Raw genomic sequence first — 52443 nt, 5'->3', positions numbered from 1 at the left:
GAGGCATTCTGCTGACAAGAAGAGTCACCCCCATCCAAGAGTTACACACCTTCCACTGGTAAGGATGTCAACACATTCAAAGTGTCGTTCTGTGAAGGTCTGTAACGACGCACATCGGTCCTGCACGTGAGACGGACATACTTCAGGAGAGCAGTGTGCACCTCCACGTGCTTCTCCAATATTCACACAACACAGAGAATATAGGATAAAACGTGTATGAGATAAATATACACCTAGGAATACATGTAATATTGATGCAACATTCCACCACCAGCTAAGACCTGCATCAAAAATAATGTGGAAAAAAATATACCATGTCTCATTATGACACAGTTTATAAATCTTTTTTGGCATAATCTCAGCAGCTCTCAAAAAAAAAAAAAAAAAAAAAAAAAAAAAAAAAAAAAAAAACCTCAGCTGTATCTGTGTGTCAGTAAGTATTTTAAATATTAGTATTTTCCCCATTTTTGTGGCTCCGGTATAAGTGTTGCAAAGTCCAACCCAGACTCATCAATAAGGAAAACACATGTATACTGTAAATATGGGCAGTGTCTGAGGCTTCAAAAAAAAGCAAGAGATCTTCCAGCGTTAAAACTCCCAATGAAGAGTGGTTGAGGATGACCGCGGCATAGTCACCTGAATATAAGGCCATAAAAGTTTAAATTCCATGAGGTATGCACTCCCCTAGGCTTCCTTCTGATTTAATGAGCAGTTGTGGGGAAACAATCAAGTGAAAGTCAACCACACGTTTACACTAGTGCTCATCTGGATGCAAATAATTAGACACGCAGTCCGAGCACCACCTTTTCCTGCCGCTTAAGTATATAACGTTAAACTGACTTTGCCTTCAAACTAAACACTTAGCGGCAAGCACTCTTGGCGACGATGATGGCAGCGAGCTGCTGCGGATCAGTCAGGTGGGGGTTCTTCTCCATGACTGAGCGCACAATGTAGGAGGGGAAGATGTTGCAGAGGTTGCGGTAGGTCTGGTACTGGTGCTCTGGGACACCCTGGCGGTCATGAAACTCGGTGGGCAGACCCTCCCAAGGAGAGCGCCAGATCTGCTCCATCCTTTCGGGCATGCTGCGCACCATCACTCGCTCGCAGCATGGCTGCATCAGGCTGTTGCTCAGCGGGTACGAGTGGTATCCATAGGATTCAGTTGCGAAGGGAAGAGGATCCCAGCTGGCGTGCTGCTCCCTGCACAGTGGGGGCCGCCTCTGCCTCGTGGGGTTGCTCTCGTACAGGCGCGAGTCCGAGATACTGTCCATGCGGGTCATGCCCAGGGAGCGGCTCGGCTGCGAGGCGGACGAGGGGTGTGCCGTCTGAGGTATGGGGTAGTCGCCGGGGCAACTGGACCGGGCTCCCACTGCCGGGTGCTGGAGGTGCGGGGCCAGGTGGGACACGGGCTGCTTTCGCAACACCTGCTTGGGCTCCTCGGGGCCATAGCTTTGCACCCGCGTCAGAGCTTCGCGGTGGAAAGCGTGAGCAAAAGCCGGCAGGCGGCCCTGCGAAGATGGCTGGTGGACCTTCGCGTTCTCCTCCAGACTGCCGTCCACCGAGCTTGGATACAGGTCCCCGTAGGAGGAGAAGGAGTCACTGCTGGAGTGGCTGAGGCACGGCTCCGGGCAGGGGCTCGGGTTCCGCTGGTACATCGGGTGCTCGTGCTCCATGCTATAGAAGGCGTCTGTGTTGTGCATGCTGCCCAGGCTTACACTGGAGAAGTCGCTCAGCATGGAGCAGTAGCCATGGTCGCCAACCGAGTCATACTTGGCGAAGGGCTCGCTGTAGCTGACCGAGGCGCCGTGGCTGTTCGTGACCAGGATGGGTGGGTACTGCATGCTGGACATGTGATCCAGGGAGCTGCGCGTGAATTGGGAGGAGCCGGGCACGGGGCTGCTTGCCGACCGCGTGTTCAGGGCACCGGCCGCGTGGCTCTTTATGGGCTGCATGGTCGGCACGCTGAGGGCCGTCACGAGTGAGGGTACGGAGCTCGTGTCTGGCTTTCGAGCAACTAGCAGCCGCTCCTCGGGCTCACGAGCCACCGAGCGGATACTGGGGTCCGACTGACGCTTGGGAGCCACACGTTTTGCCTCCGAACCACTCTCACCCTTCGCACCTGCAGGCCCCGTGCCGCATTTGGCCAAGGCTCCTTCGCTCATTGTCTTCACGGCGGACAGCTTGGCGAATGCCCGTAGCTCGTCGGCCACTGACCTCTGAGGCTGGTTTGCACGCTCAGGATGGTAGTATTTGCACTTATGTCCATAAGTGCATTTCTTTCCTGTTGAAACAAGGAGTTTACAAACGACTGACAATTACTTCACAAGGACAGTTTTAAGAGACTGACCTTTCTCAAAATGCACTAACCATATGGACATGGCTGTTTTTTGTGCTCTGGGACGACTGGACGCTTTCTGAGGAAATTTTCCAGGCTCGGACCATGTCTACCCAACGGGTCATCTGGCGGCATGAACCTGAAGCAAAACAATTTCATATTGTGAGAACTTGCACCGTTTTACTGTCATTTCCATGAAATGTTCTCCCATGGTCTTAAGACATGTTTCAGTTGAGTCTGAACTGCCCATAGTCCTTTGTGGGGGAGAGAGCATGTGCATGTAAAATTGTCCTACTGTCCCATCCAGGGTGTACCCTGCCTCACACCCTGTGCTTCCCAGATGGACTGTGGACTTTGCACTACACAAGCAGTTATTGGTAACATAGGGATGTTCTTGTGGTTCGTTTATAGGTACTCTACAGCACAACTAAATATGGCTCATATTTACGTACATTTCTGAATTAATAAATTCTCAATAACATTAAACAGTTATTTTGGCACGCATTAAAAAAGGCAGCAATCGCATGTAAACGATGTAACAAACATAAAATGCAAATGCAAAAGTTTAAAATGCAGCATGTTTACATTTACACAAGTTATTCGCACAAAATCCCAAACCTGTAAATGTGACCCTGCCACCCTTGTAACTGTGGTGACACCTGTAACAATTACAAGGGAAGCCACAATCTCACTTCTCTTTAAAATCATGCAAAGTTGACTTCTTGTTGCAAAACTCCCCCCACCCTGTCCCCCCCGTCAATGATTGTGACTAAGTAAACTTTCCTGGAACATAATGTCTTGGTAGCCAGTCGTGTTGCTCTTCTGTCAAAATACCACAAGATGAAGATTCTCAATCAAGGAAAATGGATTTTTACCACATACATAGAATCGTTCCTTACTTGTCGTTCACAAAGGAGTACATCAGGAGACGCTCCTCTATGAACTTTTTCCATTCAGGCTTCTCGTTCTGCAGGTCCCTGTAGTTGTCATTGGACACAATGATGCCGTCAGAGTCGCAGGCCAGCTTGACTATGAAGCGGTCATCGTAACACACCACTCTTCTTCCCTGGACCCTCCGGGAAGGAGTAAACACCAAGATCTTTTCTTTCTCCAGCTTCCTCAAGATCTCCTGATCTGGGAATCAAACAATATATGGGTGAAAAGCAGGCGCTGGAGGCCATGTACATGGGGTCAAATTCATCACCATTTCGTACTGAAGCATAAATGATTCTCTAATCTCTGCTTTATAAACTGATGAAACAAACCATTTAGTCATTCAGCTGCTTGCTTAAAGTGACTTACAATGTTAAGCTACCAACCATGATTTACCCACTTATACAGCTGGGTAATTTTTACTGGACCAATTCAGACTAAGTACCTTGCTCAAGGGTACTAGAGCAGGAGGTGAGATTTGAACCCAGATCTTTCAATGGGAAAACGATGGCTCTAACTACTACACCACTCTACCCTTTACAGCCACATAGGAAGATTGATTTCAACTTATTCCATGTCCACTTTCAGACAAATTGAGTGCTAGCTCTTCAGTATAGAGAGCTTAGGTTCCAAACGATGCACAATTTCTCACTGAACAAAACCCCACCAAAAACTGTCAGTAATTTTATAATAAAAACAAAAAGCACTGGATTTACCAAAGGATTTCTTTTTTTTTTTTTTTGCTGGTATAGGGAATATCCATTACCATATTCATAACCTGTGAAGAATGTACAGAATGTATTCATTGCATCACTGCCACCAGTGAACATGAGGCTTGGTGGTGATTAAGCGCAGCCCTAATGTGCCAATGATTCAGTCCACGGATACCTGTAATAGGGGCGTCGGGCCTGGACTGCTCTTTTCTCCAAGCTGGAACAAACACCGTGATATCTTTGTGTCCTTTCTCCAGAAACCAATCCACCGCCAACTGGATGCCACGGCAAGAAAATACCTCTTTGTTTCCATGGCTACAAGACATAAAGCGACAAAATGACTAGCAACCACCTCTTCTGACTGATTTATCTTCATAAAGATCGTTAGGACGGCAAAGGTCTCGGTTCACGTTGGTCAGAATGCTGCTGGATGAACGACAACACGTAACTGACGACCTTCCATCCAAGGCTTACCTCATTGCCACATTTGAGCCATCGATGACTATAGGCCTCAAGTTATCAAAAGTGTCATCCGCTTCATCCTCGAGTGAGGTCTCTGGACTGGCAATTTCCTTGGCGCACGGGCCCCGAGTCACCACGGTGCCCGTGCTGACGCAACCACTCACTTGGGCCTCTACCTCGCCCTTGTTGCCCAGTCTGACCAGCTCAGCGAGGAAGTCATTGATCAGGGCGTTGGCTCCCAGCTTGTTCAGCACCATTTCGATCTGTTCCCCCGAGTAACCCAACTTCAGCGCGAAATCCATCTTCGTCTGGTACTCCTTCTCCGTGCCAGGTGTGCAGCTGCCGGGCCGGCCCTCCTCGGCACGAAGCTCGTGTAGTGTGCTGCTCTGGGAGAAGCTGGGCCTGTCCAGGCAGGGGGAGCGGCAGAGCTGCCGGTGCGGTTTGGCGGAGACGAGCGGCTCCCTCCTGCGGGTCCCCATTGGCTCTGCCTCACTCTCTGAGCTGCTGCCCTCCTCCGACTCCCCGCTGGCATCTGGGGCATTCCTCAGCGAGGTGCTCGTGTCTTCCCTCTGGGAGCGTTTCTCCATTTTCAGCTCCTCCACCATGGACCACACCGTCATTACGTTGTGCTCAGTGCCCAAGATCTCCGCCTCGTGCTCCTTCACCTTGACCACAGCCCGCAACTCATACTCGACAGCTGACTTTAGAGCTAGAAGCTGCTTGTCCGGGGCCAACGTTACGCGCGCCCTCCTTCTGTGCGTCGGCAAAATAAGAGATGGTCTCCGCCCCTGGAAGGAAGAAAACACAAACAACAATTCTTGAGCGATTTGCACACGTAACAACCACACACACACACACACACACACAACATTTTCATCACATTTTGACATAATTTTTGACTTATCCCTAACATAATAAAGTGCATGCTGGTGTAAATCACGTAATTTACATTTAATACCCTTTTAGAAAACAGACAATAACAGTGGAAGATTGTCAAATCAGGACACTGAGCTCCCAAATCCAAAACAGGAAGTCGCAATTCTGTCTTTTTACCTTCAATCCAACTTCCTGTCTCTACAGAACAGCTGGACCTCAGACATAACAGTTTCCTCAGATACAGTACCGTACCTACAACTTCTGACTCCATCATACATTTATTGTTCCTTTATTAAAAATAAATAAACCAAACCAAAACACTCGCCACAACTAAGCTGAAAAAAAAGAATACTATCGCTTACACCGCCGGAGCCTCCAAGTTGAAGTTCCAGTCACGTCCATCCATTAGCATTGATTGCTCAGCAAACTACGGACTCACACAAATTCACAATTATTAATAAAGAACGCGAATTTCCGTGCGTTCGCATTAACAGTCTCAGAACAGCGGAAAAAAAAGTTGCGATGTAGAGAACACGCTGGCAACGCTCGTGTTTGTCAGTCCCCGTAAAGGACAGAAACGTGTCGGAGAGAAGGTACACCGACGGACACACTCATTTAACACGCGTTAAATCATTCAACGCGCGAGACAAACGCGGGCGAATCGCGGGCTGCCTCCCATCCGTCTTCTTCGGCGTGTCTGTAAGACAGAGAGAGAGAGCGCGCGCGCGCACGCGTGCGCACCCGAGTCACGCGCGGTTCGACTCGTAACGAAGCAGCACGACCGATGAAACATCGTAACGGGGTCTGATCAACAGAGGCCCAGCGGAGCTTATTTTCTCTTTTTCTCCCTTGCTGTTCAACTACGTGAGATTACAGTGACGAAATAACAACAAGCGCAGTGTTTACCTCTCGGACGAATAGCGCGCGCGCGTGCACACACACATACTGTATATATACATGCATGCATACATACAATACATACATACATACATACATACAATCACCGGGCGCGCGCCGCAAAGCCGTGCGTGCGTGCGCGGTCCGTCCTGCCACGGCTGCGCGAGCCGAGCTAAGGCGAGGCGAGGCGCTTTTCTGCTCGCGCTGCCCCTCTCCTCCCCCCTTCCCCCTCCCCCTCCGCCCCGGGGTGTTAATGTGACGTTTGCCGGGACTACAGGGACACACCGGGCCTCCCGACACAGGAATAAAATAAAACAAAATAACATGTAATAAATTATGAAAAAGGCCACGAGAGTCACCGAGAGAGATCGGGTGGCGCTGCTGTTCAAACGAAAACGTGAACTCCGTCAGTCACAATAATCACTTCAGCCTTCACATTCAAATGCTGACCTAGACTACGTATCACTATTATTATTATTATTATTATTTTAAATTTATTTTGCTGACGCCTTTTTCAAAGACTGCTTACACAGATAAGCGGCTTTACAGTGAATTACTAATTCACACAGTCGGGTGTTCTTACTGTATAAATTGAGTGACGTGAAAAGGTAGGACACCCTCGTTCAGTTCTGAGGTTTTACACATTAGGCTAGGGCATAATGAACCCTTACTTACCTCATCACATGTACCACAACTTTGTCATTATTCATTCAACCAAAAAAAGGCCTTAACATAGAGAAGCTATGTATGAAAACATAAGCACAGCCTATGATTCAGTAATGTACACAATCAATGCCCTACAGGAATATTTTGCAGTCGTCATTTTCTCCATGAGTTTATTGGTGTCTTACACCCATGGCAGAAATTCTGGCTGAAACCTCCTTACAGAACTGTTTCAGCATATTGGTGTTGATTGAGGGCATTTCTTTATGACAAACTCTCTTAAGTCCCTGGCACAACATCTCATTGGGGTTGAGGTCCACACTTTGACTGGGCCATTCAAAATTCTGATTCTTTTCCATCTCTCAGTGATAGATTTACTGGTGTGCACATGTTCATCATCCTTCTCTATCCACTTTGAATCACATTTTGCTCTAGAATACACTGGTAAAGAGGAATTCATTGAGGACCCAATGATAGTAAGGTGTCCAGTGACTCCAAAACAGTCTCAAAATCATCAGCTCGCCACCATCATACCTAATGCTTTGTATGAGGTTCATATGGTGATGTGAGGTGTTTGGTTTTCCCTAAACTTGATTTTGTCTTTTTTTGTACATTATGGCCATAGAGCTTGACTTTGGTCTCCTGCAAGCCAAAGTCATGCTGCAATGTCCTTTTTGGAAAGCATAGGTTTTCTCTGGCTAACCTTTTATGAAAACCATTCTTGGTCACTTTTTTCCTAATGGTGGAGTCATGACCTGTGACATTTACTGTGCTGACAATGACCTGTAGGTCTCTTGATATTTAATCATTTGCTGTTTTGATAAGCATTGAATGGTCTGACCTTGGGGTGAACTTGCTAGGACACCCACTCCTGGGTAGACTGACACTTGAACTCTATTTGTAGATTAGCTTTCTGACAGGGAAATAATGCACTCCTTATTGTTTATAAATGACTTCATTGCCCTTCACAAACTAAAGAGTAGGAAATAATTGCTTCTCAGAGATCATCACAGGATACTATTTCTTCACGGCTGACTGTTTTAACATAAACTAGGAGGCTTCCGACCAAATTGTCAAAGTTATATACAGGTGGTTGCATTTCCCGATCAACCCATTGGGTTTGCTTGACTTGCAGAACTTGGTTCTGATTACCTTCTGAACTGGTATGGATGCAGAAAGGGTGCACATTCTTTTTCCATACGTAGCTTCTTATGCATTTTTACTTAAAGAAATTACAAAAAATTAATGAGATTTTGTCCATAATATATTATTGGTTATATTTTCTATGTCACATGTGGTTGGTTTTATCTGCTGTTCGATCTCAGTCAAGACTAGGTCATGGTTAGTTATGTAATGGCATTTAAAACCACAAATCTGAAAAAGAGCGTACTTTATTCAAACACTTGACTGTTAAAATCTAGTGTACTACTAGGAGTGGGGTTCAAATTGGCAACCTTCAAATTACAAGACAACAGCCCTAACCGGGATCGTACCTGCTGCCTCTAAGTAACTTACTGATTTTTAATAGATGCAGTTAAGTATATAGAGTAGCATTTAATAGCCACTATTTATTTTATTATTATTGCGACTGCTGCACTAAAAAAAAATCATCTGCAGCAAAACAAACAATCTCGGCACAGTCCTCTTCCCGTAAGTAAACAACCCTAGGGGTTATGCAAACAGTTTTTGTTCTTCATTTACTTACTACTGGTAAGTTATAAATGTGTTCACAGATTCCAACAGTTCCAAGAATGTATACATGAACAGAAATTTTCTAAAACAATTCGTAATAACATAACTACCGTTTTTGATTTTGTTCGAGATGTTTGGCCCTTGGAAAATGTTCCTGTTTCGTGAATAACACCAACTGGAGCGTCAGAGCTGCACTCATCTCTGTACTGGCAGCTATTTGTTTCACCATCATGCATATTTGCACACTGGATTTTGTTATATTGTACAAGTTAAAAATTGAATTGTGGAGAAAAAGACTGCTCTTTATGTGTGGGAATCACTGTGTAGTCGCTTTTTCTTTTTAAAAAGTTTCCCTTACCCAAAAGCAAGAATGATTTTTAACATGTTAACCTGTGTGATACTGAGCAAATACTGGACTTCGCCAGCTTTCGGGGGGGGGGGGAGACACAATATCAGTCCAAGATAGGAGATGTAAATGTATTACATTCAAAACAGCTAATCAGTGAACAACCTTTTTCTTGACAACTAAAGGCCCCACCTCCACCCTCCATGTAAACAAGCAGTGTATCATTTGAAATAGTTTGCTCTCGCTTCCCGCTGCAGAGACTGGTAACAGGAAATGACACATACAGCACATGCTTATCTTAACTCTGATGGAATTTGTGATGTATCCCCTTTACAAAAACTTGCTTGAGTTTCAAGTTTCACTCTGACACTAATCAGTATTTTCTGAAGTGAGGATTGTTAAATTTGGTGCTCAACATGTAGAAAAAAGAAAAAAGAAAAAAAAAAAAAACAATAATCTGATTTTGATCATTAGCCTGAGTTTGTGTCCAAAGGTATTTTTAACCCAACTCAACATGACTAAACTGCAGCATACGCTCTTGTAGATAAACAAGGTTTTACAACACTCATAGTATACATTTCTATACTGATCTGGTGCAACACCTGATCTTATCAAAGGACCAAGCTCATATTCACCACTGGATAATTGTGTCAGACATAGGAAGAAAACAAAAAACATAAAATAATGCCCCGCACACCCTAGAAAGGAGTCTCCAAATGAGAGAGCACTGAAGTAAACCGATGGAATCCATTTTAGGGTTATGGTCTGGTCATGATTATTCTCTGAGTGAACCCTTAAAGAAATAAACTGCTTCATTTTGAAATCACATCATGTGATTGTAAGTACACAGTATCGGTTCCTTTAGAAGCAAAGGCACAAACAATCATAGGAACAGCATCAGTGGATTATTATGTCAAAACCATGTAAATTCCACATTGCCTCAGTGTCTAAACAGAACTTATTAAACAGAAATATCAAAAGGTTAACTGCAAAACAGTTGTGACCACCCACAGTTTGCACACACACAGAATTTCAGAACAGTCAATATGAAATATATGTGATAAGGAAACTCAAGCAACTATTATAACACTGCTGCCATTGGGTTGCGAAAATTTATTAAAAAAAAAAACCCAACATGTGACTTAAGTCAACATGACCACAAAATGCATTTTTACATGCAGCCATTTAGGCTATATTAAATATCAATTTAACATGATTTAGACCATACAATTTGAAATAAGAAAGTATAAACCAAAAATATTCCCACAAAATATTTTGAAAAATAGCACAAAACAACATGCGCATAATGAAGATAAAGAATGATTTAGAAGGCAGTAAATCCAGGGTCACTTAAGTACTTAAATCCAGTACTTAAGTGCTAAGAGCAGTTTAATATATAGATTTTAAAAATGATTTCTATGTGGATTTGAATGTAAAATATACTATAGATGCTTGCAAAACCATTGCCTCCCTGAGTCTTGCAGTGAGAAAGATATCACCACGTAGCTTCAAGAGGCTCAGCCCATGACATGCGTCGCCTAGCAACCAAGCCCTGTCATCAGCAAACTGATTTTTAGCAGTCACGACTAACAGGCAAAACACATCTTTCTCTGGGCAGCGCTGATAAACACCATCAACACAGGGGGCTGTATAAATCGGCAGTTTCGAAACACTCTGTACAACAAATTCAGCGTCAGATTGGAAAGCGTACCGTTCGGCCTTCCGTCTGCAGCACGAATCTAATGTTTAGCAGCTGACCAATGGTCTGCCACCAGTCTGGGGGGAAATTATTACAAATTACTTGCTATGATTGCTAGCTTGTGACATGCTTTTTAAACGCAACAATGAGACCTTTTTTAATGTCCTTCTCCTCAACCTTTTCCAGTGCAGTCAAGCAGCGTGGTATCAGTCGACAAAGGCATCCCACCACTGCAGCACCGCACCTGGTTTTTACCGTTCATAAAAGTCTACAAATCCTTTTGAGCATACTTATAATATGATACCTTACTGATATAAATCGGGGACCCCCTCACATTTCTCCAGAAGAGCATTATTGCTAAATGCTGCACTATGGTACACGGTGTCTAAAGAACACCCATTTACTGATTTTAAAGTGTTATTTGCTAAAAAGACAACAACTTACAACTGCCTTTTCTCTGCAGAAGTGTACTGACATTTTTACCTGCAATAAAATACCGTCAAATGCATTTTTGGAAGATTTCATCCATTGCGGTGCCCAAATGAGAGGTGAAAATAATGCATCGGATGCAGTTTGCAACGGCCTTTAATAGCACCCCTGAGAAATGTAACCGTTGCTAGGTTACGCCTCCTATTGACATGTAGGCAAGAAGAATGTAAGCACAGGGAGTTGTCTATTGGGGGAAAAAATTAAAAGCGCAAAAACAGATTAGTAAACATGTAAAACCCTCAGTTTATGAAATGATCTCTCTTGCCTGGACACGTATTTTAAATCAGATGTGATATAGATGTATTATAGCACATCTGCCTTGGGGACGGTTCTGGTAATGTCTGAGATCACTAATATACACCTTTTGGCCATATTATACAAAATATATCACTAAAACTGCATTAACTCCATATGTACTAATTGCTTAGGAACTATGAAATGAAGCTAAAGTAGCAGCATAGTCTGATTGTTCGGTTCTATCCACATCTGTGTCAATAATCTCAGTGTATAAATATATAAGGGACACTTTAAATGCACTAATCACATTAAACCTCTGTCATAATAAAAGGGACAGATGAATGAAGTTAAAAATAGATATCTAAGCAATATCAGCCAAATCTATTTTCATGAGCAGACAAACAAGTCAGGCCGCATATCATTGAGGTCACACTCCATACATAGCTGAGGAACCAGTGCAAAATTTCATGGCCACTTGGTCAAATATTTAACATGTATTATACAGAAAGCAAGATTTTAAAACCATTTCATAAACAAAGAAAAGCAAATGTGCTGATCCCAAAATCACCTCTTTCTGGGGAAATAAAAATGTCATGACAACAGACTAATACTGGCATCATTTTCGTGGAGATTTTTTCAAGTATATCATTGAATTTTGAAAAGATTTTTTAATGTACTGAAATTTATTTTAAGGAATTATATTTTAAGTAAATTACATTCCATAAACCTATCAATCTCCTCCTGGTTTAGTTGAAGAGATTTAAAGAAAGCAAGCAGACCCCACTTTGGGCCACAATGCGGTGGAATGAACTCCCTCTCTTTCTCAGAGCTGCTGAATCCCTTATAACATACAAGACGGGTCTCAAAATCCATTTATTTCAGACCTGATCTCCTGACAGCTGCGTAAATGAGTCAAACACCATCTCTTGCTATAATCCAAGTACTTTCAATTTGAATTTCACTTCTGTAGGCAGCTACTTGAAAGACATGGGTCTGCAACATGGTGGTATCAGACAAACAAGCCGTCCTTTACTCATTGTCTGTCTGTATCTAAAGCTCTTCATCTGTTGACTTGAATGACTCAGATACGTCTCACTTTGGAGAAAAGCCGCCGCCAAATGCAAAAATATATCTACAGAGCAGGACATTTGTTATTATAATTCATATAATGATTTCACTACATTCAAAAAATAAACCTCATGAAAAATAAGAACACACATCACATGCATTAGCAGAAAGTAAAAAATTTCACTGGAAACCGCACCCTGAAATTTTCCGGCACCATGAAAGGTACAAAAAATAAAAAGTGATCTAAAGGAGAGCTTCCCCCTCCGGTTCCAAGCCCAGCCCCCACACCTCCTCCTCCACTTCACATGCTGGAGACCAGCAAGGCCATCACCCTCGGGTTAGGGGAGCCAGTCTCATAGCAACAAGTGGAGCACATCCCTCAGCAGGGCCGCGTTCGGGCCCCCGGACAACGGCTCCAGGTGCCTGGCAGTCTCAGGCCTCACGGGACGGGCAAGGAGCAAGCCTCCATTCCTGAGCCACGTGTGTTCAGTCCATGTCATTGATCGCGTCAACAGCTTGCAGTGCTCAGATGAACAAAAAGAGAGTATGGTGGTTGTCACTATGTGAAGGGGCAAAAATGGCAGGAGAGGAATATGATGAACGAGAAAGTTGGGTTGAAATCAAGCAGAGCAACTGAATCAGAACAGCACATTTGTTTTCTGCAACAAAGAAATGTGGACAGTTCTTTATTCGTGCCGCAGACACTTTTCTCCAAAGCAACTCATAATAGTTTACTCATTTATCAGGGTGGGCAATTTTACTGTATCACTTCAGGGTGAAAACCTTTCTCAAGGGTACAACAGCAGGAGTACATATTTGAATCCAGGCCCTTCAAGTGCTAAGTGGCACCTTTGACCATTACATCCCCTGCTAAATGCACTCCTGGATGAGACTTTTTCATTCCAGATGTACAAATCCAAAGTCCGAGATATAAAAGAAAACTTTCAGCTGAAGTGACCAACAACAGAGCCATAAATACGAGTTTAACGTAGAGGCCGAGGGAACAGAAAAACACTCTTAGCTGTTTAACCACAGTGACAATGTGGTCATCTTGATGATAATACAGCAAGTACAAATATGACGATTGGGTAGCAGGTCATGCCCAGTTTAGGTTCTTTGTAATCTCAAGGTACTGTGTTCAAAACCCCCTCCAGCTGAAGTATGCTTCATCAGGAATTACTCTAGTAAGAATACCCACTCACTCTTTATCGAAAACCGCTGTTGCTGTCCAGTTCAGGGTCGCGGTGGTCCAGAGCCTATCCCCGGGGTACGTGCAACCTGGATGGGACGTCAGTCCGCCGCACACACGCTACTTCACTAACATTACGGGCAGTTTGGAGTCACCAGTTCACCCGAAACACACATCTTCGGACTGTGTGAGGAAACCAGAGCACCGGAAGGAAAGCCACGTGAACAGAGGACAGGAAAACTGTGAAACCGAGTCTGATCGAATCCCCAGCACAGGAGGAGCCCTATCGACACTGACATGATTTAGCGACTTGTCCGAAGCGCTGGCGGCGAGTGAGAGCAGCCCCCGTCGCTCCCTCCTGCTGCACAGACCAGCTGTGAGACTGAGGGAACACCGGCCGACACTGCGCACACCTTCTTTCCCAGCAGAACTGTTGTTCACAAACAAGGACGAGCGCACCTGCACCTCCAATAACGGGGGAGGACCACCACGACGAGGATGATGATGATGATGATGATGATGGATGATGAGCGCACGATACACACTTGAGAAAGGCTGATCACAAAGTAAGCACGTGTCGTGTCCCCTTCGCTGTGCCAGCTGTCCAGCTCCCTAAGTCAGTGTCTCCGTTCACTCTCACGCCTCTCTCTCTCTCTCTCACACACCGCAGAGTGTGTTTGCGCTCTTACTCTGTCTCTGCTGGTCCGCGCGCCTTCTCGCTGGCCGGGCTCGTCGATGTGCGCCGCCGCTGCGGCTCTCCCGGGCTCTCCCGGGCCCCTCCAGCGGCGCTGTGGCTCAGCCTCGCCGCTGGCACCGCGGGGATAGAGCGCTGCAGCACGGGGCCTGCGCTGGCGGCCGGGCGCGCGGAGCTCCACGACCATCCGTCAGAAGCGCGGACCGCCGGTGAGCGACCGCCGCCGCCGCTCATACAAGGATGGCCTCTCCGCAGGGCTCCGGGGGTCCGAGATCACAGCCCCCCAGCATCAGGGCGACAGCACCCTCCCGCGTCCTCCATCATCCTCCTTCATCCTCGCTGCCTCCCACAGACCGTCTCTAGGCAACGGAGCTGCCGCCCCCTGTCGGTGATCTGTAGCACTGCGGGTGGCGCAAAAACCTCCCGTCCGCTCCGAGAGCGCAGCTCTGCTTTATGTAGGACTTTTATCGGCAATTCGTCTTCTTCTGGGAAAGATCCAGCGAATGATCGTTCGTAGAGGACATGCATGAAGTTGAAATACATCAAGTTCTGAAAATGAGAACTTGCAAATTTCTCTGGAAGCGTTAGGAGTATTCTGGAGGAATGTCTCATTAGAGACTTACCTCATTTATACTCATGCTGGCTTATTGCTGAGAACAGTACAGTACTTGGCCCAGGTATAATTTTAACAGAGCAATTCAGACGAGAAAGGACCGTGCTTAAGGGTACTACAACAGAAGGGGAATGGGGCTTGAACCAAAGACGTTCAGGTCAATGTGTTTAAGCACTGAACAATGTAATGTAAAACTTTGAAAAAAAAACTGCTGTTAAGAAGGACAGCGTCAGCGCAGCACTAATGACTTGCGCGACAGCTGCATCAATACACAAAAGATAAACAGAACACCAAGTTCCTTCTCGTGCCTCCGCTGTCCCCACCAATCAATGGCCGCGTTTCCTCCACGTGTATGAGCCGAACTCGAAGGTGATTGGTTGTCGTTGCCCACGTGACATGCTGCGCTATCGCGGCCGGCCGCCAGCATCACGTTAGTCTCCGTTCACGCTCCTGGGTGTGGGAGGGGGATAGTTTGCGTCATATAAATGCAAAGATTATACTAATACAAAAGCTACGTAAACATAAAGGCTGTATTTCACTGTTTTTACGTGCACGGTCTCTCGTGGGAGTGTAAAAGCAGTTACGATTGATTTCTGCGTCTGCACGCGTCCTGTTTCGTGCGTTATTGTTTGTGCCAAACGAAAATACACAATTTAATTTAGTATCGCTTTCTCATCTGTACATGATCATGCACCTCGGTGTGACGACCACTAATACAACAATACCCGGAGAATGAGCGGCTGCGGAGCGGAGTAGCGCAGCGAAAGCATGCTGCTGGCCTTATCCGGAGGTCGATAGCTCGAAACCCCCCTCTGCTACATTAACGAGTTTCTCCTTTTAAAATGTACAAAAAAATGAATAAATGTGCACTCTCTACGCCGCACCTTGTGCTTCATCTGTTTTCTTGTTGTTGTTTTAATAAAAGATCAAATATGCCACGTAGTCCATAGGCCGGGGGATGTTGTACCAGTCACAGAGCGGTAATCAGCGCTACATTGTTGTCATCATACCATGTGAAAAGCCTTGAACAAAGGCGTCCGCGACATCCCTTGTACTGTATATAGTTACTGTACTTTGTACAGGTACAGTGAGTAACACTAAAATGACAGTAAAGTAAACAAATGATCATGTCTGATACATTTTACTTATTATTGGGTACTAGACACAAACAAGGAGAATACAACTTTAAGTTTACTAAGTCTAAGCCACTATTATTTATATAATTATACAACTGGTACCTTATTCACGAATATTAAGGGTGGTTTGAACATACGTTGAGGGACCAGAAAACCTTGCGCAATAGGCACCGCTGGGATTCGAACCCAGGATCTCCTGTTTACTAGACAGGCACTTTAACCAACTAAGCCACGGCGCCACACACTTATTCTTTTGAAAGGGGATAAGGATACAAGATCAACTGAATTGTTTTAGGTACGAAACGTATATACGACTATAATATAAATAATCTACTGTATTTTTCCCACACATATCCTAATTTCTAGTATCCACTTATCCGATTGTCTCATTTATCTGATTTATTATTAACCTATGCAAACTGATTACATTATTATTCAAAATACCCTGGTTTTATAGAGCAGGTCAAATACATGACAGTTTGTATTTGTATGGATTGGCTTGCCTGTGTCGGTGTAGCCCATCCTTTCATATACACATCTGCGGAAGTGCGCAGCTGCCGCGCAGCTCTGCTGCCCTCGAAAATCTTTTATTGTTTCACTTCATTTTGCAGCGTTTCATTCAGCGGGTTGAACAGCAACAGAACAAAAAAAAAAAAAAAATATCGTAACAAATACCAGTGCATCATGGCGGACGAGCAAGAAATTATGTGCAAATTAGAAAGCATCAAAGAAATAAGGTAATTTCCGCCTTGTGCGTAAATCTGTCTATAAATATCGAAGTAATGCCGAGTCGAGAAGTGAAGCGGACAGACGTCTTTTCTATTCGGAGAAACGGCGATAAACGTTCTTCATTTCTTCGTGTGGGAAGTAAGGTCTCTCTGTAGACATGTAGAAAAGGTAATGTTTTTGGAAGCAGTGAGTGTTTTTATCACGGCGTTTTGGGAGAGGCGCTCCGGACGCGGCCGTTTCGCTCGACGGCGGTCCGATAATAATAAATAAATATGAGTCAGTTTTGGGAAAGACGGCCGGCGGCGGAGAGAAAGTGCTGGAAACCGGCGTTTCGCACACAAACAAAAACCCTCAAACCAGCGTCTTATTCGTGCGTTTCAACAGTACAGTAATTATTTTTAGCTGTTGGTTTGGGTAGGAGATCATGTGTTCTTAAGTGAAATGCCATACATTTCCATTATAACTGGAAATATTAGTCTAATAATTAGAATGAATAAAAATGCTTCAGCCCTGTATTTACCATTCATTGTAGATGCTGACAACCAATAGATGATAAAAAAATACAATACTTGGATAATGTGAAAACAATAGATAAAATAATGTAATTGAAAGCCTTGTTGTTTCCTTGTGGAGAATCACTGTTAGAATTAGGAGCAGTTGAAACCCCAAGCACAGTTTTTAGAGGTGCCTTTGTGTACAAAGAGCTCCTGAGATGCTGGTAGTTGTACGTTGTAGGGAGTCTTAGCCGTCTTTCAGGTGTCCGGGGTCAGGGATGTCTTCACCAGGCTCTTTGTTTACTTAGTGCTTTCCCCTAAATTGGGATGGAACGAGTCCCATTGAAGAGCAACGATTATGCTTCGGTTCCGATCGATTGATTGGTCGGTCGTGTCGCCTCGCCTCCTCATCTAGGAACAAGACCATTCAGATGGAGAAGATCAAGTCGAGACTGAAGTCCGAGTTCGAGGCGCTGGAGTCGGAGGAGAAGCACCTGAAGGAGTACAAGCAGGAAATGGACCTCCTGCTGCAGGAGAAGATGGCCCACGTGGAGGAGCTGCGACTCATCCATGCCGACATCAACGTGGTCCGTATTTACGGGGAGGCCTCGCTTACTGTTTGTAGATGGACTTGGAGTGGAAGCTCACAAATGGTGGCTTATACCAAAAAGTAATCCGTGATATGGATTTGTACTTTTTTTCTTTATAGAGATATGTACAAGTTAATGTCAATAAAGATGTATGTGAAGCAGCAGCAATTAGTTTGCAGGGTTAGTCCAGCTGCTGCGGTACCTTGTGCCCCTAATGTGTCACTGTTTTTGGGGTTTTTTTTTTTTTTTTTTTTTTTTTTTTTTGTTCTCCCGTTTGCAATGTGTTGTGTTCACATGTCTGCTCACCTGTGGTCCTCCAGATGGAGAACACCATAAAGCAGTCTGAGAATGACCTGAACAAGCTGCTGGAGTCCACTCGGCGCCTCCACGAAGAGTACAAGCCCCTGAAGGAGCATGTGGATGCGCTGAGGATGACGCTGGGTCTGCAGAGGCTGCCAGACCTGTGCGAGGAAGAGGAGAAGCTGTCGCTGGAGTGAGTCCGTCCTGGCTGGCGCGACCCGATCCACATAGTTCTCTGCATCTGCATATGGGTCTCCGGACATACCTGATCTTAACCCCATGAGTGAGATTGGTTTGTGCTGAAGAACGTAGTGCTCTGTCAATCATAACTATCTGAAGGCTTCTGTTAAAATATGTGTAGTGTTATTAGGTCTCGTTTAGGTTCAAGTGGATGTAAATGTTTTCTTCTAAATGTTCTGGCTTTCAGATGTCTGAAATTTCAAACATACATATGGAATTTTCAGTCTTTTACACGTCACGGTATTTTTAACACTGAAACGCAGTTATGGCAACTATATCCTGAGTTTCTGGTGCTCCCAGTCACCAGCTGATTAATCGATTGAGATCTATCTGTGTTATTGAGAAGTGCACACTATAAGCTTGTCGAATAGTAAGCGGGACTAGAATCACGTGTGAGCGGTGCTTTCTTTGCTTTCTGCTTCTCGCAGTTACTTTGAGAAGCAGAAAGCGGAATGGCAGACGGAACCCCAGGAGCCCCCCATCCCAGAGTCTCTGGCGGCCGCCGCTGCTGCCGCCCAGCAGCTCCAGGCCGCCAGGAAGCAGGACGCCAGACAGACGGCCACCTTCAGGCAACAGCCCCCGCCCATGAAGGTGAGCGGTCCCGTGCACACAGACAGGGCTGAATCACACTGCCTGAGGACGGGGGGGGTGGGGATTAGTCAAGATGATGTGGCCTCATCTCCAGTGCTGTGTTTGCAATAACACAATTATGAAAAGGTATTGCAGTCAGAAATTGGTACCAAGTCTACAGCTTTAATATCATCAGTCCCAGGTATGGTCAGTCAGAGTTTTAATATCATCAGTCATTTTAAAAAAAAAAAAAAAAAAAATGTTTCTGCATTATGATACAGCAAGTTGTTTTGTTGTAATTGTGAAAATAAATTTACATTCATTCATTTAGTAGACCCTTGTCTCCAAAGCAACATACATCTCAGAGAATAATACAAAAGCTGGATAATATATAATCTTTATCGTCTATCATCTGTATTCATCTTGAAGATGAGTAGTTATTCGTGTGTGTGTGTGTGTGTGTATATATATGTATATGTGTATGTATGTATGTATGTATGTGAATAATATATTCCTATGTGAAGAAAATATATTTGTTTTGATGTTTTTTGCTGAAGGGACTTGATTTTTTTCTAAACTACTTAGAATTATTCACCCATTTATGGTGCAGAGTAATTGTTACTTTCAGTTCAGGGTAGGTGTTGTGATCAAGGGTAGTAGTATAGGCATGTGACTCGAACCTGGGTCTTTGGAGTCCACAGTGGTTGCTCTATCCACTAGACCACCTGCTGCACCTTAAGTGTTTGTTCAGCCATACTGGAAAGCTTTTAGCTAAGATAGCTTTCGTTTACATCTGTAGGGTTGGGATATTATAGATTATGCTTTTAATAAAATTTTGTCAGTCTGATTCTCCCTCCTCTTTTCCTTTTGGAGGGAATGGTCCTTCCCTTAATGTTGACAAGCCATCTTTTGCTGTAGGCGTGTCTATCGTGCCACCAGCAAATCCACCGCAACGCCCCTATTTGTCCTCTGTGCAAAGCCAAGAGCCGTTCGAGGAACCCCAAGAAACCAAAGAGGAAGCCAGACGAATGACGAGAGGCACGGATAGCTACCGCTTTAGGACTTTTATTTTAATCTAAAATATATGCAGTTATGTGTGATGTAAGCACAAACTTCTAATTATTTTTTAACTGGAGGTGTTTTTTTTTTTTTTTTTGAACAGTGTTAACATTTTTCTTTTATACATTGCCTGAATAGGTATATGTGCTTTTGGCTTAAATGAAATGGCCACACAAGGTTCAGAAGGCATTACTTTAACTTACCACATAGCTAATTGTAATTGTGTTTAGGACTATATTTTGTGCTGTGTGATATATGTGCTATGTTTCCCTGTTGGAGTGTGTGGTGGTACTTGAGTTTACTTGTGCAAATGGGGGGGAGGGGGAGCATACATTACCAGTGATGATGTACTCTAGCGACAGCATCGTATTATAAGGATTTTGTGAAGTAAGAATTTCATTCATTTCAGCATATGAAATATTTTTAGTATCCCTCATGTCTGTACATTGTGATCCTGGCTGCTCAATTCATAATATACTGAGGGTTCATTAAAAATCTGTTCATGACCTCCTGACGACCCAGCAAAAAAAAGGTTTTAGATTTATTTCTGGGATTTCTAGAAAGTTCTTCCCCAAAATGTAGTATAATTTCAAAGGCATAGAATGTCTTTGATAAGGTGCATTAGAACTTAAGGCATTATAGCACGAATAGACTGGTAGAGATGGATTGTCCTCTTGAGTGGACAAAAATGATTGATGTGTCTCAGGAGGACATACCCTGGAACTGAATGCAACAGACCACATATTGCACTTTATGTTGGTGAGCATGCTTTTCAAAGTTATTGAGCAGAAGTCACATTTCTTGGGTTTGCTGTGTTATAAAAGGGATTGATTTGGTTTACCACAGTGTGATACCTAAGAATCTGTTTTTACAGCAATGATACTGGCGTATGTAATAACATTCACCAGCATAGCTTTTACTAAAGACTTCATAAGGTCTTTTTCAAGTTTCATTTACTCATGAGAATATTTTTTAAATTAGTGAAATACCTTAATGGTTATTAGCATCAATCTGCTTTTTTTCAATGGAACAAGAGATCCAGATCTGCTCTTTGCAGTTGAAAAATTACAGTTTAAATATATTGTGACCTTTAATAATTGGGAATAAGGTTCCACACTTGTCTAAAGAGTTAAACTTGTTGTAAAGTACTCAGATGAATGTTAATGGTAATTAATGCTGTTGTTTAGTTTTCTCTACCATTTAATATACTGGCATATGTGTATTCATAAGATCCCTCTTTTCTGTGTTCACAAATATTGCTTACATTTTCACTTGAATTTTGACAGCCCGTAGAGCAAGATCATAAAGTGTTAAATATTTGTGTATTTGTGCCCGGACCCCTTTTCAAATGTGATTTTATTTTTTTTTTTTTTGTTTTTTTTTTAAATAATTTTTCCGCATTAATGGTTAAATATGTAACAACTAAGGTTGTAGTATTTTGATTTCTATTTCATGTCAAATATTTGTACATTATTGCCTTGGTTTTTATAAATAAATGTGTGATTGCCGTGGTGAACAAGTTAAGTCCATGTTTTCTGTTACTTCAAAATCATTTCTCAGTAGTGTTTGTGTCAAAGTGACCTCTGTTTCAGGTGAAAATTGTGCTTAATCGGGTTTATTGTTCCTTTTTTGTAGTCGTCATACTTTATGTAGTTGATTCCTTGGTCTGAAGGGACTTACAGAGTTACCTTTATATGAGGTAAAAAGTTCTTAGAAAGTTGCAAGAGCAGTTGTCCAGTTTCTTTTCTAATGCCAAGACTTACAGTAGCTCCCAGAGTTAGTAATAATTATCATTCATAATAATGTTAATTGTTAGTAGTGATATTGCACAGTAATAAATCCTGATTTGAAACCCTTCAGCTCATAAATTTAGAAAAAATTTGCATTACCAGCTTGTATGATCACAGTTAAACGGTGTTTCTGTACCTTGGAGGCAGAGCTCAGAGCAGCATCATGACTTGTAACTGATAACTGAGAATGTGTGTTCAATAAATTGATCAGACAACCACAATCAGTTACATTCTACAGATGACTGACATTTTTTCCTCCTGAAATTACAAACCTTGTTATTAAAGCATGGTAAAAATGCTGGAAAACACTTCTATTCCCCTATTACACTAATACGATTCGACACAAAGGGGCACTAACAGCTTTCTTTATTCCAAAAAAAATCAAGAAGTATGTTCAGTAACTAACAAAGAGAAATAGAGATGATGAATAAGCACAAGCTGCTTTGCTGTGTATCTCATGTAGGATCCTGGTGTTCCATGTATCCCATAAAATACTATCAGACCATTTGTACTGAACTATAGGCTGATTTTTACAATAATCTTATTTATATGTGGATGTCATGATTATTCCACCCCCTCCCTCAACTTTGTGTATGGTTGTTTATTGTCATGCCATTATTTAACACCATCCATTCATATTTGTGAGTGAGAACAGCTTTGCAGAAAGTTCCATGGGACTTGAGTGTCACCAGTACAGTAAATGTCATTGTATGGAAGTAATTACCAGGAAAGACATTACTCTAGCTCTACTGTCATTAATCATTCTAGAACCTTCATCTAATTGAAATATGTATATGTTTTCAGGAGCCAGATAAATAATGTTCTGTTTGGCAATGTACACACAGGCTTATTCTGTAAACATAACTGAAATATAATTATGAGGCGTCTTCATGTAAATGGTCAGAGTTAAAATGTTCACACACACTGTCTGAACCGCTTGATCCATATGGGGTCGCAGGGAGCCAGAGCCTAACCTGGCAATACAGGGCATAAGGCCGGAGGGGGAGGGGACACACCCAGGACGGGACGCCGGGATGCCAGTCCGCAACAAAGCACCCCAAGCAGGACTCAAACCCAGCGGAGAGCAGGACCTGGTTCAACCCACTGCGCCACCACGCCTCCCTTTTAAAATGTTCACACACACACACACACACACACACACACACACACACACACACACACACACACACACACACACACACACACACACACACACAGAGAGAGCAGGGTACACCCTGGACAGGACTGTACACCCATGCATTATAACACTACAACACACACAGAGACACAATTTAGAGTCACCAGTTTACCTGAAATGTCTGTTTGGACTGTGGGAGGAAACCAGAGCACCTGGAGGAAACCTGGGCAAATGTGAAGAGAACACACAAATTCCATGCAGACTGAGCCAAACTGGAACTCACATCCAAACCCGCAGCCTAGGAGCTTTGAGGCACTAGTACTACCCGCTGTCCCGCTGTGCCCTCCCTAACTTACAAGTGTTCCTTTAAAAACAATGTGCTGAACTCTAGACTTACTAACGTATGACAGATGTGTGCAAACTCAAACCAGCACTCTTTGCTGCAGCATCAGCATCTGCAAATATGCAACTTTCCGCAGATTTCACACCGACTGCATTCCATTGACCCAACTAGGAGTAATGGCAGAACTACGAAGCCCACAAAACGGCGACATTCAAAATCAGGCCCATTCATCACTGCTCATCACTCATCGTAATTCTGAAGATGACACCTTCTCACCTTTTATGTCATTTAATTGTTTGGGCAATATAAACCTAGAGTGTGGACGCTGTTTCCTCCGATTCACACTTTTCTTGCAGTTGGTTAATCTACGTGTCCAGCAGAGTGTCTTTGCATGCAGAAAACAGTCGTTCACCCACGGCTCCAGAATTCATCTTCGCCAAACGCCCGTGCAGGACGTGGCCTTTACTTTTTTATGGATGCCTTGAGGGGGGGGCGTGGTGGTGCAGTGGGTTTGACTGGGTCCTCCTCTCCAGTGGGTCTGGGGTTTGAGTCCCACTTGGGGTGCCTTGCGCCGGACTGGTGTCCAGTCCTAGGTGTGTCCCCTCCCTCTCCTGCCTTATGCCCTGTGTTGCTAGGTAGGCTCCGGTTCCCTGCGACCCCGTATGGGACAAGCGGCTCAGACGGTGTGTGTGTGTGTGTGTGTGTGTGTGTGTGTGTGTGTGTGTGTGTGTGTGTGTGTGTGTGTGGGGATGGATGGATGGATGCCTTGAGCCACAAGAAGGTGTTTAGAGGGAGACAGCTCTTTTGGATATCTCTTCTATTTGGGTGAATGAAATCAGTTTTGCACAGCAGGTCTGACACTTTTCAGCCTTCGTCGTACTCATGAAGTATTATGTAACAAACTAACAGGTCTACTCCTACTCCACGGTTACTAGTTTGTGGAACAAAATTCAGTCAGTCAGAGCCTGGGAAAGAGGACAGCAGGTGGCGTCGTGGTTAGAGCCTGTACGTTTGCACTCAGAGGGTCCAGTCTAAGTGCAATACACTTGATCAAGGTAAATTCCCTGAAATGATGCAGTAAAAATGACCTTGCGCTACAGTAATTAAGAAGCTTAACACTCTAATGAAGTCAGCTAAACACATTATTGTAGTAACCACAGTAACATTTTAACTACCGAAATCATGTGGTTGTATACAGCTGCAGGTTTTCTTATGTTTTAGTATATTTACCATATGTGATGATAAAATGCATATTTAACATTCTTATGATGTCTCCATTGAATGTCCTTTCAGAAGCAGAGTATGAAATACAAAAAAAAATCATGCAACATACAACAAGCCTGATTTCCTGTGACTGAATCTCATGGAAGTTATTACTGCGGTGTTAGAACAAAATGCTAAACTAAATAGTATCCACTGTTTGGGATGAAACATTAATGCATTTTAAAGTTTACTCCATGTTTCATCCTAAAATTAAGATTTAAATACACAACCAGGTAAGCTGTTTAGAATTATGGCACATAAATGTATTATCTGAATTATAAAATAATTGGCAACAAGAATGGTTTAAAACTTTATCAAAATGTTGATTTAGCTCAATCTATAAAATGCATGTTTTCGAAGGTTTTTTCCCCGACACCAGTACGGTTCCCACAAAAGGTCAGCTTTAGCAAATTCCCAGGTCTTTAATAATGTCTATCTGTGAAAAAGATTTACTGCTTCAAAAACAGCATTATTGTTCATGTAAGGTCTAATATATAAAGCAGGCTTTCAAATGTGATTTTTATTAAAAATAAAACCCTATGTTCTTGTCCTGCGGATGTAATGCATGACTTCCTTTCCAGTGATAGCACATAATGGTGCTCCTAATGCATTTTCTGACCCAGGCTGGTTTTGCATATATTAAAAATATTTTTTGGCAGGAAATTGAAGTCTATATCTAGATATATATCTAGTTTAAAAAAACGTTTTTATATTTAGCTATACTAGCCAATAATGAATTACTCACAATCGACAATAGTTTAAAATACAATTACAGTAAATATATGTATAAGCACATAAGAGTGATTTCTGTTTCGTGATCGCAAAGGGCCAGAATCTCCTTAGGAATCATTTATGAAATGTTTCTCACTTTCAAATCATTTTTTTTTTTAAATTAAACAATTATTATTTATAGAGGGGTGCGGTGGCGCAGTGGGTTGGACCGCAGTCCTGCTCTCCGGTGGGTCTGGGGTTCGAGTCCTGCTTGGGGTGCCTTGTGACGGACTGGCGTCCTGTCCTGGGTTTTTCTCCTTCCCCCTCCAGCCTTACGCTCTGTGTTGCCGGGTAGGCTCCGGTTCCCCGTGACCCCGTATGGGACAAGCGGTTCTGAAAATGTGTGTGTATTATTTATAGAAGAACAAAGTAAAATGACGATTGGATTGTCACAAGGACACATACAGTGCCTAAGCATAGATTGTGGGTATGAAGGATTGTCACCTGCCACATATTCCATTGCTTCTTTAGTCAGTTTCTTTTGTAGATTGTCCGTCTCTCTCAATTCTTTTTTTTCTGACAAAAACTCCGTGCTGTATTAGAATTCACAGAATTCTCCGGCTCCTTCTTTCAGAATAATCTCCAAGACACCAAACAACCTTGTTTCAAACCCGGAGGTTCTACAGAAATACGCTTCTGTCAGCTTCCACTTCATGTTTCCTGAACTGTATTTCTCCTCTAAATGCTAATCATGCTTGACTCATTCATGGAATTAACTGAGCATGCCACCCATACACTGCGGTCAAAGGTGTGTGAGGAGGGTGTCCTGCACATGGACTTAAATTGATTTGCTTCCTGCCTTTACGACTACTTCTGTCCAATCACTTGGTAATAGTCTTACTTGGTCTGTCAGAACTTTTGCACTGGTGTTCCCCTAAGCTCTGTCCTTGGAACCTTGCAGTTTTCATGAAAAAAATGAATAATTTGGTTTGGCTTATCTATACATTCCTTTTTACTTGTCTTACAGTAAAAGTCTCCTACACATTTTCCCTCTTTCCTCTGCAATACAATTTGGTCTGTCTGGGCCAATATATTCTTTAGTTATAGAATAACTAAATTGACAATCCTTGTAAACTTCTCTATTGGCATAATCAGCTCAGATGGTTACTTTTAAGACTGAAAGAAATGATATCATTACTGAATTGTCAATCTGTCATAGAAGAACCTGTATTTTTAAAAGTGCATGCAGAGTCTGCATAGACAGGAAGAAAGAACAAGAAAAGTAAACCTTGGTGACCACTGATTATTGATCTGAATGAGATTCAGGCCATCTGATATTACTGGCATGCTAATTTTTCTTTTATATATTGTAACTTGCTAAAATAATTCAGTTTTATAGACTAATTGTAGATTGTGAATGGAAGATTTGAAAATCATCTGAAAAAAGGAGTAGCAGATGATAGCCGGAAAGTATTCTAGGTGGTGGATGAAAGGTGTAGTAGATGGTCTATGGTAGGATTGGTAGATGGTAGATAGAAAGAGTGGATAGTGGATGGAAGGAGTGGTAGATGGTGGAAGGAAGAACTAGTAGATCGGGGTTGGACGATGTGATATATGGTGGACAGAAGGAATAGTGAATGGATGATAGAACGTATGGCATGGAAAATTTCTAAAGATGGAGGTTAGAGACCTTGAGGCCTGATCAGCATCCCCAGGGGAGCACTAATGGTTTGCAGGCATAGGCAGACAGCTACAGAAACAAGTCAGAAGTTGCACTTTTTTAGACGTAATTGGTCACGAACTTTAAAAACAACTTTGGCCTTCAAAGGCTGCAAGGAGTATTGATTCAATGGCCAGCTCTAAGCCATTATTTCAATAATAAGTCATTTCACCTGGTGTTCTATGACTAATTCACTCAACAACATCTCAAAATAGCCCAAAAGAACTGCTGGACTGTAACACTCATGAAGAGAAATTGCTCACCCTTACCTTAGCCCAACAATGATTGACTGTGCGAAACACTGATGATGCAAAGTCATTCAAATGAAAAAATAACGTAACATTAGAACACCGCTGACCTGACGAATGCTGTCAGCCAATCAAGCGCATCATTTCAGTTGACGGAGAAATACCACTGTATTCCTACTTCGTCTTGCAGCTTAAGTGTAGCTGGGATTTGTTGAAAAAAGGCTTTTTTACAATAAAATGGGAAATATGACCATCATGTCAGCTATATCAAGACTTATTCAGGAACTTATTAGTCTTCAGAGTGGGAGCCTCACCATCCATGGCAGTCTGCAACAACTTGCTGAAGCCCCTTCCCCAGAGCCACCAGAGCATTTATGATTTCTGCATTCGTTACGGTTCAGTAGTGCCATATCTGGGTTCTAGTGGGTTAGGGAGAAAGTAGAAGGCAGGATGAAGCTGAGCACTTTCTAGCCCTTTGTGAGATGTTTGTTTTTATACAGACAATATACTGCTGTACCAGCCCGTTGAGCTTTGGTTCACTGCACTATAATCCACTGCAAGGATTTTATAAAATGTTTGTTGACCTTTTTGCTGTTCCAATGTATCGGATAATTGTTGTACAAGAACGCAAGATATAATAGCTTCCAATGTTCAGCATTTAGTCAGGGCACAACTAAATTGTTTTATTATAGTATTTATACTGCAGATTCCATGTACAAGATACGTTGAAATGGTTCATAGGAAATAGATGTTGAAGGACAGGTTAACAAGAGCTGCTAGGCAATAATATATTGTAGCAGGGATAGCCGCATGGTCAGGGCCAAGGTACCACTCAACAGGTTTAACCAACAAAAACGGGCTGATTAAAATCTTAAAGAACAAAAACAGCCCCATGTTGTGCAAAAGACAATAACAAAACCTTGCCTTCTCCCAACAACCCTCCCAAACAGTCTTCAGTCAAACAGGACCCCCAAGGTCTTCAGCCCAGCTGCTTTAATAATCCTCCATCATGTCTCTTAAGTAGGTGCAGCCGGCCTTCATCATTCCCTTAGGGCAGGGGCAGGTCCTTGGGAGCTGTCCATCTTTCACCCGCCCACCAATTCACAATATAAAATCTGAATAGAAAAACTGAGGATGAGGATACAGAGTACCTGATGTATAGTGCCAGGCAAAAGTTTGAGTACATTTTGGCAACCTGGATAACACTTGCATGGGATTAACTGGACAGAAGAGGGAAAGTGAAACAAGAGGGTGTCCTACATCTCTTTGAACTACTTCAGAAGAGCTGGGGAGACACAGTGGATCCTTTCCTGATAAAACTTGCTAAATCTGCAAGCCTTATAAAACTGATTTAAAGCCTTGGCCTTTACTTCACCGCATAATGTTCCTTCGCATCAGTAGGATCAGCAGAAACACATTCAGCTGCAACACTTATTGATCTTTCTGTTCATCTAATAATCTCAGCCCCCACTCTGTAGCACGTAAGAAACAGTGCCATTTGTTTCACATTAATTTTCCTGCAGTCCCCTCGTATATCTTCCTGATGTGTCTTCTGGCTACTCTCTTCTAAGGTAAGGCAGACTTATCTGAAGGTTTGAACAGATGATGTCCATCCTATTTTTGACAATCTGGTACCTCTTTTTTCCACCGTTGCCACACTTTTTCGTATAGTTCCCAGAAGCGTAAGCAAACAATTTGATAATACAGTTTATGACTGTAATTTCACAACAAAATACATTTAGTTAATATTGCTTACTGTCATTACAATGTGGGTGACAAAGAGGCACAGCCGGTAGCGTTGTCACAGCGCCTGGGCTGTTTCGGCATAGGTTCTGATCTGGTTTAGGCTGTATGGAGTTTGCATGTTCACCCTCTGTGTGCGTGGGTTTCCTCTGGGTGCTCTGGTTTCTTCCCATAGTCCTAGGATGTGCAGTTTAGGTGAACTGGCAACACTGGATTACTTGTAATATGTGAATGAGTGGGTGTGTGTGACTAACTTGTGATGGACTGGTGTCCTGCCCAGAGTGTTTCCCCTAGCCTTGCACCTAGTGATTCCGTGACAGACTCCAGAGCACTGCGACTTGATCAGGACAAGAAGTTCATGAAAGTGGATGAATGTTATTATAATGTCTACCACCATAATTTATAATGGTCTTTTGCTGTATGCAATCACAGTCAAGGACATTACTTGAGTTTTTGTGTTCAACTGTAATTCCACAGTTAAATGACTAGCCACTTTGATGCCACACGTTGAACCGTAGTGGGAGTGTTTTACAGCGGGTTCCACATTTCTCCTGCCATGCAATTCATATCCACAGGATGGTGCTGTATGTCTTGTGGGTTTTAACCAACCGCCTGTCCCTGTTATATGTGCTGCCATTTTGATTGCCCAAGGTGAAAATACAATTAAACGCAAATGATTTGCTGCTGCTTTCCCAAATATGAGTTGCTGTGTTTTTATGCTTTTCACTGCTCATTCCCACATATACTGGTAAATCAGCAACTGGAAATCATAAGAATAAAGAATCAATTTAATTCAATCCATTGAGAATTCACCTACTAACAGATTTACATTTCCTTTCTGGTCACTAACGTAAGATATCAGATACAACACACATGTGTCATGAAAAGAAAAATAAATGCCACTCTTTGTGCACATTGTCAGAATAGCTACGATATGAATTACATATGATAGCTGAGCTCTAGAAGGGGGGTGTGGTGGTGCTGTGGTGTGGTGGGCTTACCTGGTGCCCTCTGTGTGGTGGGTCTGGGGTTTGAGCCCTGCTTGGGGTGCCTTGCAATGGAGTGGCGTCCCATCCAGGGTGTGTCCCCTCCCCCCTTGGCACTGTGCCCTGCAGTGCCTGGTAAGGCTCCGGCTTGCCGTGAGCCTGCTTGGGACAAGAGGCTGTTGACAATAGATGGAGTTGGGCAGCATGTGGTTAAACAGGGTATAGTTTAGTGGAGAAAAATCTGTCCATCAATAGAACAGTAAAATAACACTCAGATGCAAAACGAATTCAGAAAATTACTGGCTCATTCTGTAATTGCTTCATTCCCTATTTTGGTGTGATGAACAACATCGTGGACAGACATTTTCATATTCAGCAGGACTGTCACCTCCAGGTCCCCTGTTTGAATCCCCCTTTCTTTTACAGCACCCTTGAGCACGATACGCATTTAAAATTGTTCCACTAAACATACCCCCTATATAAATGGATATATAATTATAATAAGTAGCTAATTTTTGTCCAAACCTGGCAACAAAAGCTGCCTTTGAAGAAGTACCAGCTAAATGAAGGTCAACAAAACAGGTAAATCGAGGCCTATGTCAATACAGTCTGAACTGCAGTCGGTCAATATCACATTGATAAGTTATGCACAGAGTGGCAATTATGATGTTCTAAGCACACAAATATAAAGGTGAAGATGCTCCATGCAAGAATATATTATAACGCTTATATTACTTATCAAAGATCAAGGGAACAGTGGATCGCTCATAAGACTGTACATACTGTACATAAGACTGTATAAACAATTTGCCGGTAAGAGGCAACAGAGATGTCTGAACGACTTGAAAGAAGAGGACGGAAAATATTCTCATCATTAGAACGACATCTTCTCTTAGCACCTCCGGTAATTAGTCCTTGGAGGGAGTGTTGCTTGCTTCTCTTCAGCTGGCTGGAGAGGTGCCGAGAAATGAGTCCCATGATTTGCGTGCCTCTGATAAGGAAGAAGACGGGCTAAAACAAGAAAGTGTGTCAACAGATCAAACAGCAGCAAAGTTTGAGCCGCAAAGTCATTTCCATACAGCCCGCGGAAGATGCTTCCCCGGAAGATCACGGTGACTGCCGGAGCGTAGACTTCGGCAATCCCAGTCGTCTGAAGTTAAATTCCCCACATTTTTTCTTTGCATTTCTTTATGTTGGGTGCGATTTGCATGGAAAGCGGCCTTTCGATGGCATTCCATTTTGAACAACAGTCCCCGCAACGTGCCCAAAGTGGGACTCTTTTCTGCTGTTCCTAAGGAGCTCATGAAGGTGCGATGACTTGTAGGGGTGTTGCTGGGACAGGGTTTAAGTAACCACTTCATACTGTACTGTTCTACAGCCATAAATCGCCAGCCTTATGTCAAGAGAGCCACAGTGCACGGATATTTGTTAGGGCTTAATCTAAAACATTTCGTTTCAGCGTTGATCTCAGTATATTTATTTAATTTGTTTCTAAATTCTGTAACATGTGAAGAGTGACAAAATCAATGTAACTCAAGAGTCTGCAAGTGGTGTTCATCTGTAACTTTTTCCCTAGCAATTTGGTTTGCATACTGTAGTACTTTGATTTTTACTTCTTTTATGCAGCAGGGTAACGGTTCGTGAAGCAGCTCAGCACAAGTACCTTGATCAAGGGTACTAGAGAAGGAGCAGAGGTTTGAACCCAAGGAAACTGATTGCAAGGTGACAGTGCTAACTACTACGTCACCTGCAGTGCCACTACTGCACTGTTGCAAACCTCAGCATGTTTACTCTGTGAAGGACCTACAACAAAGTCCCCCACATAAAATATACCATATGAATATAGAATTAAATGTATACGTAGGTAAATATTACATTGAAATGCTAACATATAAAGAGTGACAATCGGGAAATTCAAAGGACACAGATATAAAAGTGAAAAATGCACCTATATATGTAACATGTGCAGGTCTGGCCTTAGCAACTGCAGGGTCCAGTTTGGACCATTTTGGTGGGGCCTCTTGGAATAAAATTATTTCAGAAAAGATATCTATATTTATTATAATCAACCATCCAATTTCAATAACTGCTTGTCCTGAGCAGGATGGGGGTGAACCAGAGCCTATACTGGAAGCAATGAGCACAAAACTGAGGAAGAGTACATGCTGGATGTGACACCAGCCCATCACAGGGTAGCCCCCCAACACACAAAGGGCAATTTTAGACAGATCAGTTGTCCTGAACAACATGTCTATGGACAGGAAACTCATGCAGACACAGAGCTAACATGTGAACTCCACAGACTGAGAGGGGATCAAATCCACATTTTCTCACATAACCTATAGGTGCTGTGAGGCACGGCCGTGCCACCCAATATCTTATGTTACTGTTAAAATATTTTTATATTCATTATATTATATTTTGACATAAAACATGTTAAAACAGAAGGACAAATAAATCTTCCTTGTTTTCTGTTTCTGTTCTGTAAACGATTTCAAAACGTTGTTTTTTGCTTTGTGGCACACTGCGAACAGTATTGCAAGACTGCAGACTCTGTCTTGGAGCTATCATTGAACTTGGGTGAGATCTGATCAATTTTCATTTGGAAATACTCCTTCCGACTGATGCCTCTGTGACTGGTATTGTCAAAAATATGAGTAGAGCACACTGTCTTTTGTCCCATCGGGCCAAATAGGTTCAACTGGCCTAAGGCCGAACCTGCATTTGTGTTTTGATCTGCAAGGCCAGGTTTCAGATGTAGAAAGTGTACATCAAGTTATTACCAGATAAGCATGGTCGTAAGAAATACACTTTGTTCATAAACAATGAGCACCATTTCTGCCTGCGATGTTCTTGTGTTTTCTTCCAAACCATAGGCACAGAAGAAGCCACAGGCTGACTTGCAATGAAATGCAATACTTGGGTAAGAGTTATGAAACAGAAAGTCTCGCTATCCCCAAGGCAAGTTCCCATGTTGCACAACTTGAGTTTTCCTTTATTTTGGATCAGTCCCAAGAAACATGGACTCCCCTTCTACCTGCTTCTTTCTTCTTCCACACTTCCCTGTGTCCAGCGAGCAAAATCTATGTGAACAAACGTGTACTTTCACTTAGCAGTTACAAAAGAGCACTTTGGACTAGCCACCCACATATTTACATTTAACTGATGCCCCCCGCCCAGAGCAACTTAGAATCTTAAGCCACTTACAACATTTTACCCACTTGTACAGAAGGGTAATTCTTCCTGGGGCAATTCAGGGCAAGTACCTTACTCAGGGGTACTGTAACAGGTAGTGGGATTTGAACCAGCCACCTCTGAGTCCTTAAGCAGCTCTAACCATGATGTGAGCTGTTACCGCCCACTCTAGCTAAAGAGGGAATGTCCGGTGTGGACCATAAAATATAATTCCTTGCCAGGTATGTAAGTGTAATCAGCCCACATTCTGCAACTAAAAAAAAATAATGTGGGTTGTGGTTGGAAAAAAATGGTGTGGGGGGCCAATCAAACTTTTTTTTGTTGAAGGTTTTTTGATTGGTTCAATGAAGCCCACTAAGCTAGTATCCTATTACAATTACAGAATAAACATATATGGAAGTGCAGGAAATGGCTTTATGTTTAAAACCTAGGTGAGGTGTCCAGGGGAACATCCTATATAGATTCACTGGACATTTACTCCGAAACTAAAAGCTCTCAGTTCAAGTCCTCGTGGCGCACTACTGTTGCAACCTTCAATTAAGAGCATAACTGGAATATGTTCCGATTAATATTTCCTGCTATGTCAATAGAAGAAACTGTTAAACTGTTTAGATAAAACAACTGTTTAGGTTGTACCAGGATCTACCCTGTCCCATTGCCTCCACATAAACTCTGGACCACAAGCAGATGAAGACAGTGGATGAACTGAAGGAAGGATGCATGGTTGGGTAAAACGCGCTGGCAAAGAAACAACAGTACAATAAACCATTTTTCTCAGACAAATATTTGTGCCAAAGCCATTTGGGTTTCGGGTTCCAGATGCCTTGCTCAGGGACACAGCTCTGGGAGTTGAGCTGAACCTCCTCACAAGCTTATTCACCACTGAACACCACTGTGCAAGAATATGCGGCACATATCCCTACATCAGTGTGGCTAGAAGTCCTTCTCAGTGGTGGTGACGCCGTCTCACAAAGCAGAAGAGGTTAGCTGCTGAAAAGGGACCTGGAATATCATTACCCCAGAGGTAAACAAGGATGCTTTATGAAGAAATAGTGCAATTCTTGCTATTAGAAAAATGAGCAATTTAAGTTTTCATCGTCATACCTCTGATTTTTATCACTAGTTGCTTGGTTTTTTTTGTAATATGTCAACATTTAAAATAAGATCTAATTACAGTTGAGAAATATGCATACCAACTGCTGTTGTTATTGATTTAATGCCAGCATGTTTTTAAAATAATTGTGTAAATATCCATATTCTAGCAGTGTTTAACATATATGATGTCTTGAATGTTTTACCTAGTGGGGTTTTATTTATTCATTGCGTTGCCACATTTCTTCAGAGCAACTTACAACATTAAGCTATTTAACCATTGACATCGCTGGGCAATTTTACTGTAGTAATTCAGGGTAAGTACCCTGCTGAAGGATACTGAAACAAGAGGTAGGATTTAAACCTGTAACATTCACATGGAAAGGTAACAGTGCTGCCCACAACACAACCTCCTCACCTTCAGTAAGAATCACAATTTCTTGGACTTAGAATATTGCTAAAATGTATATTATTTATTTTTTTAAAAAAGTTCTTATGTTAGTTAATTGCAGTTATTAACTATGGCATAATAAATCCATAGTAAATAAGCAATTGATTTATTAATACTAACTTTATTTTGTCTCAGACTGGTAATTCGTATGTATAATACAATGAAATGAAATTGTCACACACAATGGACAGCTGTGTGTAATCTCTGCTCTACTTTACAAAGGATTTTTTGTAATCTGAAAAATGGCCCTCTTTACATTTAATTTAGTTTAATTTGTGAAAACAAATAACTGTGGTGTTTCAACATTTCCTTGATCCGTGCAGCAGAAAATATATGGGAAAATGGTGCAGAAGTGATTTGGTGGCGCACAGGGGTTTGTACAAAAATAAAAGCTCAAAACAAAGATGTCACAAGAAACCGGAGGCAAAGACATCAATAGATTACAAATGATGCGTATCACTCCGTGTTTGTACTCTGCACTGTTCGTGCTGTTGCTGTTTCAACTATCTGACATAGAAAATGTTAACATATTCATTAGCGATGCGCAATCACATTCACTTCCGTTGCTGCAAGAATAAGCAATGAAAAGTCTAATTATCAACCAAAATGGATGCAACGCGTTCAAAGGTTTACCAAAGTACATGTGTCAGGCACTATGCTTTACAAGAGCACCGAGAAAAGGTCATACATAAAAATAGAACCTCGGTGTTGCAGGCAAAATAAAATTGCACAAGAAAAACCAGGAATGCTGTGAGACCAGAATCGAGACCCGCAGCTCCTGAAAATCCGGCATTATATTTGCATTTGCTGGTAATTTATTGCGAATTTACACATCATACTGTATAGCAGTTTAGTATTTCAACATTAAATTAGTGCTTTCAAGAGTTGGGTCAGTGTGGATAGAACATTGTATAAAATTCAGCTCCATTCCACATCAATGAAAGAACAAGATTAATCAGACAGAGAAAATGATATTCTACTGTTAGGCAACCAGAGCAGCCATTGATGAAACATCCACTGGGGAATATAACATTCACAGAGAACTTGTAAAAATATTTATTTATACATTTCTGGACAAATGACTATTATCTGTTAATCTAATCAATCACACACACACACACACATTTTCAGAACCGCTTGTCCCATACAGGGTCACGGGGAACCGGAGCCTACCCGGCAACACAGGGCGTAAGGCCAGAGGGGGAGGGGACACACCCAGGACGGGACGCCAGTCCGTCGCAAGGCACCCCAAGCGGGACTCGAACCCCAGACCCACTGGAGAGCAGGACCGTGGTCCAACCCACTGCGCCACCGCGCCCCCCTCTAATCAATCATTTAGTTAAATATGACTTTGTTCCATTGTTAGAATGTGCTACAGCGGACATCTTTTCAGGTGGCATGTTGGTGATGGCAAACAATGTGGTTAACAGATTCTCCTAATTAACCTGGAGGAGTCGATCAAACCGTGGTCTCAAAGGGGTTGATGTGACAGTGAGTGCAAGGCCGACATGCTGATTTGAGTAATTACTCCTCACATGGGGGTTGAAGGGTTAGGTGGATCGATAGACAGTGTCTGAATACTAATTGACTCAGGGTGCACTTGCAGCATTGGAAGAGGGTATTTACTGCTCTCGGTCAAGTCCTCTCTGGGGCTTATTCTTATACGGTGCTTCTATTAGTCCAGCCTAGAGCCAGCCAAGCCACTAGAGATCTTTCTTTGTTGGGAGACTGTTCACCCCCAGTCGAAAGTTCGAGTACACAATTACTGGGAACGACCTTTGTTTCAGTTCTGCATTCAATTAACGCTGTTGATAAGGAAATAAGCCATCGCATCTTCCTAGGCCACCAGAGATGTAAGACACTTGTGAATTGCTTTGCTTTCGCTCTTCGGTCCAGTTCGTCCCGTACAGGTCCTGCCCAGGTTGCCCACGTGTACTCAAACTTCTGATGTGTACTATATGTGCAGGAACCACAGCAGAATTTAAGGCTACCTAACAATGAAAATCTGTTTTTAAGGTATTATTCTGAAAAGTAAAGGATTATGTAACTAGAATAATTGAAAGCAAAATAATGAAAGCTAGCAGTCGCACTTCAGGGATGGCAGTTTATAAATGCTGCAATGTGTTTGTCACAAAGGAACCCACAACAATGGTTATGACTCAATATCTAAGCAACTGCTTTTTTGCCTTTCCCCATGGACCGCCGCACAGTGACAACTGGTGACAGCTGCACCACTTGGCTAAAACCCTCTGGTTAACCTGTAACTTCACTGTGTTCAGAAATGGAGTAAGATCTAGTACTGCGATACTAATACAGCGTAATGCTGCCATAAGTGGCCCTTCAGATTGCAGAGTATAAGTGGAGCTTGGCCTGTCGTGGGGAAGAGGTGGCCGCATGGGCAAGATCAAGGCACAAAACAGCAGAGTTTCAGCAAAAACAGGTTGATTTTAAACCAAAAGAACAAAACCAACAAACCAAAGCAGACCTCTTTTGAACAGCAACAGTACCAAAACCCAAATTCATTGAAAAAAAAAAAACAGACAAACTTCCCTCACCATTGCGCTCTCCAAAATACCACCCCAAAACTCTTCAGGCCAGCTGCCTTTGTAGTCCTTCTGTTAAGGCCCTTAAGTGTCAGCAGCCAGCCTTCATTATTTATTTATGGCAAGGACAGGTCCCTGGGAGCTGTCCTTCTTGCTTCTCCAGTCCTTCTGCTCTGGTTGGACCTCTCCACCGGCTCACAGCAGCAAAAACATTAAATGGAAGGTTTTCTTTCAGTAACATCTCAGTATCAAATTTTAAAATGGAAAAACACCATCACACACACTTTTTAGGTTTATGTCACAACAACTTCATGAAACTTGTTGCCAATCCAACGTCAACAATCACTTCTCCCGAGCAGGGTCGCGGCAAGCCGGAGCCTATCCCAGAGGTACAGGGCGCAGGGCTGCAGAGGGAAGAGAAACAACCTGGAGAGGACGCCAGTCCATCACAGAGCACCCCAAGCAGGATTCGAACCTCGGACCTGCCACAGAGCGGGCACTGGCCAAACCCACCGCATGACCACACCCCCCCTTATCACAAATCAATAAGTAAAATATGAAGTAAAGTTATCTTATACCATGTTTTTACAACAATGTTACAATAACAAGTACAAGCCGAGACCTGAGTCAAAGCTTTATTCGCTATTTTTATTATTTATCTCTGAAAGACTTGTGTCTGTGCATGAAAAGTTATTTTGCCTAGGAGAAGTGGGCTCAAAGACTTGCGAGGAAAACAGCAAAGTAAAGAAACACATTTGTCATCATTTATCATCATTTATCCAGGCTTTGGTAGCGTTCCTTAACATTTGCCAATAAGGATCTATTTCTCCAGAGGGTATTCTCTGAAAAAGAGGAAGGCTGAATGTAACACGTATTCAGGACCGGAATACATGTTCAGTGGAGGGAAAATCAATCGTGCTGTAAATAATAATCACTGCTACAATACGGAGACAAACAATAAGGAATCAAATGACACAGAAGCCACTCTCCTTGGGAGTGAGATCTGTCTCTCTTGATTTACCATTTAACTGACAGCGAGCATTTTCTTTTTATTAGCAACATAAAAACAGGAACAGCAATAGTTTATGAATATATCCACATTCACCATATATCACAAATATACAGTGACACAGTCTGCTATACATATATATATATGAATACATATTAGATATATATAAATATAATATATAATGTGTTGTCATATATGTGACATTAATTGCGATACTTGTGATCAGATATCATTATCCGAGAAGTCCATTGTCCAAAGAGGTGTCCAGCATTCATATGAGTTTTCATAGAGATTAAAAGCTAATTTTTCTTTTATTTAGGAAACTGATCCTTTGGGTTATCCATGTACCACAACATTCAGGTATAGACCCCTCAGCAAAATACTAGTACAGCAAACACTTCTCACAGGCATTACATGACCAGAAGAATTAAGTTTTGTTTTGGATAAAGCAGAAATAGTAACCCACAGCATAGCTACAAAACACCATGTGGTTTGCATGTTTCAGAATTTGCATTACTATGTAGAAACGTCCTGGGATTTGATTAAGAGGATGGGCCATGATTTTTCCAGCGAGCATAGAAATTGTGCTCGGCAAACAGCTCGTTGATTCTTTGTTCGATAACAGGTATATGCTAACTCTTGCTTGCATTCATTTGTGTGGCATGCTAAATGAAGCTTTATTCAAGCTGTTGTGAGTTGTTTGACAGGTGAGGCAATTCCTTTGTCTCCCGTCCTTTTTCAGAGCTGTTTTGAGCATCGTGTTGAGATGAAATGTCAACCCCCCCCCCCATCCCAGGACTAATGAAGAATGATTCACATTGAGGGCTTAATTCACTGTGTGTCTCACCACATCACTCTTTTTGTCAGCGGGCAGAGCTAATATACGTTCCATGGCGCTGGTGTTTGGACCAGCTATTATAATGGATCTTGTAATAAAGCTGCCATGGGAGAAGCAAAATACAAATGCTGCACCTCGGCTATTGTATCTGGCAATGGAAAACATCCCTTAGCATTATCTGAATAGTTGCGAAATAACTTTGCATTCAAGTTTTTCCTAAATACACTAAAGTTCATTTAATGTGCATATGCAACATTTTTAATGCAGCATTTGCAATGAGTACTGTACACCCCAGACATTTAGATTATTTTAGGAAAGTTAATTGGCCCTGTTGTTTCTATGTGCAATGGCTTTGCGAGCTGAAATCATAAGCTGCCTATTGTGTATGTGATTTGTGTTCATATTATTTCATAACGGGGTGGTTTAAAATTAGAATACCTTTCCTTAACACCCACAGATAAAAAAGAGAACTCGAAAAGCAGCCTCGGGTTCAAGACAGAGAGTAGAAAATTGTCGCTAAGTGTCTAATTAAAGGTGTTCCATTACGGAATGAAATGGTTTCCACGGCAACAGTACAGGATGCTCAAATGGCAAAGATGAAGAGTGCCAGCATGCAGCGGAGATGTGTTTAGCATATGGTGGGCTTTGCCAGCCTCGTTGGAATGCCGATGACTCTCATGTGGCCATCAGTGGAGTGACAAAACCCTCACAGCGATCAGTTTGATAATGTGTGTAGGAGAACGCTTGTTATATAAAGGTTTCTTAAGCCCACAAAGTGAACTGAGACTTTTAAATTGTGGAGTTTACTGGCAGAAACGGCAACACTGACCACCCCTTTGCTCTCCGAATTCCCCAAGACTATGTCTCATAAACCATTTCTTTCACTTTATGCTTCTGAGTTTCTTTAAGCACCTCTATAAGGAGTTCTGAAATACAGATGGTATATGTACTCATGTACAAGGTTTCCCACCACCGTCCCTCAAGAAACACCTCCAACGTATTTAATGCTCAAGAAAATTCTAAGGGTGATGTAAAGAAAAGAAAAGAAAGGTCGTTTGTAAAGAAACTAATTTTTTTTATTAACATGCTCAGATTTTTTTTGGCAGTTAATCCTGAATATGTACTGTATTTAGGAAAGGAGCTCTTTTACTAACAGGCTGCCATCAAATAATAAGTTTGTTCAAAACCCAAACCAGTTTAAATTGCCCACCCCGTCGAGGCTTTTCTTTGACATCGTACAGCTTCTTTCCTCCATTGGTAGACATGTAAGAGTCGGCAGCAGGCGGCGTAGTGATTCGAGCTGCCACCCTGCACTCGAAGGGCCTCGATCAAGGTACTCACCCTTAAAGGACACCGTAAAAACTACCCAGTTGTATAAACTGGCAAATAATTATAAGTAGCTAAATACACACACCTGACATTTTAATTTGCTTTGGAGGAAAGTGTGCGCTAAACGAACAAACAACCTAGATTTTTTCTGCTGTACGGCATTTGATCATGAATGAGGCTGATATAATTTTAGACCAAAGGGATGAAATTTATGAATTGTGCTGGAAATCATCTAACCACTGGTCATTTTCTAAAAAGCCTGAGTCCATTTTTAAAAAGATGAGAGAGAGAGAGAGAGAGAGAGAGAGAGAGAGAGAAAGGGAGAGAGAGAGCGAGAGAAAGGGAGAGAGAGAGAGGGAGCACCCCTAAAGAGAGCTGGGAGGGAGGCAAAGAGGGAGAGAAGCAGGAGGTTTCAGTTACACACTGAATGCAGAAGAGACTACAAGCCTATTCATCAATATCTCCATCCCATAAAGACCTAACCCTGCTTTCTTCACACCAGTTTTTCTCCTTCCTTCCAGACTCCACTTTCGCTTTAAGTACAACCGGGAGGCAAAGTGTAAAGACGAATCTCCTCTCCCAGCAATGAAAAACTCAGGTACAGTAAACATTTTCATTACTTTTCACAAATTTGCTTTCATACGTGCGGCAGAATTTGTTCTTTGCCTTTGCATTTTCACTGGACTGGAATGATGAGCCTTGTTATGCACAGAACAGCATTTTAATATAGTGTTGCAGGCAAGAAATGTGCATAAAAGCGTGAAGTGTGAGCAAGTATTTCAGCTCTTGCTAAGTGACAGCTGCTTATATAAAATGTGGAGCCTGAAACAAGAAGATTACAGCCATTCCATTCATACTTAATCATCTGCTCAACAATATTTTCTTCTGTACCTTCATGCAACCGAGTACCTTCTATTGTGCAAGACTGATCCCCACTGTCAATTAATTAGCAGATCAGTCAGAAAAAAGTACCTTCTTTCTATCATGATTTCCAGATTTAATATACAAATAGGCCTGAATAAGTCACTGATATTAACAGTTTCGTTTTCCTTCAGTTTAATTCAAACAATGATAATAAGAAATGAAAAAAGTGATTTTCTTATGAATGCATGCCAACTTGAATCTTAAATGAATGAATCAAGAGATATTACCTGCCTCTACCTGTACCTCTACATGTTTATTCCCACTGTAAATAAACAAAGCAGTGCCCTGGTGAACTTTTCCCAAACCCAGAATGAACGATGGGACATTTTCGTTCTCGTGTTGAAGGATGCCACCGTGAGTGCATCCTCAGGACTACAGCGCGAGAAACATCTCTGCGCCACATGTGCACGTATCACTTGGTACCAGCATTGGGATCCCACTTTTGGCCTGAAATATCAGCAATCTCCCTTTAATTACAAGCCGCTGTGCTAATTACCAAAAATCAGTGCCACCGAAAGCCTGCGAGCCTCACATCTTCACACTCTTCCAAGTGCCAGCAGGGACATTAACTTAAAAGGATCTTAAAAATCATGGCTGATTGCACATTTGGCTGCGTTTCCGCACAAACACGTCCAAGAGCAACAGAAGAAACCGCTGGGAACTGGCATTAATACAGGGGTAATTGCAGGCCTCTCTTAGGGCTAACATATGTAAGTTACTGCTTAAGTAGTTAGGTGGCATGATCACCAACGGCATTATTTTTTTTATCTTGTTTACAGTTGTTTGCATATGCAGAAAATGCTTAATTTCTTTATCTAGCCTGACAAAGTTTGTTTTTTTTTTTTTTAAACATACTGTTTTACTCTTTTTGTACATTATTCTGGAGCAGTACATGGAAATTAGCAGAAATAATAAATACTCATAGTGTGTTTGTTTATGCTTGCGCGTTCAACAAATATTACCACATACTCTGCATTAGAATAAAGTTAAGAAAGCAAATTTAGTGGTACAGACCCATACCAAAGAGTATAAATTAGGAATATGTTTGTCCAAAAAATAACTGTAAATGAGGTTGAATGTGAATTTCAAAGATTACTTTACAACAGAAAAAAAGAAAAAAAATTTACATGAAGGGACCACATGTTGGATGTTGATGTGTTTCCACCATTTGTTCTTTCTTTTTCCTATATCTGTAAAAATAATTATAGACGTCACCAACTAACAGTTATCTGTAAAAACTGAATGGTGTGATTGCAAGGGGAAAAAAATTACCATTTACACAATTTCAACATAAATCCATTAAAAGCCAGACCTAACTACACAAACAAAATGCAACAGCACCTTTTACAGTAATTTATAAGAATTGACCTATTTTTTGCCAGAAAATCCATCTCTTCAAAAGGTGACCACCGGGCTTAAGTAACCGCACCTAGTGTCCTTAATGAAAAGGGCTTCTTACTGGACACCATAAGATGGTCAAAAAAAGTGTACGCATATCAGTTAAATAAATTATGCATGATTAAATGTTTCATGATTTTTGTGACAAATTGCTTTTACATATAATATTTTAATAGAAAACCTGTACAAACAAAACAACTTTATGCTTTGTAAGGTTTATCATTCATCCCATTTTAAGTGCAATATGATCACATTTTTAGTTATTGTTTTCTTCAGTTATTTTGGAGATTAATATTTAATATAACCAATACAATCAGATGCATTTTATTCAAGGTTTAAACTGGAGTGTGAGGTGTGTTTTCCTGCAATGGGATGAGAAATAGCCCAGGCAGGGTTACAGTGGTCTTGTTCGTTTATCAACAGAATGCTGGTGCCGGCATCATTTCAGTGAACTGGATCCCTCTGTGCCGCGCACCATCTCGATACAGAAATGAGTTGCTGCTCTTTATTAAAAACAAAACCAAGAAAACAATTTGGATTTTTGCTTATATACCTTCTGATCAATTTCTCACACCTCCAGTGACGGCATGTGAAATTAAACTTTTTCATTTCAATTTCTCCTCCCTCCCTGCAGCCCAGAAGCATAAGAAGTCCACGGAATCATTTCCTTTGTGGAGATGGAACCTGGCAAGCATCCGAGGGGTAAACTGAAGGGGCGAGAAATCTTCAAGGTGCTTCAAAAACCTGCTAGAAGAGGGGCTGACGTGGTGAGAGGAATGAATCACTACTCCCAACAGCAGCCTGTGATTTTCGAGCAGTGGCTGCGGCTCTGGGTCTAATGATAATAACCTGATCTGAGACCAGAGCTGCTGTATTGTGAGAAACCAATTATGTCCCCCCTGGAGGGAAGTTAAAACTACAGATCTGTATCGGAAAAAAAGTGGAGGCACACAAAGGATTAAAAAAAGTTCTTCAGATGATAGACAGTCACTTTTAATCATTCATTATTCCTGTGTCAGTGAACTCAAGCAAATGTTATGAACATTTCTCCACCGCTGTGGGCTATCCAATCCATGGAGATGAAGTCAAAAATGCTGGATTGTTCCATTTTTGTCCCTCCGGGATTGGAAGGAGCTCATGATAGCAGTGCCCTGGGTAATATCACCAAACAGGTGATAGTTCCTAAACCCCTCGAGGACCTTTCATCGTCCATTATAGCACTCATGGTGGTTCTGACTCTAGCTTGTGCTGTCTTAGTAACATCACTGGTGACCTTCTGGTATCATAAATCCCAGCTGCAGGATAGGAAGCTGAAGCGAGCGCAGGAAGAGTACGAGAAGGATGAAGGAAAAAATGTCTCAGAATCATCCCGCTCTGGGACACTGTTGCTCGCCTGATGTCCACCAAGAAGTTTGTTAACTGTAGATCTACTGCCAGTCAAAAGTTTCAGTAGACCAATCTTGGAAATCTCAGAATGGGACAAACTGGATAGAAGAGTGAAAGCAAAGCAACACACAAGAGTCCTACATCTCTGCAAACGGCTGCAGAAGAACTGGGAAGACATGGCGACTCATTTCCTCACCAAACTCGTTCACCAAATGCCTTGTGAACAAGTTAGTCTCCAGCAAGAGGAGTCACATTTTTGACTGGAGCCGTGTGCAAGGCAACCTTTGTGATATATTGGCTTTTTTGTACTATTCAGTGTACGTTAAATTCCTGCTTTATCTTTAATTAGAGAAGTTCTGCTTGTCACCAGCTGGTGGCAGAGTGGTTAGGGCTGTCACTTTGCCAGATGGAGGTTTCTAAATTTTAAACCCACCTTGATCAAGGAATTTACCCTTAGTTGATACAGTAAAAATTATCTAGCTGTGTAAATAAGTAAATTATTGTATAGTAGCTTGTTCTTGTATGAACCTAATATTCCTAGTCATTAGGAACAAAGGTACTAGTTAAATGAAAGTTGATAATATTCTCTTCCTATGTACAATGTGGATGGATGGACAGCCACTGGCACATGGACCTCTCCAAGTATATTTTTCTCTCTTTTAGTTGGGAGTTTTTTTGTTTTCTTTTCTTAAATTGCCAGCTGGCTTAGTTTAAAGCTTTACTAGGAAGTATAGTTAGTATAGTAATTTCATGTATAGCTAACCTTTTATCTATGATACTGATGTCTCTTGATCTGTAGAGCAGTGCTCTCTGCCACTGTCTGAGAAGAGCACTTTATTGAAATACATTATTGCATTGTCTTAATATTAGAAGACCAAAACATATTAGAAATAAACATTCATTATAAAGAATGAAACATGACAGACTTATTAAATGAGAATTTTTTTCAGTCGTTGCTTTGGAGATTTTGTGTCTGTTTTTGTATGAAAGACACTTTTCCGATACGAAAACACCTCAAAATGTACAGGTATTGCAAATGATATATATACCACGGATGTTTGATTTTCATTGCCAGACAGCAGCTTCAATTTCATACTGCTTTTTGATTGCAACAGTCACTAGTTCATTTAAATGGAACAAGCACCGACTGAAACTTGATTAGGTAGTCAATGGTAACTGTTTTTTATAGAGCTATATAAATATGAGTGTTTTTCTTTAACAATTTTTTCACATGCTGTTACTTTTCAATTTTGTGAAATTATGGCTTCTGTTCACGCATTGATTTTGCTGAAATTCCTCAATTAAATGAATTTATTTGTTTTTGAAAACCATTGTATCGCTATTATATGCAAATAGACTTAAATATGGTGATGTCTTTTGTAATTTAAATATTCTGCTTTGAAGCCGTGTGGTTTTCCCACCTGTGCATTTGAACTGACCAGTGACAGTGTCAATAATATCTCATTATGAACCGTCTTAAAGAGCATCGTTGTTTTCAGTGCGCTGAGATATGTATGTAACTGAAATATGTGGCTAAGACAGCAAGTAAGGTTCTAAGTACAGTGGCATTTGCACTGGATAAAGTGGACAATCATCGGGCCTCTTTGTAATAAATCAATGTGCTGTACAGTACTTAGATACAAAGTTATTCCCAGTAATTCATCCTTTTTTCTCTGCATCACTTGAGTAGCTCAGCACAGTTGTTTGGTTGTTTACAGCTGCATGACAGCATTATTGCTTGTATCTTCATCCTCATGATTAAAGTATTTCCAGCTGCACAGATGAATCAGGCTTCGTTGACAAACCAAAACAAAAGAAAAGAAAACTCAGTGACAACACAAACCATGCACAATGGGACAGCATAACAATTTCACAACATTGCATCACTTTAAAAAAAATTCACTCCTAATTATTTTGTGGATTAGAAACACTAATTACATCTAAAATTAAATTCCAATCAAGGAAAGCACTGCTGGAGAATAAACTTTTTTGCAATGAGTTGAATTTAAATAAGACGGAAAGCATTTTCAGATACAATTGATGTATTTTACATTAACTTTGGATTCTGGAGTTTGATGCAATTGCATTGTTCTGTTTGAATCATACAAGATACTACAGTAAGAAGTGTCAGACAAATCATTCCTTGCTTATTTGTTTGTCGGTCATATGAAAAGTTGAATTTTGAATTTGTTAAATAGTAGATAATTGTAGGAATTGTAAAATATTGTAAACTCAATTGTATTTTGAAATCTTATTGACTGTTGTATATTCCTTTTATTACCCTCTTTCGGATTATTCAAATGCATATATTTAAAATTATGTAATATTAACCATAACTGGCAGCTACACTGGTTTCAGTGAGAAGTAGTTTACACACTCAGAGGGGGTCAAGCTTGACAGATGTAGTCTATGGTAAGTGCTCTATGGGAATAACAGATTTTGTGTGTTTTGACAAAAATGCAATTTCACCTGTTTGCGAACAATTGTTTGCTGTTGGGAGGGAGGAGGAAAACTGAGACACCCTGCTGGACACCCCCTGAATGGGCTGTGAGAGAGAGCACGCAATGAGGAGTTGAACAAGGTTTAACACAAATGAGATAAATGATATTACCAAAATAATTCCCACTGTATATTAACTCAAACAAGACCTACTACCTAGTAGAACAAAATTCCAATCAAAGACATTTTTGTCATTGCTGCCTCTCCTTAGCTCTTATTGACTCTAATATCAAGTTCGGATTCATCGGTTTCGAAAGATTTTGACAAAACAGTTGGTGATCAGCGGAGAGGTCTTTTCTGTTTGGGCCATAAGTAATTGATTGCATTTATATACCTATGAAGTCTTTGCTCAGGCTGTTGCTACAGATCCCAGCAAGGTTGCTGGAAATAATCGCGTTACAGGTGACTTTATCGACCTCAGCACTGCTGTTTCAGTAATCCGCGTTTTCATCCACACTAAAACCCCAAAGGAAAGGTTTATGTAACTCCTCGGTACATATTGCACTTCTTGTATTCTCTGATAGCTGCACTTCTACTAAATTCCTGAAAACCAAAAGCCTTTATCCCATTATTTGAAATTGTAAAAGTAATAGCGAATTCCCATCTTGTCCAAAAAACTCAAAACAATGTTCCCAAATATCATTAAAACACTGTAAAACATCTTTGTAACAATCAATGTATGTTACTATCGAGTTGCGATTTCAGCAAAATATACCACACTTACTTTTAAATCTATTCATTTAGCAGATTCTTTTCTCAAAAGTGAAACACATCTCAGAAAACAATACAAAAGTGCATTACATCACAGAGATGGAGGCAAGTGAATAACCTCATGATTACCAAACATTTCATGAGGACATTAATAAGAAAGTTTCTAAGCAGTCCATTTCAGAAATATATTGTGTTTCCTTCATATCCACTAGACACTAAAGAATAGTCAATAATGGAATTTTTGCTAAAAAAAATCAGGGCGGACAACATGTTGAAATAAATAAACAAGACGAGTTACTGTAATGAAGTATTACTGTACTAGCCAAGTAAAGGAGGAAGCTTGGCAGTCATTCTTGCGCTGCCGGTGCATAAAAGCATGCAGATTAAACAAACGGGAGACAGGAAACTGACAGTAAAAAGCTGATGGTACATTGTTGCCAACTACAGTACATCACTTCTGCTTCACTCACATGGCTCACAACTTTCAAACTGTCGTGTATACACTTTGTATAAATGTTGTTATACTGATTTTTTTGTTCCTGGAATCCTGAAATCGGGTATTAAGGGCTAAGAGCTGTTTAAACAAAATTTTGGATAAAGAGTTTGTAAATGTACTATACATATGTATGCAAAGTGTGTCCTCCCACATGTCGCTGGCGTGTGATGTGCAGCATGTAACGGGGTCTTGAGATGCTTTCTCAATAAAGGTGGTCAGATGGGAATTTAGGTGGGAGTGTCCATACCCGGTGGCTTGGGTGCAGAGATATTAGGAAGGTTCAGCGAAGTTGTAGAGGAAAGTTCTTCAGTTTAATGATTTGTCCTTCGCTTACACTTATTCATTCTGCAGATGCTTTTTGCTAAAACACATGCAGCTCAGAGTAAAAAAAACGAATTTCACAAGAATGCGCTTTAAATGCAAGAACACAATTGACAAGGTATATTTTGCCCAGTATCGCTTTGTTGCTGGCACATATTTCATAAGCAGTTTCATATTGAAATCAGTCAGACTGGGAAACATAAAACAACCATGACAGACGGTGTCATGCAGATTTTTGAGGCTGTTAGGTCAGGAGAGAAGCCGGTTGGAAAAAGATACATTTTGAGAGCCCTCCTGAATGCTGAAATGGATTCAGCAGCTCTGAGAGACAGAGGTGTTCAACATTCCTGGAAACGTTGTAGGCAATATTCGTCTCTCGAGTAGTTTGGTTGCATCACTTGAATTTATTCACTCTGTCAAATGACAAATTAACAGAGCCTCTTTTGTCCCTGGGTGATCATCTTAAGGTCGGGATGCACCCCTTTGCAGTACTCAAATCCACTTTGTAGACTCCCATTTCCTCAATTCTTCATTAAATACTTGTTTAAGGAGCACCTGTACTTTGTCATTTACCCGCTGATTTATTTTTGAGCATTTATTCACGAAGACGAATGGGAAGGTGTGAAGTTAAGGTACAAGAGCCAGAGGCCTTGTACGGCAGTTTTTGAAGCCAGTGAAGATACTGGGAATAATCTGCAGATGTTCTCTGTGGATTCCAGCAGTAACAGTGTTGAGGAGCAGGAATTTAGGCGAATTCCTTTTGTTCCTATTCTGCTCTGTGACAGATAACGCTGCTGACATACCTCTGCGAGTACGGAGGTTTGATCTCTTGTAGAGGAATGACGTGAGAAGGGGCCTTTTTATCTCCGAAATCCCAGTTAGTCCCTCCGTCAGCCCTTCATCTAGTCTGAATCCAATTCAAATTCTTCCCCTGACAGCAGGAAGTGAAAAGATAAAAGAAACTAGAAAGCTTTTCATTAAGAAAATGTACCTAATCTTATGAATTAGCTTGTCTCTGACTTACATATATAAAGATCACTTGGAGCAAAGTTATGAGGAGTGAACCTGTCATCTGGTGTGGTCAGGATTCACATCTAATAACAAACCTTAAGTTTACATTCGCTTATTCATTTACGTTCATTTATTCGCTTAGCTGACGCTTTCCTACAAAGTGATGTACATCTCAGAGAAAAGAACATCGTAGTCCATTACAACAACAGAAGGAGAGACTTGGATGTGTTGCGCAGAGCAGACCGGAGACCCAGGTGTGGATCCAGTTGCGGGATCGTTTATTATAAAGATACTCAGGACAAGACAATACTCTCAGTAGAAAACAAGCGCGGTTCAATCCAAGGTGCAAACGTGGTCGGAGAAATAATTTTAAATATTTTACTGATTTTTAGGAGCTTTGCCTTTCAGCAAACTTTTCAAAACACTAGGAAGGTTGTGGAAGACTTTGTTATCAAGATTTTTAAAATGGGACTAATTAAAAAAATTCTAGAAATAAATGTTTGATATTTTAGAACAACTTCACATAAAATACATATATTCTGCCTCACGCTTTCTAGGCTGTTCAGGTCTAGGTTCAAACCTGGCTCAGTTGGCATGTAGTTTGAATTTTCTCCCTGTGTCTGGATGGGATTCCTCCAAGATGTGCAGTTCAAGTTATCTGGTGATGCTAAATTGCCTTTTGTGTGTATGTGTGTGCGAATGCGCGTGTGCGAGTGCACGCGTGTGTGTGTGTGTATGTATGTGTGAGACAACCCTACAATGAACAAATGTCCCGGGCAGGGTGTAACCCCTATCAGCCTTACACCCAGTGTTTTTGGGATAGGCTCTGGACCCCTACATCCCTGATCAGGACAAACAGTTACCAAGGAAGGAAGGAAGGAAGGAAGGAAGGAAGGAAGGATGGATGGATGGATGGATGGATGGATGGATGGATGGATGGATGGATATATTTTGTACCATAAAAAACACTGGTCATTACGTAAATGCTAATGGATAAGTTTGAACAATTGTGCGAATACCCTTATCAGAACCTAGGACTGCCCTAGAGCTGCAAGACCTCATATAACCAAAGCCATTTGTGACTGGAGCAGCTTGATCCACAGCCCATCTCCTTAAGTGACAGCACTTACCAAACCCAGGTTTAGTCATTCACATGTAACATTGCCTTTTGTTCATAGAATTTGAGAAAGACCAACGGTGATTTTTTGTGAATTGAACCTGTTTAAGACGAAAAGCATTAGATGCAAACACATGATTATCAGAATATAGTCACTCACTCCATTACCACTGTTTTAACCAGCACACGTCGTAGGGGTGGCTGCATGTAAAATTCACTTCATGAATTCTTGTATATACCTGAATTCATTCATTCAAAACATTTTCAAATGTCCACTATGCCCCCACATGCGTCGTCAGCAGGACAAACCATGTACATCTACACCACTGCATCACAAAGGAGCAAAAGAATCCTTTAATAGCCTCCCTTCAGGGTTTTGGGAAGGACTGAGGCATTTTCAGAAAGAGGAGCATCACAATGATATAGATCAGAGGCAAGTACAACATCGACCAACATGACATATGTGAAATCACACCGCAAAGCCTTTACCATCTCAATATGTAACAAGAGCTCTACAACCAGGTGCCAGTAGTGGGCTTTTTCAGTTGCATGGCCATTATTCCCACATAACACTCAGGCTTTTCTCAAGTGTTGCCGTGCCACAGGCCTGCCAGCAAACACAGTCACTCTTCCCGCCACTTTTTTCTCTGCGGTGCTCTCACGTTTGAGTGATGATAAGGGGCCGTCTTTCCACGTTATACGTCCAAGTCCGCTGACGGCCTGCCCGAAACCTGAGAGAAAGGAGCGGGCCCTGGGCGAGGTGTGTTTTGCTGTCATTCTCTTCCGTCTGTGTTAATTAAAGCTTTATTGTGTCAAACTTCTTTCCTTCCTTCCAGAAAGCTGACTATGGAACATTCCTAGCAATGCTTTGGGGAAACACATTTTTCTTCGTGCTGAGAAATCCCCTTTGCACCTTGTTGAGGACCACCGAGCATTATTTCCCTGGAAACTTCTTGTTTCCTCTCCTGGCAGAAGGCTTACTGCACCAGTCAAAAGTGACGAATTTTTTTCTGAGACAATCGGGTAACAAGGTTCAACAGGAAACCACCCAGTATGTTCTCCCAGCTCTTTTGCAGTACTACCCAGAGATTTACACTGAAAGTGTTACCCCGGTTGCTCAGATGTGCTCACACTTTTGACTGGCTCTGTGTATCAGACACTTCTGTTTCTTGGCATCCTCAATATTTCTCTTTTGACTTTATACATTTTTGCCTAGCAGTTCTTTTAAACCCGTCCTTAACATTTATATCCAATGAACCATGAACCAATGACCAATGGGATCAGCAATCTTGGGTCTGAACAACAAACTTAGCTTCTCTAGACTATTGCACAGTCTTGACTGCTGTGGATGTCTTTTTTGTATTAGACATATCCGTACAGATCTCCTGTCACCGCAATAGGATGACTGGGAGGGATGGGCAGCCTCTGGTACTTGAACCCCCAGAGGTTTATTTTTCTCTCTTCCTTTACAATGTGGTTTTTTTTCCGCTCCTCAGCTGTCAGTCCACTTTGTTCCTAGTTAATTGTAACTGCTGATTATCACACCCTGTAATATTGGATCATTTACATTAATTTTTTCAGTGCCCAGTGTCACTCTGGTGAGAAGAGCACTCTAAAATTAAACTGAACTGAACTCGATGTTATACGGAATACAGGAACCAATAAATACCATGATGAACCAAATGAATGCAAAGCTTTCCAGAGTTACTGGAAATATCTCAGTGCAGATTTACAGTTTGCTCCCCAGCAACAGTGGATCACTGTTCTGTTTAAGTGTATTCATATGAGGAAGGGCTCTACATGAGAACTTCATAACTGACATGGCGCATCATCACTTTTCATTCATAAAGTACATAATTCATAGATATATGTCATATAAACAATATTTTTCTCCAAAACCATTTGCAATGATTTAGCTGTTTTTAGAGCTGGATAACTTTTACTGGAGTAACTGAAGGTAAGGTAAGTACCTTGCTCAAGGGTACTATAGCAGGGGGAGAGATTCAGGCCAACAACCTATGAGTTATACAGAATGCTGAAGTTCTACCCACTACTTTATTTTTATTTCTGCTAAGGAAAGCAGTAAACACTCAAGTATTGTCTCATACTCAATGGAGCCATACGAGTGGTTGAAGTTGACACTGCGCTCAGACCTTA

The 52443-nt window shown here is 41.7% G+C and overlaps 2 protein-coding genes and 1 non-coding gene across 6 annotated transcripts; 1 reads left to right on the top strand and 2 right to left on the bottom strand.

Moving 5' to 3' along the window:
* Window positions 1–418: 418 nt before the first annotated feature.
* zc3h12b (zinc finger CCCH-type containing 12B) lies at window positions 419–14662 on the bottom strand. Of its 3 annotated transcripts, none has more exons than XM_018728388.2 (6): window positions 14289–14662; window positions 4456–5231; window positions 4157–4296; window positions 3235–3469; window positions 2368–2474; window positions 419–2281 (listed from the first exon to the last, which is right to left on the bottom strand). In XM_018728388.2, the coding sequence occupies exons 1-6, from the start codon at window positions 14478–14480 to the stop codon at window positions 861–863; spliced, it is 2871 nt and encodes a 956-aa protein (XP_018583904.2). In that variant the 5' UTR covers window positions 14481–14662; the 3' UTR covers window positions 419–860. The 3 variants fall into 3 exon arrangements, with proteins under 3 accessions (XP_018583904.2, XP_029113977.1, XP_029113976.1); XM_029258144.1 differs by lacking the exon at window positions 14289–14662 and adding an exon at window positions 6318–6375; XM_029258143.1 differs by lacking the exon at window positions 14289–14662 and adding an exon at window positions 6310–6369.
* A 1545-nt stretch (window positions 14663–16207) lies between these two features.
* On the bottom strand, window positions 16208–16281 carry trnat-agu (transfer RNA threonine (anticodon AGU)). The gene has a single exon. It is a non-coding gene; the product is annotated as a tRNA-Thr (tRNA).
* Window positions 16282–16526: 245 nt separating this feature from the next.
* On the top strand, window positions 16527–20115 carry zc4h2 (zinc finger, C4H2 domain containing). 2 transcript variants are annotated; one of them, XM_018728469.2, is made up of 5 exons: window positions 16527–16779; window positions 17681–17852; window positions 18176–18348; window positions 18824–18986; window positions 19884–20115. In XM_018728469.2, exons 1-5 carry the CDS (start codon window positions 16532–16534, stop codon window positions 19995–19997), a joined length of 870 nt encoding a protein of 289 aa, XP_018583985.2. In that variant the 5' UTR covers window positions 16527–16531; the 3' UTR covers window positions 19998–20115. The 2 variants fall into 2 exon arrangements, with proteins under 2 accessions (XP_018583985.2, XP_029113869.1); XM_029258036.1 differs by lacking the exon at window positions 16527–16779 and adding an exon at window positions 16792–16939.
* Window positions 20116–52443: the final 32328 nt, after the last annotated feature.

This window comes from Scleropages formosus, chromosome 14 (assembly GCF_900964775.1).
Source record: "Scleropages formosus chromosome 14, fSclFor1.1, whole genome shotgun sequence".
Taxonomy (NCBI): Eukaryota; Metazoa; Chordata; class Actinopteri; order Osteoglossiformes; family Osteoglossidae; genus Scleropages; species Scleropages formosus.
Note: the sequence above shows the minus strand (reverse complement) of the source record. Positions and strands in the feature narration are given on the sequence as shown.

Coding starts and splice junctions, on each gene's coding strand:
- zc4h2 (XM_018728469.2), top strand. CDS start 16,532: ATGGATTGGCTTGCCTGTGTCGGTGTAGCCCATCCTTTCATATACACA. Junction 17,853..18,175: donor TCCATGCCGACATCAACGTG/GTCCGTATTTAC, acceptor GTGGTCCTCCAG/ATGGAGAACACCATAAAGCA. Junction 18,349..18,823: donor GAGGAGAAGCTGTCGCTGGA/GTGAGTCCGTCC, acceptor TGCTTCTCGCAG/TTACTTTGAGAAGCAGAAAG.
- zc3h12b (XM_018728388.2), bottom strand. CDS start 14,480: ATGGTCGTGGAGCTCCGCGCGCCCGGCCGCCAGCGCAGGCCCCGTGCT. Junction 3,470..4,156: donor GCCCGACGCCCCTATTACAG/GTATCCGTGGAC, acceptor TTTGATTCCCAG/ATCAGGAGATCTTGAGGAAG. Junction 2,282..2,367: donor AAAACAGCCATGTCCATATG/GTTAGTGCATTT, acceptor TTGTTTCAACAG/GAAAGAAATGCACTTATGGA.